The sequence below is a fragment of the Henckelia pumila genome, chromosome 4 (genome assembly GCF_033568475.1).
Source record: "Henckelia pumila isolate YLH828 chromosome 4, ASM3356847v2, whole genome shotgun sequence".
NCBI classification, from domain to species: Eukaryota; Viridiplantae; Streptophyta; class Magnoliopsida; order Lamiales; family Gesneriaceae; genus Henckelia; species Henckelia pumila.
Window position 1 is genome coordinate 11,668,866 of NC_133123.1, and position 61,135 is coordinate 11,730,000.

The window sequence follows — 61,135 nt, forward strand, 5'->3', positions numbered from 1 at the left end:
GACAGTGATGAGATTCCTGGTGAGATGGTGTCCCATCCTTTGTCTCAGGAAATCGTTTCTTGCGTGTGCCGCTGCAAAGGAATACCCAGATCCTGCGACATTATAATTTCGTGCCCTGGTGACTCTCGTCACTCTCCGCCTGCTGGTTTTTTCACAGTTTATGTTGAACACCTAAACAGCGATTTCTCAATTCCTCCATGCCCTATCCTGATAGGGTTAATAAAAAGCTTAGGTGTTAGTCTCAGTCAGTTGACTCCTAATGCCCTTCTGTATTTTTTCGGATTTCGACATCAAATGGGTGCTTTTGAATTGGATCCAAGCCTGGATTTATTTCATGCACTTTTTTCAGCTCGTCCCACGAAACCGAACTCTGATATATACTTCCAGCCCCGTCCGAAGTGTAGGTTCTTACGTAAACTTCGATCTCATCGAGGTGCTTGGAAGTCAGATTTCTTTTATGCTAAAGATTGCGGGTCGGGGGTGCCCGTGGATTGGAGCTCTGGGCTTACTATAATAAAGAATAAAGGATCTATTCTTGAGCTTCAATCAGTGTCGGTCTCTGGGGCTCTTTAACGAAAATTTTGACCCTCGGTGTTTAGTTAGTGCTGGTACTATTTAGGTCTTTTGCGTGTGTAATCATTTACTTGTTGTATTTACTACTTATATTCGTTTGGCTCTGAACATTTTAGGTAACCAGATTGACCTGAGTAAGCTCCGTCATCGGGAGAATACCTTCGGCCGCCCTCTTCCTTGGAGTGGGCCGAAGCACAAGGGGAATGGGAGAGATGCATCTGATTGTGTTGCTGCGTCAGTTCCCCGTGCTGGAGAGAGCCGAGGCGTGGTACCACGGGGACGCCAGGGCCATAGTATCCCTTCCTTGCCTGATGAGAGATCTTCGGGTGCTGGTGCTATTGAGCACCGGAGGGGGGCGGGCAAGAGGCCGATGGAGGAGGGTAAAAAAGGGGGTGAAGTCCTTCCTGCTGATCCTACGAAGAAACTTCGGGAGGCTTCATCCTCTTCGGTGAGGAAAGCGAGATCACACCCCTTGCTTCTTGACGGGGTGAATAGGGATGGTGCAGAGTCCTTCTGGGACTCTAGTGATTTTGAGATTGGCCTTAGGCGGGGGGCCAAGGTAGTAGGGGATCATGATTTGAACCATTTGATTCCTCGATCCTCTTCGATCCTACACCACTCTATTGCCCTTGGCTCTTGTCAGGTATTCTTGAAGAGTTTATTTTTCTTATCTTGATATTATCAATAAGGTTCTTATTTATTTTTCTCTATTGACTTCAGATTTTTTCCGCTGTACGAGCTCTGGAGGCTCGAGAAGACAAGGCTCGGGCTGATGAGGCTAAGATTCTGAAGGAGTTGGCCAAACTGAAGGAAGATGTTGTTCGCCTTGAAGCTTCGGAGGTTAGGGCGAAGGAAGAGATTCTTCGTTTGGGAGGGGAGAATGCTAGCATTAAGGAAGAACTCCGTCAGTGGCCGGAGAAGCTTGGTGTGAAGGAAAAGGAGGGGGAGACTCTTCGTTCTGAGCTTAGTGCTCTTTATGAGAGGCACTATACTGAGGTGCAGACTGGAGCTGGGTTTTTGTCCTCCCCTCCGGGGTTGCAGTTGCAGAGGAGTTTGGAGGAGAGGGCTGTTGAATCGTTTTGCACCTCCGCTGCTTTTGAGGAGGAAGTTTTTCGGCGTGCCTATGCGATTCATGATGAGTTGATACTTGAGAGCCGCCGGATTCTTCGCGAGCAGCATGTTTCGGAGAATGTGGTCAAGATGATTGGCCCTGGTTTTCCAGATCCGGACATGGGACCGACTGATATGCCGAGGGTATCTGCGCCCCTTGATGATTTTGGTGACTTCGAGATTATAGAGGCTTTGAACTCCCTCCAGGAAGATGATGCTCCTGGTGTTCCATGATATTTATTTCATGTGTAGAGAGTTGTCCTTTAAACGATTTTGCGTTTTTTGGAATTTCTATTATAGTCTCTTTCCAGCTCCTGCGAGAGCGATATTCCGATGTTTTTATACTTTGTGTCTGTTTTTTGGAGCTGGTTTTTGTTATACTCTGCTATATATCTTGGTTTATTTTATGTTTGCTTCGAAATATTTCCTTATTGTTATACTCTCGCTAGTACTTGGAAATTGATCAGGTTTCCAAAGTTTGTCGTGTCTCTTGGAAAAGCGTACACCTACCTCATGGGTGGTGGGGGCTTCCTATTCGTCTTGACCTCTTACAGTGTCAAAGTACCTTAGCTGGGCTGGCCAGGCCTCTTATGCTTTAGGTGACCTGTTTTTTGACGACCAGGGTTTAGTGACGATTAAAAATGCTTTTAAGTGAATAAACATGCGTGATTTGCTCATGTAGTTTTGTGAAGGGAGAAAGCATGATGCGATGCTTTTACAAAAACTTTTATTTATATGAAAACGTATTACAACTACGGAACTATTACTCTTGTTGCTTAGCTAAAAAGGAAAAGCAGCTATGAGTTACTGAAAATATTTCTTTAAGTTTGCCACATTCCATGTTCTAGGCAGCACCTTCCCGTTTGAATGCTGAAGGCGATAAGCTCCTTCTCGGGCTATTTTGATTACTTTATATGGTCCTTCCCACTTTGGATCCAGCTTTCCTACGGGGTGTAGGACATCTGCTCTTCTCATTACCAGGTCTCCTACCTGGAAAGTTCGTTGTTTTACTCGGTGGTCATATGCCCTTGACATCCATGCTCTGTGCCTTGCGGCTCGTACTGCTGCCCCTTCTCTAAGCTCCTCAATAAGGTCTAGAGATGCCCGTAAATCCTGCTCGTTTCCCTCTGCATTGTAATGTTTTATCCTTAGTGATTCTTCTCCGATTTCTGCAAGGGCAATGGCTTCGGCCCCATAGGCCAGGCTGAACGGAGATTCTCCTGTCGAGCTTCGCGGAGTGGTTCTGTATGCCCACAGGACACTGGGTAGTTCGTCAACCCATTTTCCCTTGGCCTCCCCAATTCGAGTCTTGATATGTTGCAGGATAGTTCGATTGGTTACTTCGGTCTGTCCGTTGGCTTGTGGATGCCCGACAAAAGTGAAGAATTGTTGGATGGACAGTCCTAGGAACCATTCCCTCAACTTGGCACCGGAAAACTGAGTGCCATTGTCAGACACTAGTGCTCGCGGAATTCCGAATCGGCAAACTATATTTTTCCATAGGAAATTAATCACCTCTTTCTCAGAAATTTTTGCAAGTGGCTCTGCTTCGACCCATTTAGTAAAGTAGTCGACAGCTACGATGAGAAACTTTCTTTGCCCTGCAGCAAGAGGAAAAGGCCCTACTAGGTCCACTCCCCATTGAGCAAAAGGCAATGGGCTTTCGAGTGGTTGAAGCGGTGTAGCTGGTAGATGCTGAATATTAGCATGTTCTTGACACGGCCTACATCGTTTTACTAGCTCGAGCGCATCTTGCCTCATCGTAGGCCAAAAGTATCCTTGTCGGAGTGCTTTTCCAGCCAACGCTTTGCCTCCCAAATGGTTTCCACAAATTCCTTCGTGGATTTCCCTGAGTACGTAGTCTGCCTGAGCAGGTGCAAGACATTTCAAGTACGGCTGAGAGTACCCCCTCTTGTACAGTTCTCCGTCTATTAAAGTGAATCGAGCGGCTCTTACCCTAAGCTTTCTTGCTTTGTCCTGCTCTGGGGGGCGTTCTCCTTCTGACAGGTACTTGATGATTTCATCCTTCCAACTTGGCTCACCCTGATTCGCACACAGGATGTTAAGACTTCCAGTTCCTATTCCCTTTTTATCACACGTGATGAACGTAATTTTCCTGCTACTAATTCCTGTCGCGGAGCTGCCGAATTTGGTCAGTTGATCTGCTATTTCATTTTCAGCTCGAGGAATTTGCTTGATTTCAAAATTCTCTAAACGAACAAAAAGGTCCTTCACTTTTGATAAGTACTCCTTCATACTATCTTCTTTGGCTTCATAGTTCCCTTGAACTTGATTGACTATGAGTTGTGAATCGCTATAGGCGATCAGCTTTTCAGCCCCTGCCGCTAAAGCCAGTTCTATTCCCATGATAAGTGCTTCGTATTCTGCTTCATTGTTTGATGTTGGAAACTGAAATTTGATGGCGTACTGGAACTGATCTCCCTGTGGACTCTCTACTAACACTCCTGCTCCACTCCCTCCAGACGTGGAGGATCCATCTACGTGGATTGCCCAAGTGGGAGCTGAAACTCCTGCGCCATTGGTTTCCATTTCTACTATGAAGTCTGCTAGAACTTGTGCTTTAATGGCGGGGCGCGGCTGATATTCAATCCCATACTCACTTAGCTCGACGACCCATTTGGTCATCCTTCCAGATGTCTCTGGGCTGGACAATATTCTCTTCAAAGGGTGATTTGTTAGTGCGACCACCTGGTGGGATAAAAAGTAGGGGCGCAGCTTTCTTCCTGCCACCACTAATGCTAAGTCCAACTTCTCGATGTTAGTGTATCGGAGCTCAGCGCCTTGCAGTACTTTGCTTATGTAGTACACGGGTTTTTGTTCTCGTTCCTTGTCCACCGTCAGAACTGCGCTGATTGATTCAGTCGATATTGCCAAGTAGAGTAAAAGGGTATCTCCGTCTCTTGGTTTCACGAGCAATGGTGATGCTGCTAAGTACTTTTTTAAGTCTTCGAAAGCATGCTGACATTCTTCGGTCCAACGAAAACCTTTTCCCTGCCTTAGGACTTTGAAGAATGGCAACCCCCTGTCAGCCGATCTGGAAATAAAACGGTTCAAGGCGGCCATCCTTCCTGCTAACTCCTGCATCCCTTTTATGCTTTTGGGGGGCGCCATGCTTAGGATTGCTTTAATTTTCTCAGGGTTCGCCTCTATTCCTCGCTGGGAAACCATGTATCCTAAGAATTTTCCTCCTCGAACCCCAAAAGCACATTTTTCGGGGTTTAACTTCATTTTGTATTTTCTCAATATCTCAAAACATTCTTTGAGATCTTCCACATGCTTGAGAGCTATAACGCTTTTTATCAACATATCATCGATATAGACCTCCATACTCCGCCCGATCAATTTCTCGAACATTTTGTTTACCAATCTTTGATACGTGGCCCCAGCATTTTTCAATCCAAAAGGCAGTAATGAAGCTTGCTTTTTCTTGATCTTCAGGAGCTAACCCTATCTGATTATACCCTTGATAAGCATCCAAAAAACTGAGCAACTCACATCCGGCGGTGGAATCAACCAACAAGTCGATTCGTGGCAAGGGAAAAAGATCTTTGGGGCAAGCCTTGTTTAAATCGGTGAAGTCTATGCATAGACGCCACTTACCTCCGGGTTTGGGAACAAGCACCACATTTGCTAGCCATTCGGGATAGGAGACTGGCCTGATATATTTGGTCTTCACCAGTTTTTCTACTTCGACCGTAATATGTTTGTTCTTTTCTGCTCCAAAAGATCGTTTCTTTTGCTTTACTGGCTTTATCCTGGGGTCCACATTAAGTTGATGGAGGGCATACTCATGAGGTATTCCTGGTAAGGGTTCACCTTCCCAGGCAAATACATCTGCATTTTCCCTGAGGAACGTTGTTATCATCTGTTCTACTTCAGCAGGCATCTCCGTTCCAATCTTAAGAGTTCTACCGGGACTTCCTGGAGTTACTTCTATTCTTTTGAGCGCTTCGGTTGCCTCTAAGTGTTTTAATTTCTCGACTTCACTATCGATAGTATGTATTCTATCATTTTTGGGCTCATCTGTCTGTGGATGCCTTTTCTTCTGATTTGTATCTCGTCCACCCTTGACCTTTTCTTGCAATTGGCTGGGTCTCGCAGGATGTTAGCATGACACTCCCGAGCCAACCTGCTATCACCAACAGCCTCTCCAACTCCTTCTGACGTTGGAAACTTCAACTTCATATGATAGGTTGATCCTATGGCTTGGAACACATTTAGACTCGGGCGCCCCAGTATCACGTTATATGCAGAGGATGCATTTACTACCAAGAACTTTATCATTTTTGTAACTCTTCTCGGATACGATCCTAGCGAGAGAGGAAGTGTGATCTATCCTAGTGCTTCCACTACTTCTCCAGAAAATCCAACTAAAGGGGTGCTGATGGGCGTTAGCTGTGCATTGTCTATCCCCATTTTAACAAACGCATTAAGAAAAATGATATCTGCTGAACTGCCTGAGTCAACCAGCATCTTTTTCACCCAGAAGTTGGATATTGTAGCGGAGACAACCAATGCGTCATTGTGCTCAACTAAAGGGTATTCCCTATCTGATTCAGTGAATGTCATTTCTTTTGATATTTTCGATATTTCACACACGACTTGGGCTTGGTTAGGGTGAGGACAGTGATTCCCCCTAGAAGCATTACGCAGAAGAGTCTTCCTTGCTCTATTTGAATCTCCGCAAGCTGGTCCCCCGGTTATAACAGCGATAACCCCTCCGGTCGGCATGTTCTCATGGAAATATCCATTATGCATTCCTTGCTTCTCATGATTCTTTGGGGGTTCTCTGTTTCGGCGGTCTTCATAAGTCTTGTTGTCTCATTGTTGGTGGTGAGACTTACTCACGAAGTCTTTTAAATAACCACGTTTGATTAGCTTCTCTATTTATGTTCTCAAACTATAACAGTCTTCGGTAGAATGTCCTTTGTCTTTGTGAAAGTGACAATACTTGTCAGATTTCAGTTGCTTTGGGTTGTCTTTCATTGGCCTCGGAGGTTGCAGCAAACCTTGCTTTTCCGCAACCACCAATATATCAGTCAAGCGTGCATTTAGGGGTACCTGCTGAAGACGAGGGCCTTGGAATCCTCGTTTCTCTTCTTTTCGGCCTTCTCTTGGTTTTTCTTCTTCTCTTTTTCTTTTCCCTAAATATCGTGGTTCAATAGTCTCCTCAATGCGTATATACTTCTCGGATCTTTCCAGTAATTCTTCCAAGGTGCTTGGGGGTTTTCCCGCTATGGATTCCTTAAACTTTCGATGACGGAGGTTTTGTTTCATAATTCCTGCCAAGAGATCATGATTGACATGTGGGACTTCGTGAACAGCCTGAGTGAAACGCTGCACATACTCTCTCAAGCTCTCTCCTTATTTTTGCACAACCGAGAATAGGTATGATGCGGTCTTAGGGTATTTTCGATTAATGGAGAACTGATGAAGAAAACGCTGAGTAAGTTGTTCCAGGCTTGCAATGCTTCCTGCTGGGAGTTTATTGAACCACGCCAGTGCGCGATTAGTCAGCGTAGTCCGGAAGATTTTGCAGTACGCGGCATCACTGAAGTCATATAGATCGGCTTTTGCATAAAACCTGTCGAAATGATCCTGAGGATCTCCTGAACCCTCGTACTCTGGCAGACTTGCTATCTTCACTCCAGCTGTCAGTACCTCGGCTAAGATAGCAGTAGTGAATGGGCTACGCCGGGCCGGTAAGATTGCTAGAGCACTTTCTCCTCTCTCCTCAGTCCGAATTCCGGGGCGCACGGGCCCGTGGCTATTTTACCTCCTCCTCATGGAGCACTGTTTCCCTTCTTGCACTGGGGTTTGGTACCCTGTTCGTTCCAACTTCTTCTTCTAGTGTGCGTCTCCTTTCTTGGTGTTGAGGAGGAGGCAATTCACCATTTACATTTGGATTGTTTTCCAAGTTATGCTGTTGCGTTGCCAAAAAATGTGTCATGGCCTCTGCGACCGCACGTGAGGCAGCTTCCTCCAACATGGATTTCAAGGCATTTGGGGTGATCAGAAACTCCTCTTGCGGCGGGTGGTTAGGAGGCGGGTGGTTAGGAGGCGGGAGCTCCCGTCCACCTTCAGTGTTACGGGTGGCATGTGATCGCGTTTGCATCTCTAGTGGATAGGTGGCTTTCCCACAGACGGCGCCAATCTGATGCGGGCGAAATAATTATGTCCCTATTCAGCAAATAAAATAGGAAGTCGTACGTCCTCCTGGTCTCCTGCTTCTATGATCACCTGAAAAAGTCGCACGTCTTTCTTTTGGGCTGTCACCTGATTCACGAACACACGTTAGAGGCGCCGGGTGGTTACCCGGCGAAAACCCTCCGACGCTCAAGTCAGCGATCACCTCCACACAAAATAGGAGAGCAGAGAGCTTTTGTAGGCTCAAGAGTCATATACCTTGAAATGAAGAGATTTACTTCTATTTATAGGCAAAATTAAGCTAAATCGCACATTAACCCTCCTAGACTTCAAAAATGCAAATTACTCTAAATTTAAGAATTAGTCCTTTTAAAAATATTATTCTCGCAAATTGAACCATTTTATTTATTTATATTTATAAGTATATTAAAAATATATTTATACCCATCACATATACATGCACGCAAGTGCATAATGCATAGACATAAGATGCTGTATTGTATATGTGTGTGTGTACGTCTACTAAACAACTTTATTTTTTGGCCTCGTTGTAAGTGACAAAACGTGTAATTGTGTCCCCTTAGCTACTATTTCTTTAAATTACCCTTTGTTCCACCTACAAAATTAAGGAATAAGATAACAAAGGAATCATGAAAAGTGTCACTTGTCAATGTGATTACGTGTAACTAATAACATTTCGTGTATAATTAGTGGAGACGTGTACTTCTGGCGCTTTCAACTTTTATAAAAAATTTGCTGTTCCAATTTAAGGTGCGACATATTTATTTGAAATTTCAAATTTCGCTTAAAAGGGAAGAAATTTGATGCAAAAGTAGGTAGGAGTTTAATACAAGCAAGGTACCTATAGGCTCTTTATATGATTATTATCATTATCATTAGTTAATCAGAATTTTAAAATCTTGAAATTTAATACTTTACAACACCGTGTGTAATCTTCCAGACTAGTTGATACTACTATTCAAATATCGACACGTACCGATACATTTCCGTAAACGAACAAAAAACTATCTTTGCTTAAATAATTATTCTAATTAATTAATTATAATATATATATATATATGAGCATTTCTCTGATATATATAATCTCTAAATTATTTATACATAAATACTTGATTTAATAAAAAAAAATTGTTCACGGGAATCAATCTAATGCACGCATCTTGTTTAATATTGTTGTACAAAGAGAATTACTAGCATTTATGGATAGGAAGACCTAAATTTAAAGCCATCTTCACTGTTATTAAATAATGATAATAGCAATCATTTGACTCCCTAGTATTTTTGGGAATTTTTTTTTCATAAACTACAAATAAAATTTGAATTCACGATTCCGTATAATCAATTAATGGTGTAAATCACTTATCATGCTATCAAATTTACCCAAGTAATTAATGATTTACATTCATATTGACTCTCTTAGTTTTTTATAATAGACAAAAATTCTCCTAAGACCGATTATGAAACGACCCTAACTCTATAATTAATAAATAAATATGCGGAAAATTTTTTTTTTTTTTTATACTTACTTACTAAATAAAGTATTGTACATATACGCCCATACGTATATGAACAGAATAAAAAGATTTAAAATAACTAAATAAATAAACAAATAAATACTTAAATAAAAATGCATTCTTAAAAATAAAATAAATATCTGAGTCAAACATTTAATTAAAAAAATACTGCATAAATAAAATGTATAAAATTTGCATGCACTGAAAATAGTTAATAAAATATTCTAAACTCACAACCACTGACAAATAATAAAAATGTATCATGCTGACAAGAACAATCACATGCATAGCGACTCAGAATATTTCACGGTCACGGGGCCACTGCATGCATGCTCATACGTCCTCGCCTCCGGTGGGTACAACGTCATCCTCAACGTACTCACCTGCACCATACCAGTGTAGTGAGCCTAGAGGCCCAACATGCTAACATAACAAGGGTTTAAAATAATTTAAACCAATTTAATACTAATACATACATATACATGAATGAGCATGCTTAAAAATTTCATAACATAACTTAATTAAATAAACATAATACATAACATAATACATAACATTATTGAGCAATTTATTTTCTAACATAGCATGGTTGTATCCGTAGTGTAACCTTAAATCATACATTAAATACTGATCAGCGTGGAAACCTACGTACGTGGCCGGTGACGAATCACCTCTTAAATTGGCAGTAAACTGCCCTTCAATCATATGGGGACGAATCCCCCTTAAATTGTCACACTACTTCAACTTCCAACATAAAATATTTTTATTGCTCAACTTAAACATTAAATCACGCATAAAATATTATTTCATGAATGCATGTACTTGAATAAAATGTGTGTCCATCATATATATTTAATTTAATTTCTTACTAACATATAAATATTAAAATAACTTAAATGCATATAAATAATTAAATATATATTCAGGACACATGCAAATTTTCTCATGGATGGTCCTGGACTGCTGGCCCTACACACAAGCCCATTAACTTAAATCTGGCCCATTAACATACTTAAGCCCATTATTTCAAACTTTAAGCCCAAATAATTATTCTAAGCCCAATTAAATTAATAAAGCCCATTAAAATTACACTAAGCCCAATAACACTTAAACTGGCCCATTGGGCCCAAAAACTCAAAGACTGGCCCATTAACTTTTATGGGCCCAAAAGCCCATAAAATAAATGGACTAACTTAATTAAAATTTTAAAAGTCCAAATAAAATTATTTGGGAGTCCAAATAATTTTATTTCAATTTATTTGACCCAAAAACACATAAATTTGTAAAATACTTTAAAAATAAAATACTCGAGCCCGGCCCACCAAACTCGGACCCGAACTCACTAACCCGACCCACTACCTAACCGCCCCGACCCGGACCCAAGACCCGACCCGGAACCACTCCCAAAGCCCCAACTCGATCACCCTCTTCCCTGCACTGCTGCGGCCACGAGCAGTTGCAAAGAACGCCGGCGGCCGCCATGCTCCGGCCACCCACCGGCCGGAGCACCACCCCTAGGACTTAGCTCACATCCAGACCTTTCCAACAAGCCAAGAACCAGCCCAAACCGTCGACTATGGAGTGAGAACGAAGCCCTGCAACCCGGCCCTTCTGCACTGTCGCGCAGACCCGAGCAGCTGCGGGAAAACCCTTCGTCCTCGAAGCTCCGACCACGAAAGCCCATGCAACCTTCTGCAAAAACTTAGAAAACTCAAATGGGGTTCTAACCCAACCGGCCTTACCCTAAACCGTGGTCTGAGGAAGGAGAACGAAGCTCCCTTCCTTGAAACCCTGTTCTGCGCACTTGGAGAGGCAGAAACGAACCAGCTCAATTTCTGGGCTCTTTTGGCTCGAACCGTCCGAGCCAATCGAGCCTAGACTCTCCCTAGACATCCTAGGGACCCTGTCCAGCAGCCTAGACACACCCATGGCTAAGAAACATGAGCATGACAATCAAACTCACACTACAAGCCATAAATTTCATGATGGCCGAAACTTTTCTGAAAATTTTTGAAAGTTTTTTGATGCATACACAATACCCACATATTATACTGATATGGCACGAAATTAAGAGAAGGAATCATGCCTTTCACCGAAGATGACGAGAAAACACGAGCGTGGGGCGGTTCCGGGACGACGGGACGATGACTCGGCTTGAAAACCACACGAATTGAGGCTATGGAGTCCTTGGAGAATGCTATCTGATGAAGAATATGGAGAATGGAGGGGAGGTAGGCGGCTGATGCTAGGAGAATGGCGTAGGGTTTGGGGATTATTTTAGGTAGATAATGGTTTAATAATTAAAATAGGAAGATAATAACATAATTAAAATAATCCCAACTTTAAAAATAATAATACTAACATAAATATTATAAAATCTCGAAATAATAATTTTAGGGAATTTTAAAGATAATAAAAAGTCAATATTTTGGCTTAATTTGAATAAAAATGGACTCCTAAAATTAAATAAAATTAAATACTTAAAATTTTGAGATAATAAAACTCAAAATAATATTTTAAGGCTCTAAAAAGGCTCATAAAATAATTTGGGTGGAAAGTTGTCATCTCGTCCGTCCACGGTCCCGTCTACGCGATCAAATAATTAAAATACTAACAATCATAAAAATTACTAATTATGGGTTAAATGCTTAAAAAAATAAATTAAATCATGCACAAATAATTCACATAATTATTTAACCCATAAATCATAAATTTAAATAATTAAATATCTTAATTATGCAGGCGGATTTATGTAATTAAAAATACCGGGTGTTACAATTCTCCCCCCCTTAAATTGAATTTCGTCCTCGAAATTAAAGTACTTACCCGAACATCTCCGGGTAGCGAGTCCTTATATCCTCCTCGGTCTCCCAAGTAGCTTCCTCCTCCGAGTGATTCAGCCACTGGACTCTGACCATCGGTATGACCCGCGTCCTAAGCCTCCGCTCCTCTCTAGCCAAAATCCGCACTGGTCTCTCCTCGTAAACAAGATCTGGTGGCAACTGTAAGGGCTCAAAATCCAACACATGCGACGGATTGGAGACATATCTCCGAAGCATGGATACATGGAAAACGTTGTGCACTGCCGCTAGCCCTGGAGGTAGAGCTAAACGATAGGCCAACGTGCCAACTCGCTCCAAGATCTCGAATGGCCCTATATACCTCGGATTAAGCTTGCCTCTGCGTCCAAAACGCGCTACTCCTTTCATAGGTGACACCTTCAAGAATACGTGATCACCTACTGCGAACTCCAAATCGCGTCGTCTGGCATCGGCATAACTCTTCTGCCGACTCTGCGCTGTCCTCATCCTGTCTCGAATCTGCGTCACAATGTCAGCTGTCTGCTGCACAATCTCCGGACCCAACAAAATCCTCTCACCAACCTCATCCCAATGCACCGGAGATCTGCATCTCCTCCCATAAAGTGCTGCATATGGAGCCATACCTATAGACGACTGAAAGCTGTTGTTATAGGTAAACTCCACTAAAGGCAGTCTAGTCTCCCAAGATCCTCGAAAATCGATAACACAAGCTCTCAGAAGATCCTCGAGAACCTGGATCACTCTCTCAGACTGGCCATCTGTCTGGGGATGAAATGCTGTACTGAACAAAAGCCTAGTTCCCAAAGCTGTGTGCAGACTCTTCCAAAATGCTGAGGTGAATCTCGGATCTCTGTCTGACACAATAGACACTGGTATGCCATGCAGTCTAACAATCTCTCTGATGTAAAGCTCTGCATACTGTGTCAAAGTGTATGTAATCCTTACCGGCAAGAAATGAGCTGACTTGGTGAGTCTATCCACAATCACCCAAATCGCTGTACACCCTCTGGTACTCCTCGGTAAGCCAACCACAAAGTCCATCGAAATGTTCTCCCACTTCCATTCCGGAATGGGGAGAGGTCTAAGAAGTCCTGCTGGACGCTGATGCTCTGCTTTGACTTGCTGACAAGTCAAGCACTCTGACACCACTCTCCCGATGTCACTCTTCATACCGGGCCACCAATACAATAGCTGCAAGTCTTTGTACATCTTCGTACTTCCGGGGTGAATGGAGTACGGAGATGCGTGAGCCTCTGTCAAAATCTCAGCTCGCAACTGATCGACGTTCGGTACCCACATCCTACCACGGTACTGAACGATGCCATCCTCCACTGTATACAAGAGATTACCTCTAGCCTCATCTCTCTGTCTCCATCGCTGTAACTCCTCATCAGTGGACTGTCCCTCTCTAATCCGATCTCTCAAAACTGGCTGCACCGTCAACACTGACAAGCTCGGTGCATGGCCACTCGGATAGCACTCCAAACCAAATCTCTGAATCTCGGTCTGTAGTGGTAACTGCACAGTCAAACATGTTACCACTGATGACTTCCGACTCAAAGCATCGGCCACTACATTAGCTTTACCCGGATGGTAGCTAATGTCACAATCATAGTCCTTCACCAACTCCAACCATCTGCGCTGTCTCATGTTCAACTCCTTCTGGGTGAAGAAGTACTTGAGGCTCTTGTGATCGGTGAAAATCTTGCACTTCTCGCCGTAAAGATAGTGCCTCCAGATTTTCAAAGCGAAAACCACTGCTGCCAACTCCAAGTCATGCGTCGGGTAGTTCTGCTCATGAATCTTCAACTGTCTCGACGCATACGCAATAACCTTACCACACTGCATAAGCACTGCGCCTAAACCAAGTTTAGACGCGTCGGTGTAAACCACTAACTCCTCATGTGGTACTGTCATCGCTAACACTGGTGCTGTAGTGAGTGCTTCCTTCAGCTGATCGAAGCTCCTCTGACAGTCTGAACTCCATATAAACTTCGCATTCTTCTTGGTCAAGGAAGTCAAGGGTACTGCAATAGAGGAAAAACCCTTGATGAACTTCCTGTAGTATCCGGCCAAACCCAAGAAACTGCGAATCTCTGAAGCATTCTTCGGAATGCCCCAATTCTGCACTGCCTCCACCTTAGACTGATCGACTGCAACTCCATCTCTCGAAATAATGTGGCCAAGAAATGCCACCTGCTCAAGCCAAAACTCGCACTTGCTGAACTTGGCATACAACCGATGCTCCCTCAAAGTCTGCAATGCGGTCTGAAGGTGCTGTCTATGCTCCTCGATGCTCCTAGAATAGATCAAAATATCATCAATAAAGACTATGATGAACTGATCCAGATATGGCTGAAAGACTCGGTTCATGAGATCCATGAAAACCGCTGGAGCATTGGTCAACCCAAATGGCATCACCAAGAACTCGTAATGCCCATATCGTGTCCGGAAAGCAGTCTTGGACACATCTGCATCCCTAACACGCAACTGATGGTAACCAGATCGCAGATCGATCTTGGAGAACACTGAAGCTCCCTGCAACTGGTCAAACAAGTCCTCTATCCTCGGCAGTGGATACTTGTTCTTCACTGTGACTCTGTTAAGCTCTCGGTAATCGATGCACAGTCTCATACTGCCATCCTTCTTCTTCACAAACAACACCGGAGCTCCCCAAGGAGAAAAGCTAGGTCGAACGAAGCCTTTCTCTAACAACTCCTGTATCTGCTCCTTCAACTCTTTCATCTCGGTAGGAGCAAGCCTGTACGGTGCCTTAGAGATAGGCACGGTGTCTGGCACTAAGTCAATACTGAACTCCACCTCTCTCACTGGTGGAATTCCTGCCACATCCTCCGGAAAGACATCCGGAAAGTCACGAACCACCTCTAACTCTGATAATGATCTGCTAGATGGCTCTGAAGTTGTGACAATACTCGCTAGAAACCCCTGGCAACCCCGTCTCAACAACTTCCTCGCCTGAATATAGGATATCACCTGAGGAATATCACTGCTCTGAGATGCATAAAAAGTGAACGGGTCGCCCCCTGTAGGTCTCACTGACACTGATCTCCGACGAAAATCAATCGAAGCTCCATTGACTGTCAACCAGTCCATACCCAAAATAAGATCAAAACCACTCAAAGGCAAGACTACTACATCTGCTCGAATGGAGTGTCCCTGCAGCTCTAACTCCAGTCCTCGAATAACCTTCGAGGTAGACATAATCTGCCCTGACGGCATAGTAACATCATACCCGCTGTCACTACTCTCAGGTGTGATGCCTACCCGTCTGATAAACTCCAGGGAGATAAACGAATGCGTAGCCCCTGAATCTAGCAACGCAAACGTGGAGTTGCCCCCAACTAGAATTCTCCCTGCACGCAGAAAATTCCCAACAGTTTCATACCACTTCTAATTTTTTCCCAAACGAGTCACTACAAGTTCTTAATTCTAATCACAAGTAAAACATGCTTCCTATTCTAACATGCAGTTAAATGACCCAAATAACAAGAATTTCAAATTAAATACTAAATCTTTAACCAAAGGAGAATTTATGAAAATACTAGGGATAGGATGTACCGGTGATCAAGGAGGTGTCAGGATCGACCTCCTCAGCCTGCATCACGAACACCCTACCAGCGGTGTTCTTCTTCCTGGGGCAGTTAGCAATCTGATGCCCCGGCTCTCTGCAGTGGAAGCAAACTCCTGCTCCCAATAGGCAAGGTCCCGAATGCATCTTCTGGCACTTCGGGCAAGTGGGATGAGCTATGGCATTAGGGGCCCCGCCCCTCTGCTGCTGCTGCGGCCTCTGCTGCTGTGGCCTCTGCTGCTGATTCGGGCCCTTAGCCGGCCCTGTATACTGCTTCTTCGCAGGTGGCTGCGAAGATGGTCGCTGATATCCTGTCTGTACAAACTGCCTCTTGCCCTGCTGCTCTCTCTGGATCGCTCTCCGACCCTCCTCAGAACGCAAGGCCCTGCTGACTGCAGACTCATATGTAAACACGTCTGCCATGCGCACGTCATGCCTGATCTCAGCCTTCAGGCCCTCAACAAACTGTCGCAGCTTCTCCTGCGGACTATCGGCAATCATGGGCACAAAACGACAGCCCCTCTCAAACTGGCTTATGTACTCCACCACAGATCTGTCCCCCTGACGGAGACTCATGAACTCCCGGATCATGCGACTGCGCACATCCTCAGTGAAATATTTGGCGTAGAAGATACGCCTAAACTCAGCCCATGTCAGAGTAGGTAGATGGACTCCTCGTACTGCACCCTCCCACCATGAGGCTGCATCGCCTCGCATCATGTATGTAGCACAACTCACCCTGTCGGCGTCTGTGATCCCCATATAGTCAAAGATGGACTCAAGTGAGCGAATCCATCCCTCAGCCACCAACGGATCGGTGGTCCCCAAGAACTCCTTAGGCCCCTTCTTCTGGAACCTCTCGGCGACGTCCTCCTCGTGGGACAGTCTGGGACGGGCTGCCTGCTGCTCCAGCAAGGCAGTAATACCCGCCATCATCGTGGCACTGGCCTGCTCCAGTGCCGTCATGGGGTGCTGCTGAGGTGGCGGTGGAGGTGGAGGTGGATGTGGAGGTCTCCCACGTCGATTCACCTGTCTGGGAGGCATTCTGCACCACCACATATTTATTTACGTAAATCGCCATGCATAACTAAGTGTTTTGAAATTAATACTAACTTAAATTCTAGAAATTAAATCATGCTATAAACATTTAAAACTTACAGACCGGTAGCGTGGATTTATGAGCTCGCATAGCAGTGAGGACCCCTCCGAGGACCGTGCTCTGATACCAACTGAAACGACCCTAACTCTATAATTAATAAATAAATATGCGGAAATTTTTTTTTTTTTATACTTACTTACTAAATAAAGTATTGTACATATACGCCCATACGTATATGAACAGAATAAAAAGATTTAAAATAACTAAATAAATAAACAAATAAATACTTAAATAAAAATGCATTCTTAAAATAAAATAAATATCTGAGTCAAACATTTAATTAAAAAAATACTGCATAAATAAAATGTATAAAATTTGCATGCACTGAAAATAGTTAATAAAATATTCTAAACTCACAACCACTGACAAATAATAAAAATGTATCATGCTGACAAGAACAATCACATGCATAGCGACTCAGAATATTTCACGGTCACGGGGCCACTGCATGCATGCTCATACGTCCTCGCCTCCGGTGGGTACAACGTCATCCTCAACGTACTCACCTGCACCATACCAGTGTAGTGAGCCTAGAGGCCCAACATGCTAACATAACAAGGGTTTAAAATAATTTAAACCAATTTAATACTAATACATACATATACATGAATGAGCATGCTTAAAAATTTCATAACATAACTTAATTAAATAAACATAATACATAACATAATACATAACATTATTGAGCAATTTATTTTCTAACATAGCATGGTTGTATCCGTAGTGTAACCTTAAATCATACATTAAATACTGATCAGCGTGGAAACCTACGTACGTGGCCGGTGACGAATCACCTCTTAAATTGGCAGTAAACTGCCCTTCAATCATATGGGGACGAATCCCCCTTAAATTGTCACACTACTTCAACTTCCAACATAAAATATTTTTATTGCTCAACTTAAACATTAAATCACGCATAAAATATTATTTCATGAATGCATGTACTTGAATAAAATGTGTGTCCATCATATATATTTAATTTAATTTCTTACTAACATATAAATATTAAAATAACTTAAATGCATATAAATAATTAAATATATATTCAGGACACATGCAAATTTTCTCATGGATGGTCCTGGACTGCTGGCCCTACACACAAGCCCATTAACTTAAATCTGGCCCATTAACATACTTAAGCCCATTATTTCAAACTTTAAGCCCAAATAATTATTCTAAGCCCAATTAAATTAATAAAGCCCATTAAAATTACACTAAGCCCAATAACACTTAAACTGGCCCATTGGGCCCAAAAACTCAAAGACTGGCCCATTAACTTTTATGGGCCCAAAAGCCCATAAAATAAATGGACTAACTTAATTAAAATTTTAAAAGTCCAAATAAAATTATTTGGGAGTCCAAATAATTTTATTTCAATTTATTTGACCCAAAAACACATAAATTTGTAAAATACTTTAAAAATAAAATACTCGAGCCCGGCCCACCAAACTCGGACCCGAACTCACTAACCCGACCCACTACCTAACCGCCCCGACCCGGACCCAAGACCCGACCCGGAACCACTCCCAAAGCCCCAACTCGATCACCCTCTTCCCTGCACTGCTGCGGCCACGAGCAGTTGCAAAGAACGCCGGCGGCCGCCATGCTCCGGCCACCCACCGGCCGGAGCACCACCCCTAGGACTTAGCTCACATCCAGACCTTTCCAACAAGCCAAGAACCAGCCCAAACCGTCGACTATGGAGTGAGAACGAAGCCCTGCAACCCGGCCCTTCTGCACTGTCGCGCAGACCCGAGCAGCTGCGGGAAAACCCTTCGTCCTCGAAGCTCCGACCACGAAAGCCCATGCAACCTTCTGCAAAAACTTAGAAAACTCAAATGGGGTTCTAACCCAACCGGCCTTACCCTAAACCGTGGTCTGAGGAAGGAGAACGAAGCTCCCTTCCTTGAAACCCTGTTCTGCGCACTTGGAGAGGCAGAAACGAACCAGCTCAATTTCTGGGCTCTTTTGGCTCGAACCGTCCGAGCCAATCGAGCCTAGACTCTCCCTAGACATCCTAGGGACCCTGTCCAGCAGCCTAGACACACCCATGGCTAAGAAACATGAGCATGACAATCAAACTCACACTACAAGCCATAAATTTCATGATGGCCGAAACTTTTCTGAAAATTTTTGAAAGTTTTTTGATGCATACACAATACCCACATATTATACTGATATGGCACGAAATTAAGAGAAGGAATCATGCCTTTCACCGAAGATGACGAGAAAACACGAGCGTGGGGGTGGACCGGGACGACGGGACGATGACTCGGCTTGAAAACCACACGAATTGAGGCTATGGAGTCCTTGGAGAATGCTATCTGATGAAGAATATGGAGAATGGAGGGGAGGTAGGCGGCTGATGCTAGGAGAATGGCGTAGGGTTTGGGGATTATTTTAGGTAGATAATGGTTTAATAATTAAAATAGGAAGATAATAACATAATTAAAATAATCCCAACTTTAAAAATAATAATACTAACATAAATATTATAAAATCTCGAAATAATAATTTTAGGGAATTTTAAAGATAATAAAAAGTCAATATTTTGGCTTAATTTGAATAAAAATGGACTCCTAAAATTAAATAAAATTAAATACTTAAAATTTTGAGATAATAAAACTCAAAATAATATTTTAAGGCTCTAAAAAGGCTCATAAAATAATTTGGGTGGAAAGTTGTCATCTCGTCCGTCCACGGTCCCGTCTACGCGATCAAATAATTAAAATACTAACAATCATAAAAATTACTAATTATGGGTTAAATGCTTAAAAAAATAAATTAAATCATGCACAAATAATTCACATAATTATTTAACCCATAAATCATAAATTTAAATAATTAAATATCTTAATTATGCAGGCGGATTTATGTAATTAAAAATACCGGGTGTTACAGATTAATTTAGTGAAATAGTTCTCTTACTTTATCTGACTCATGCAAAATATTATTTTTATGTCAAAAAAATAACTTTCACTCCATACATGATCGTCTTACAGGACGTGCTATAATAATCTCAGTCACTATAAAAGTCAACCCTTCCCTTAAACTCGTTTTATATTTTCTTTGAAACATAATGACTTATTTCCCATTTATCCCATAATTAACCAAGTTTAATTTAGTGTTTGATTATCGTTTTGTTTATTTATGACGACAGTAAAATGGTAACTAAATAAAAAGAGATAATTACACACCAACTCACAAAATCTCTATATTCTCTCTCCAATCGCCCATTTTCACTGGATTCATCAAATTCCATATCTTTATTCAACTGCAAAAATGACAACTCTGAGGCAAATGTAGATGACCTCCATTATCAAAAGGTTAAATATTTTCACTCCTAGCAAACAAACCAAGATTCCCCACCAATAAAGCATAGAACTTCTCCACACCATCTTTTCAGGGATTGTAATCCTCAATCTTCAACCCAACATTTTATCATTTATCAAACTTGAAAGAGAGAGAGGGAGAAAAAAAACAATCTTTATCCAATTTGTTTCAAGAAAATCAGGGGACAGGCTGCAAAACTGGGAATTTCCTGGCGGGAAGTCATAAAATCTGCAGATTTTTTTGGCTCTTGGATTGTGTTGCAGATGAAGCACATTGACAGTGCCCCTTCGACACCCGGAAAGTTGAAGTCTTCGTATAACAGGGTGAGGCTTCATTCTTCTGTAGCCAAGCTCACTTTATGGTCATTCGTGTTTGTAGGATTGATCTTTTTGTTCCTCTTTAGATCATCCTCTTCTTCTTCTGCAACCACTATATTCTCAGATCTCTCAAGAAGATCTCTTAGAACAAGTTCTTACTATGGAGGCCCTGAATTCGAGAAAAGGGTCAGGGCCTCGGCTAAAATCAGGTCCAAAAACGGGATTTCTGTGTTGGTTACAGGGGCTGCAGGCTTTGTAGGCACTCATGTCTCCTCCGCCCTTAAGCGGCGGGGGGACGGTGTTTTAGGGATAGATAATTTCAATGGCTATTATGATATATCCCTTAAAAGGGCTAGACAAGCTCTTTTGGAGCGTTCCGGGGTGTACATTGTGGATGGTGATATTAATGATGTATCTTTGTTAAACAAGCTTTTTGATACTGTCCCTTTTACTCATGTCATGCATTTAGCGGCTCAGGCCGGTGTTCGGTACGCCATGGAGAATCCTAGCTCGTATGTGCGTAGCAATGTTGCCGGCCTAGTTAGTGTTCTTGAGGTTTGCAAGAATGCCAATCCTCAGCCGGCAATCGTGTGGGCTTCAAGTAGTTCTGTGTATGGGTTGAATACTAAGGTCCCATTTTCCGAGAGTGATAGGACTGATCGGCCCGCGAGTCTGTATGCAGCAACTAAGAAGGCCGGTGAAGAGATTGCACACACTTATAACCATATATATGGGCTATCGATGACCGGATTGAGATTCTTTACGGTTTATGGACCATGGGGTAGGCCAGATATGGCTTACTTCTTTTTTACAAAAGATATTTTGAAGGGGAAGTCGATTCCAGTGTTTGAGGGTGCTGATCATGGCACGGTAGCGAGGGATTTTACTTACATTGACGATATTGTGAAGGGTTGTTTGGCTGCTTTAGATACTTCGGAGAAGAGTACTGGCAGTGGCGGTAAGAAAAAGGGCGCGGCTCAACTACGGGTGTACAATTTGGGCAACACATCTCCAGTGCCAGTTTCTGATCTTGTGAGTATTTTGGAGAGATTGCTTAAGGTGAAGGCCAAGAGGTTGGTTATGAAGTTACCAAGGAATGGGGACGTGCAATTTACACATGCCAATATAAGCTTGGCACAGAAAGAGCTTGGATACAAGCCCGGAACAGATTTGCAGACAGGATTGAAGAAGTTTGTTCGATGGTACCTGAGCTACTACGCTGATGGGAAGAAGAGCAGCGCTCAGTAACACAATTTTTTCGACTGTCTGCAGGAGAGGATTACTCGATTCTTGATTCTTACAATTGCTATTTGCTAGCCAATCTTTTGGTTATGCTGTATAAGGAGAAAGTACATATCCCACAAACCTTGAATCTGTGTGATCTGCATCAGAGAATGGATCCACCTTTTCGACTCTTGGGATTATAATTTTCGTTTTTTATTTATCTATCATATTGTATAATTATTGACTGAATGATTTGCTGATTCATGGTGCTGTTTTCATCTTAATTATCTTAAATTAAATTGAAATTGATAGGTTTGGCTACGACTAGTCCAAGTTGTTCAACTATTTGTTCTTGGATACAAGCTCTGTGCAGTTGAAGAAATCCATTTTATACCACCATAAGTCACCATATATCTGGAAGCTGATTCATGGTCCTGAATGCAATATATGTTAATACCCAATTTAAGACGAGTATTCCACTACAATTTTCTAGTATAGAGACATGGTTTTAGCGTCGCCTTCTTTTTTTTTTAATTTTTAATTTTCCCCAAAAAAGAAATCATATTTGGAGTATCCAATGATCACACTGCATTAGGAAAAGTTTTATCTGGATAGAATCAGAAAAGGCTTTAGAACTATTAAATGTTTCGTTGATAAGATAGAACAAATTTACAGAGGAAAAGGTAAAATCTTGTTATCATAAATGAAAGGGAAAGAGGTTGTACCAACATTTAAATATTTGTAACCATTATTTAAAAAATGGGAAATGGAAACGATGTTGTCGGCATAATTATTTGATTTAGTGCTCGTAAAACATCATATTTAACCAATTAAGCCGAGGAGAGCTTTTTAACCTAAAAATATATAAAATTCATGGGATATAAATCTAATTTGCCTATAAAAATATAAATATAATTTCAATTTAAAACTTGATATGGGATGTCTTGATGTCATCAGGATGAAAACGAGAATGGCATGATAGCTTTGAAACCTATGGATGATGGCACAACTCCTCATCTATGATATCGTTTGGTATCATGAATGTGAGGTACGATATATGAATAAAAACATGATAGATATGGATAAGCAAGACATAGATATGAATAATATGTTGTTTTGTATGTTTTTTTTATTTTGTAGGATTATTGTGTTTGTTTTTTTAAGTAACATTGTCAATTTCACTTATATGGCATTCATCATCCACTAATATCATAGGTTAAGAGGTATTTGTCATCAAACCTACATCTAATGTTATACCGGGCCATGAGATATCATTGAATTAAAAAAAATGAGAAAAACTTGAGATGAGTAAAAATTTGTGTCTCATCTCATTTTTATCTCATGTACCAAACGATACCTACGAGGATTAAGTTAATGTTTGAGATAGTTTTATAAAGTGTTTCTCAATTTTTTCTTCACAAAATTTCACAAAATTTTAAAATTTTATGAAGGAAAAATTGAAAAGTGCTACCTAAAACATTTCGAAAACACTATCTAAATCATTAGACCCGCCAGATTCGCCTAAAATAGATACGTGAGTTCGAATCCATAAAAAAAGCCCCTAAAAAACATTATTATTTGATTAGCCTTTATCTTTTGAGCGTAAGTGAAGGACTCTTGGGTTTTCAAATCTCCAGTGATTTCTTGATGCTGAAATAATAACCAAAAGCATACGGACAACAGCCTAAAGTAGAAACATCCAAAACACGACCCATAATTGGTATCACGTCAAGGTAAATCGTTTGCAATATTTACTGGTGAATATCAGTGCTATATTCATTGAATGCTAATCTCGCATCACATAATAAATGATGTGGAAAACATTGTTCGATTTATAGAACACGTCATAAATATACAATCAATAAAGCAGAAGATACTACACCAATATCAAATGGACTGGGGGTGAATTGCTAAAATAACTAAACTTTGAACCAAAAACAAGATATTAGTTTGTAACTAAAACAAAAAAAAAGGGGGAGAGATAAAGACCAACTGACTTATTGATGCTGCTTGGCGTTGCCATAATGAAGAGCGAAAGATTAGTACTTTGAGGTGATCATACGGCTGGTACTAAAATCAGATCAGAACACCACAAATTTACCTCTATAAACTTACAGCCAAGCGATCATTTGCTTGGGAGATGATTTTAGTCAATATTAATGGTGACAACTTTTTTGGGCCTCGCCCTAGAAGACTGGGTTTGGAAGTTGTGATCAATACTTTGTTCACCCTTGCTTGCAGAATGCTCTTTGAATGGATCAAGAAATCCTCCCCGAGCCGCCATTCGACCATGCTTGTTGCCACTAGTCCCTAGATTGGATCAAAATGTTACAAGATCGAGTGCATTTAGAACTGGTAAGAAGTTCGCCACTATTGCAGCCAAAACACAATTTCAAAGTTAGCAAACACCACCATTTCTCAGAAAAGGGAGAAGAAAGGAAGCATTTTCTGCCCTGCTTGACAAAATTACACTAGTATGGTATATAATCATTATCATAGCTTGAAGAACCTTAATTTCAAGGTAAAATGTTACAACTATCTCAATACTCTGGAAGCCTAGATCCTATCATTATGCAGATATCATTTCGAGGGACTAGAAAAACAATAATATTAAACAAGGTTGTCGAAACCAATTGAAATCGATCAAATTCAGCTGATCATTGTAAATATATTGATGTTGATTGTCTTCATGGGATTACCAATCCCAAAAATACAGAGAGGTAGTTATAGTGCAACTTTCGCCATGGCTTATTTCACTCATAAATTGACTGCAGCAGGATGATGTAAGCTTCCTTTCAACTTTCAAGTTAAGTGCATACAATAATCTGACCGAAGAGAAGCGGAGATAAATGATCTAACCTGTACCACCTGGACCCCCAAGGAAATCAAATCCATCTTTACTACCATGCAAATTCCTGTCAGCATTGTCTTTCCATGCTTGTTCAAAGCCAGAAAGCTCATCTGAGATATTTTAAAATATGATTTCTCGTAAAATAGGAAAAAGGGAAACTCGTGAATTGCCTATAATTTTCCAACAGACTTACCTTGATTTAAGTTGTGCAGGGTCTGCATTGTCCCCACCTTACCATCTGAATCAAGTGTCCTTGTGATTGAATGCCCCTATCAGGATAATATACTCTAATGTCACTAGTAGGAAATACTTCATTTACAGACAGAATGGCAATAACATTTTAAGTGTATACAGTTTTTCATGTTCTCATCAAGAAGCAAGCATTCAATCATATGCACCTTGTTATTGATTCCCCTAGAAATCCTATGTGTGGCAAGACCAGTTGTTCTATCAGCTTGTTTGTTCTCTTCCACTGTTACCTGTTTGACAAATAAGCACAATATCAGAACAAGAAACTTAACGGCCTAGTAGTCCGAGAGGGATCAGACAATTTACTCCATCATTCCCTACTCTACGAGTAGTCATTGCAGTGCTATACGCTCCATTTATGCCACCATAAGTCACCCTCTGGAAGCTGACACTCTGAGTGTGCGGTTGAGTTTCTAATTTGTCACGACCAATCTTATTCGCGACGTGTTTGCAGTTGCTCTTGTCATGGTCTGTCAGATTGGATATTGAATTCTAAGCAAACATGCTCCAAATAAAATGAGAGAAGCAATAGAAATCTCTTTACCAATGACTTGATCCTCTGGATGCTCAACAACAGGGTTCCTATTCGCACAAGCAGCATGAGTATTATCCTGATCACAACCATTTCTTTCTGACACACTTTCATCATCATCCTCGAGCTCCTCAATTACTGGTCCACTTAATCTGCTTCCATGCCGCACACTTCCAGGAGCACGGGTACTAAACACGCTAGGCTCAAACGATGTACTGAATGGCCGAGTAAAGAATGGGTCATCAAAACGATCCCTTCCTCCAAATATGCTGGGAAAGCCCCCAGGAAAACCAAAATCATCAAAGGGCCTACTTGGTCTATTGAAATTGTTACTGAATTCTCGCCCCCTCTGCATTTCGCTTCCAATTCCCTATGTGTGTTAGATTTGAAAAAAGTTATATGCAAATCCACATCACTCAACCATATTTCTTCTCAAAAAAAATATGGACGTTCCGCAAGAATCAATAAATTCAAGTAGTTATATAGTACATCAAACTCATAACAAAGAGAAATGCCGGGCAGAGAAAAATTATTGAATTTCAGTATCAGCCAGGAAAATGTTCCCTCAGCGAGGCATACCAACAATTCAAAACCGCAAAAAATGATAATAATATCATAAATCGAGTAAAGATTCCGTTGGTTGAATAATACGAATCATTTCAGCCAGCAATTATTTCCCAACAATCTCACCACCATCGAAAGGATATCACCAAAATTCTTGGATTGATTCAATTTCTTAAAAGATGAACATGCGCTATTATATCAAAGAGCATGCAAAAATTGAATTAAAGAATCGATGAAAAATAACCGTGAATACAATACCTTCTCGTCCGTTTTTTTTTTGGAAATTTCTTGACGAATCGCGAAGCCTGAGAAAGAAAAGTTTCCGCAGACTGATGAGGAATATAAAAAGGACACGTATAGTGAATGTAAAGATGACACGTGTCGAGAACTTTTTCTCTTGTTATTTATTTAATTAATTATAGTTACGAAACTATATAATCAATTAGTAAAATATAAGATTTATTAACATACAACTACATAAATTGTATTTACAAAAATTGTAAGGAAAAGAAAACGTGGAGATGAAATGGATTAACCTGATAGGTTTACGTGGTGATGAAATGGATTAACATGAGATATTGTACTTGCTTAAATCTTTGTTTTGCCCTTCTATTTAAATCAAGAAAAAAATATATATGACAATTTTGTTGGTTCACATTTTTAACCAAATTCTGTTTTTTTAATGGCTTTATGCATTATAATATAGTAAAGATTATTATTATTATTTAAAAAAAGAAAAAAAAACAAATTTATCATACAATACTTTCCCAAAAACAATAATAACAAATAAACACTAAAAATTCATCATTTTGGTTGGATAAAAAAAGCTCGTATATTAGAAAGGAAGAAGCGTGACAAGATCACATTTATTAAAGAATACAATTACATACACGTCAGTGAGGCCTTCATCTACAACTATAAGAAAACAAGGCTTCCAAGATGAAGTTGGTATGATACAACATGAAGCTCTATACATCCTCAGACCTCGAATCATTTCAACACACCGAAATTTTCTACACGACCCTTCGGACATTGTACAATTGGAATGATGGAATTATGATGTCTTCTGAAACGAGACAATTATAATCGCGTCACCAATCGTTGTCATAATTCTTGGGAATCTAGTTCGGGCTTTGACGGGTATTCAAGACCTTGGAGAGATGGCATTCGTCGCAGGTCTTCTTCCGAGTAAGCAGGGATAAACCAGAAGCTCTTGTCCATCCCAAAGACCTGGAAAATAAAAACAAGTCTTTGGAACCATATTTCATATTATTAAAGATTATGTGGTAATTGTGTATACGGTTTTATTGTTATTCGGCTCCGGGTAAAAAATTTCACCATATTCGTACTGAAAAAATCTCATCGACATCTAAACTGGAAAAGATATTTAAGATTTAGGCATTTCGTTGTGGATATAGAACTACATAATTATATCTCTTAAATCTTCTGTCCGGTTGTTTTCTCGCTCCACCACATTTCTATCATTTATAATTCAACAATAATGAAATGTCATAAAGAGCATGGCATGCATGAACGAGAGGGAGCTAAATAAAAGTGGCAAAGCCAAAAATCATGATCCTTGTGTCTTTATTTCCCTATGTTAAACTAGTGAAATGTAGTATCCAACTAATTCAGAAACTAATGTAAAACAACAGGTGCCCATGCATGCTAAACATTAAACATTACTGAAATGAACAGGGAGGAAAACGGGTACAAGGAAGTACTAGCTGTTATGGAAGATAACAAATGTAGGTATTGAGACATTTAAATCGTGCAAATTGTTGCTTCAGGAAATGACGGTAGAAAATCTTGAAAGAGTGGTGCCAACCTGTTCGAAGTTTCTTTTTCTTCCAAGATCATAGCGCCATTTGGGGCTCGTCTTCTTTTCGTATGCCTTAAATAAGACAAGAAGAATCACTTCAGTAAACATTTTCTCTATAAAAAGAGACTAAAATCAAGCGATAAAAGGAACACTGAACCGGGAAATATAAAAAATTGTGACATGCAACAAGCATCCATAATACCGATAGGTTTGAACTCAACACATAAATTCGATGTATGATGATCAAATTTGGACTTTTTTAGGTCAATCAAGAAAGGCATCATTTATGTCGTAGTTTATTATGAAAACTAAAGAAAAAGCTATACCTCAATGGTCGTGGTATTGGCAGCCACCAATGATATGTGCATAATCAGAAATCCAAAAACACTTAAAGCAAATGCCAAATTTAAGACTGCAAGAGCGGAGCGGGAGAAATTATTGGCAGTATATAGAGAAGTCAAGCAAACAATAGAAAAGGGACATATAATCTTACCAAAGGCGAGAAATGTTGTTGCAAGAGTTCCTGGAGTCCCAGGGACCTCTCCATCGCCGAAGAATGCAATAAAATCTGGCAATAACGATAAAGTTACAAGACTGGTTTCCAGGAACGTATAAAACTGCATCACAAGGAGAAATTATCAGGAACTAACATCATACTCTGATCAGCATGGTTTTAAATACAAAACATGAAAAAATTTCTTTAGGGTTCAGAGTACATTCATTTTACAACAAAATGAATATCATACATCAGGGGGTCTTGCTACTTATTATAAGGCAATAAGGCATATTTTGTTCCCAAAAATTATCACCACGTTGCAACAAATCAACATTTACAAAATAATACATTGTCCAGAGGATATAATTCTACCACAATAAAACATGGTTGTTACTTCACCTAGAGCTTATACAAAAAAGCAACAAGACCAACAAAACCCACATAGGATGGTTTCAACAACATTTTCACATACCAGAAAGAGAAGGAAATACTTGTAGTTCAATGCCCCAACGCAATTCACAACCCATACACAGTGATGGTCCATTTTCAAGACACACCTCCCACCTAAATGAATGTCCAATAACTCGTTACTTTCGGAAAAAAAAATAACATGCCAGTACTCTGAAAATAATGCTATAAGGAACGTACAGACAGAGCAATGATGGCAACGAGGTGGTTTTAACTGGTTGCACTTTCTACAATAACGGACATCCTGGTTGTCTGAGTCGGTTGAAAATTCTGCCATTGTCAACGGGTCATTAACTCCTCTTTCCTCGTCCATTGATGGCCTCCAATTTGAAGGCACACTACCAGGGTCCGTGAAAACAACAGAAAAATAACTCCACAATAGCATCACTAACTGCATGAGCAACACATAAACACCAATTTGCAACCATTCAGTTTGACCGCATTATTTAACCATTCACCTATCCAGCTAAATATAGCATTCTAGAAAACGGACAACCATATTTGAGGCTAAGATAATGTCACAATATGGTCAACAAGGGGAATCGTCAAACTAAATTACACACTCATGTCATACTGATAGCAGTCCATTTATTTGAAGAAGATAAAAACGTCGATGTTTAGTTTGCATGCCTTTCTTCAGTTTCATTTTTAAGAGAAATATGTGTTAAATCATGGATTTGGGCCTAACTCAATCCCAAAAGCCAGCTCAAGGGGGGAGGATTGTCTAAGTTCGTATATGCAACTCCCAAGAATTTTATTCGACCGATGTCACAACTAACACATCCCCTCACGGACAGGAATGAAAATATAGAGCGTGGGGATCTTAACTGGTGATCCAACTATGGGAATAACTGGTGGCCCAAACGTTGAAAGAAAAAGATTATTTTAGGGATAATTATTCTCTATTATTGATCATCCTTTCATAAGATTTACAGTCTACAGAGCATATGTAATGCTACAAATCAGGGATGTCAATCACTGATTTTAGGTAAAGAATATTTCCTAATTAGCTACTTTCCTATTAAGCAAAGATCCAAGCTAATTTACAAATTTAAAAGAATTTTTCGGCCTTCCAACACTCCCTCTCTAGTTGGTTTGAAGATATCTTCCATTGCCAGTTTGCTTACAAAGATATCGAAGTGAAAACATAGGCCACTTGTTCCTCTGTGGAGATATATGTCATGCACACCACTCTATTGTCAATTTTCTCTTTTATAAAATGCTTGCCCATTTCCACATGTTTTGTACTATCGTGGAGAACTGAATTGTGAGGAATTGAAATTGCAGCCTTATGATCATAATATAACTTCATAGGAGATGATCCCGACACCTTTAACTCCTCCAAAAATCTTTTAATCCACATAATTTCACAAATGTCGTGAGCCACTGCTCTAAATTCTGCCTCAGCACTGCTTCTAGCAACTACGTTTTGCTTTGTGCTTCGCCAAGCAACCAAGTTGCCCCTTACAAATGAGGGATACCCCGAAGTGGACCTTCGAACCACCATACTTCCAGCCCAATCCGCATCAATGTAGGCTTCAATTTGTAGATCTCCTCTTGACTTAAACATGAGTCCTTCTACCGGTGTTCCCTTTAAGTATACTGAGAATGCTATGTCAGGACATGTAAGGGATAGGTAGATTAGCCTTCCAACAAGCCTTTGAGCCTTGAACTCATCAAACTCGGCATTGAGGCCAGCCAGAAACTTGAAGATGCATTTATCTTCCACAATTTTCTTATGATGGCATCCATCCTCGGCGGATTTCCACTCATAGGTATTGAAGAGATCAAGATCTTGCCATATACGTTTCAAGGAGTTGAAGTATTTTGTAACATTATCCTCCCCTTATCACATCTCTCCGAGTGTAAGATTTAACTCGAAGATCTGAGATTGATTCCTCAAGACAGAATACATCTGATTAACGTTCTCCCAAAGCTCTTGTGCCGTTGGATAGCACATGTAATTAGAGTTAATGTCTCTTCCATTGAGTTCACAGGCCATGTCATTACCATGGAATTCTCAGCATCCCATGTATAACTCGGATCACTTACTGCAGGTGCCTTCTTTTCTCAAAAAATTGTCACCATTCAAGCGAATTGTAGTGATTTGAACAAAGTCAGGTTCTGCGGTAGGTGCACTCATTTTTTAGAGATCTGAGGTGATGGGATTTTTTATTGGGACGGAAAGTTCCTTGGTAGATTCATTAGAAACATCCGACATGGCGTTACGAGGAATGAGACGTAATTTCTTAGCCTGCCTTCTCTGATGCCACGTCGAAAGAAAAAGATTATTGCAGGGAATAATTATTCTCTGTTATTGATCATCCTTTTATAAGATTTACATTCTACAAAGCATATGTAATGCTACAAATCAGGAACATAAATCACTGCTTTTAGGTAAAAAAAAAAATTCCAATTATAGTTACTTTCCTATAATACAAAGATCCTAGCTAATTTACATATTTATGAGAATTATTCCTAAATTAATTTCAGCCTTCCAACACTAACTATGGCAGTCCAACACATAACGACGGAACATGTGCTCTGATACCAGTCTCGGAACCTGGGCTGATCCTGTCTCTGATACAATGTCAAAGATTGTGGATTTGGATCTAACTCAACTCCAAAAACTAGCTCAAAGTAGGAGGGTTCCCCAAGTCTATATTCAGAACTCTCGGAAATTTTATCCAATCGACGTGGAACAATGACAAACTAACACCACGCAACCAAAAAAAACATTGAACTAAAAAACTGACCTTCCACTAGGCGTGCAAGTAAAACAAATTAACATCAATTATCAATCGAAAGCACTGCCTCTAAGGGAGTGTTTTGGAAAGCTTTTGCTTATTTAAAAGTGACCATTCTAGATATTATTTTGATATTTATGAGAAGCTAAAGTAAGGATTGTTTGTAAATAGAAGTTTAAAGCTAATACAAGTTAAAGTTTGAGTGTTTGGATAATAGTTACTTCCAAGCTTAATTTTTAGTTAAAACGCAATCATACCCTTAAACTATATAAAATTGATCTCTTTTAATTCTTTAAATTTTGATATTCACACCATCAAAAATGTATTTATATAATTATTAATATTATTATTGTATCAAAATTAAATTAATTTTTATTACATGAATGCTTGACGAAATATATAAGATTAATAAAAAACTAAAAAATGACATAATTTGTCTAAATACACAAAACATGTATAAAAAGAATTCTGAAAATGCAAATTATACAAAAATGCAAAATATTATTTAAAGAATAAATGCTAGTAACAAAATATGATTGAAATTTTATAAATTCTATTAGAAACTATTAAAAACACGTATGAGCAAAGAAAATCAGGTCAATTGAATTAAGTGTAATTATGTAATATGATAAATATTTAATGACATAAATGTCAATTTGTAATTTAATCACTAAACTAAAATGAACAAGCAAGAAAAAACATCACATTCTTGATGCTTCTTGCTAGCTTTAGAAAATGAAGCTGAAGTTACATTCACAAACAATCAAATGTACAAACACTTCCTAGACGTGCTCCAAAAGACCAAAACACTCCTTTTAAGTCTTCAATTAAAAAGATTAAACAACTCACTCGAACCATGAAAAAACACATACCCTGCTCCAAACCTTTTAGAGTACACAGAGAATCAAATCAGTTTGAGAATCCATTCAATTTAATTTGAGGAGCTAAACTAATTCTAAAAACTCAAAACTCACAAATGCAAGCCAAAAGCGCAGCTGACTTCCGATGTGAGAAAAGCAAATACAGATGAATACCGAGTTAGAAGCATGATAACGATTAACGGATCCATTACCAGGCAATGAAACAAGAGTAAGACGGCCAAAGCAAGCAGCGAATCGAGGCCACCGGAAGCGAGTTCTGGCCCGTAATTTGTAATCACTACGGCATAATACGAAACTCCAACCACGGCGAGAACCAATAGTATCATGATCGACCCCAGACCCCGAAGAGCCGTACAAAACTTGAACACATTCCACGCCATCACAACACCAGATCTATGCATAATATAATGTAAAATTGATTGCGCATAAAAAAATTTATGCAGAAAAAATAGAGAGAGGAAAACCCGAGCTTCTGAATGATGATTTTGGTTTGTGTAGAAGAGAATTTAGGGTTTACGGATTCCGCGAGGCGAGGGGAGTTCAGCTGTGGAGCTACAATGGCGGAATTGGAGAAGACGAAAGGGTAGGGAGGGGACTGATAAATAATTTTAGTTTGTCTTGGGTAAGACTCATAATTATGTATAGTAAGTTTTCATCATGCGGCGTATTTAAGTTATATTTTAACCAATAAAATTAATGATAATACTAATATTCATGGAAAGTACATAAATCATAAACCATGTCTAAAAATTACAAAAATTTAACTTAAAATAATAAAAAAAAATACTTAGTAAATAAACCACATGGGTCAAATAAGAGTAAATTTGCTTTAAATACCCAAATCCAAACATAACTTTGCAATTAGTTTCTGACAGAAAAAATATATGTTTGAGCTCTCTAATCAATATCAAAATGTTTCTGCACTTTCTGAGCCCCATGTTTTTTTTCGGATGAAAGTCAGTGCAAAATATTAAAAATAAAGTATTAATACATGATATTTGAGCATGAATTGTTTCTGATTCGATACTAATATATGATTTTTTAGTACCCAAAGATGTATGGAAGCATTGATATTAATTATATATTTGTATTTTTTTTAATTGAACGACACTACAAAATATTGAAAATATGGTACTAATATATGATATTGGAGTATCAATTGTTTTAGAATTAATATTAATATATGACTATTGAGTATCCAAACATGTGTTACAAGTATTGATATAAATAAAGTAGCTCAAATTTTGTACCCAAAATTTTATCTTTTGTATCATATCTAAACCAATTAGTAATCAAATATCATATATATTAGTACCATATTTTTAATGTTTTGTACTGATTTTCACCCGTAAAAAAAACACTTGGGTCCAGAAAGTACATGAACATTTTTGTGTGGATTGTGGCGTTCAAACATATTTTTTTATGACAGGAACTGAATGTAAAATTATGTTTAGATTTGAGATTTAAAGCAAACTTACCCATCAAGTAATCTACTAACACGTTTTATTTTAAGGTTGACACTTGCTTGTTTAGGGATCAACAAGTGTCAAAATACCAAGACACTTGTGTATGTCTGGTGGCTCATTTCTTTCAATAAATAGACTTCATTCCAAGGTTTTTTATCAAAAAACTTGAGCACAATTTTGTGGATTAAGAGAGCTTAAGTTGTAGCGAAATGTTGAGTGAAAGCAAGGAGAAATAGGAAGAATAATAAGAGAAAATATCCAAATCTTGTCCAGAATTTTTTAAATTTGGACACAATACTCCTTTTCTTGCCCAGAAACAAGGGTGTTTTGAAGGTGTATCAAAATCATGGTCCAAATCATTCCAAGAAATTCGAGTTCATAAAAAACAATTTTTGAAAAATTTCCATAAAATCAACTTCAAGGTAGCTAGTTTTTGCTTGTTTTTTCTCATTCTTCTTGAACGAATTTCACTTCGAATTCAATACAAAATTTGATCAAAATGTTTTCTACTTTTAAAATATGTCAGTCGATCATCCCAAATATTTTCGAAAGTACTGTTTTATATGGCCAAAAACAAGTTTGGTCACCATTTTTGTTTTTCAAAATCTTTGCAAGATCGACTTGGAATTTTAAAATATTCTAAACAAATGTTGTAGGGCTGAAAAAGAACAGATTCCAGAAAAACTTCTGACTGTGCGTGGCGGCTGGAGCTCGGCCACGTGCCGGCAAGGTGGCATGACGTGAACTACACGCTCCTCTCCGATGGCCATTCTTTTGATTTTCGATCAATTCCCGGCATCATTCAGGCCATGCGGTGAAATTTCATAATTTTTGGACTTGTATTTTAATTTTTATGAATTTAAAGTTTTAATCAAGATTTTTCGATAAAATTTTTGTCCAAAAATGAATTTTAAAAGGTTCTTACACCCACTACCATTCCAAACCAGTGTAAAATCGCTCAAATTATACTTATAGAAATTTACATCGGCTTGGACTCATCGACCGACCCTAAACACTAAGTTATTGAGGTGAAATTTTCATTATCGATTCCTTCAATATTATTATTTGAAATTTAGCCTAAAATCTACGTCGAGATTTCATAAACTATATTAATATATTTCATCATCTCGGGTATTTCTCATTTTTTTGATCATATTGCATGTCCTGCATATTTGATCTCTGGACTGTTATTGGTTCCTGACTGATTACCGATTGTTTATTGGCTAAAGAATGAACGAATGATTGAATGACTGAATGAATGAAAGGCTGAATTAATTGAGCTTGGACAAAGGTCTATGTACCGGATTGCTAGTCCACTGAACAACGTGACTTCGGTCCAGAAATATGAGTTCGCCTTGACTCACAAATGATCGATTATACGGATTCTACTTGAGTAGGTGGAGAAAATACTTGTTTTTGTGTGAGAAGACTTTTTATTGAAAGTTGTATATGATTTGAGGATAAAAGAAGGTTTTCAGTTGGTTGAATATTGTAATGTAGCGTGAATATTATGTGTTAATTCTACGGTTATATTATGTCAATGATATAAAGCAGTTTTCTTGAATGAAATTTGAATGCCATTAATTGATTTGGTAATGCATTTATTTTTGAAAAGAAAATATATTGATCTCGATTTTAGATGAGTGGTAATTCTTATTGGTACATGTGAAATAGAGCTTTAGGACCGATCTATATGAATCTAACAGAAGCAGTCATTAAATACTTCTAAAACATGGTTTTTGCATCAACAACATTTTATCAATTATGGTTGAAGATCGCTGCTACATTATCCTACAACAGCGCTTACACACCGCTCCTACAATTTCCCACAGAAACGGTTAAAACCACTTCAAGTAATAAGCAACGAGAGCGGTTGTTACCGCTTGTAAAGAAACCCTGCAGAAGCGGTTGAACGACTTTCACCACCGGTTGCTTATAACATTTGTATTGTACAACCGATTCGAAAAGTTTCGAAGCGGATGATAACCGCTTCTGAAGGTGGAAAAATCGTTTCTAAAACACTTCTTTTGTAGTGACGTTACGAAGCGGTCAATAACTGCTGCTGAAGGTGGGAAAAAACCGCCATTTAAAGCGTTTTTTTTTTTTTTTGTAGTGAAAGCGCTATATCGAATATTGGTGAGAGACACCTCTTTAGCCTACAATATTCACTTCAGAATCCTGAACAATCACTTCATTTCACTTAACAAGATTCTTCGTACTTATACATGACATCTTATATTGAAATATTGTACCGACATCGTTTGTCTTGTTATAAATACTAGAAAAAAATGCACACGCTTTGCGTGTGTAAAAAATAAGTACATTTTTATATTTATTTTTTAAAAAAACAAAATATGGAGTGAGTGAAAGGTTTTTAGTGGGTAGCTGATTGTAAAGAATAATTATGAAATAAGTAATTTTGGTGTCCAGTTATTATAGTAGGCTAATCTTTTATATAAGGCAGTGTTTGGTAGGGGTGTTAAATTCATGATTATCACATAGTCCACCGTTTGAAACGTTTTTTGTGTACACTTGGGATAACTATGGGCCCGGTACAATTTACTATATGGGCTGAAAGATGATGGAAAATATAACCCACGTGTGAGCAAGTATAAGGAATCCTGATTTGTACAGTACATGAGAAATTAATGTTCAATTACCAATTTATCCGTGTGCCCTACTATAACCAACGACAATTGTTATTTTGAAATCACTCACATGCCTCTTCTTCGTAGTTGGTGCAGGTTTGACACCACCAGTTGCATCATAAGATGGAAAGTGGCGCAACTGCTGGAAGTTTTGTTGGGAAGTCGAAGAAGGCAGATAAAACTATAAGAAGTTGGACCCCCCGTGAGGAGGATGTTCTAATTCAGTCTTTGGAAGAAGTGGTCACTAAGGGGTGGAAAAGTGAGAACGGATTCAAAGCTGACTATTTGAATGTTTTGGAATCTGCAATGAAAGATGCACTTCCAGGATGTGATTTGCTTGGGAATCCCCATATCAACTCAAGAGTGCATGTGTGGAAGAAGACTTATATCACTCTCGTAACTATTCTGAGCCGAAGTGGTACTGGGTGGAATGATACTGACAAGACGATCGAGGCAACCGATGAGACATGAGAAGCACTTATTAAGGTATTTGCATTATCGTTATCTAAACCAAAAACATTTCTTACAGGAAAACACACCTTTCTCGTCGTTAGTCATAAATCAAGATGGAACGATGAAGGAGATTTCAGTCGGACAAAACTTCAACTTCAAATTACCCGATGATGCAGCGGTGTGTATGGGTTTGAAAGAGGAGGCGTAGTGTGAATAGATTTGTGAATAGGTTTGTGTAAGCATACGATGACGAAGGGCAATTTGGGTACAAATGTTTTGTCCCAACTTTAATCCTTCAAATAACAAACCAACCAAACAAATTTATTAAATTTTTTATTATTTAAAATATTATAACTAAAACACACATTTCTCTTAACTTATCTTTACATTAATAATCCCTTCACACTTACTAAACGCAGCCTAATAGTATAGATATAATAATACAGATATAAAACCAGTTTATTCTCTCACCAAGTCTTTAAATACTTAACATCTATTTTTCTTTTATTTATATTAATTTTCAAACACGCGATCTCGAATAATATCAAATTTATGGAAAGAGAAATATTGGATTAGCAAGATTATGATAATAATAGATACTACGATTGTATTAATATATTGGCTAGTATTTATATAAAGTGAGTGATTGTATACGCTTTCGCAACTGTAAGTTGAATGTACTGGATATTGCAAGACGGACCCACATTTATAATTCAAAATCATGGTAAAACAAATGTTAGTTTTCATCATATATATTTTGCTTATTGTAAGAGCACGTTAATTGATCACACCATTGGTGTACCAAATGTTTTTCTTAGCCAATCACTATAATTCTATTGTTTTTTTATGAAACAAAGTACAATTGATCAATTTTTCGGTTGGAAAATATATTTTTTTTTTTTGAGAAAGGTTGGAAAAACTAGTAAGTTGATTAGGTCAAATTATAATAAAGTTTGATTGAAATTCGAGTCAATCCCAAAAAAAATGGATTTATATAACTACTGTAATTTTAATCACTTTACTTATGTTAGACAAAATAAATTGAAGAGGGATGATGGAAAAATTAATGTAAATTAACTAACTAGGACAAAATTCAATTCATTTTAATGGTATTCAATGATGAAGAGATCAATCAAATCCAAATAAATAACTAAGGACATCCACAATGACAGCTCTTTGAGTTTATGTGATAGGTTGTGACAGAGCTCCTCCCAGGTGTAAGAGCACAAGAGCGCCATTTTTTTTTTTAAGATTATTTTATTATTATTTAAATATATATAAATATAACCGTTATTATATATATATATTATATACATACAAACACTTTTCTTTGGTTATATTGTATCCGTTACTTTATTTTTTTTTATTATTTAATATTATATATATAACCGTTTATACACATTACACACATGTATTAATTAATGTTTAATATTTTCACTATCATATAATAAATATTATGAATTATTTGTAATAAATAAATATATAAAATAAATTGTTTGTTGTTTTTTTAAAATAAAAATCTGTATGTAACATTACAAAACTTTGAAATTGAATTAAAATTATATTTAATTTTTTATGAAATAAATTTATAAAAAATTATATTTATTTTCTTTCACTATAAAAAATACACAAGTTAATTAATAAAATTAAACTATTTATATAAATTATGTATATATAAATATATAAAATAAATTGATAGTTGAGATATTTGTTTATGCCCAAGAAACTCAAAAATCAAACCCAAAGACAATTTTCCTTATTTACGCAGTTTTATGCTATAAACGAAAATTTTTTTTCCCGAAAAGGCACACGGTCTTTGCCTGGCCAGTGTCAAGGTCCGTGTCCTTGAATTATGCAAAATTCCAATATAACTAACCCCAGAAACAAATTTTAAGAAGTTCCACCCGTTTTCCGACGAGTCCGGTGTGTTTGTTACCTTCTTCGGTCGAGTTCCGTCGCAGTGCCGCCGGAAACAACCTAGTTCGACTTTACTTCGAGTTTTGAGAGCAAAATTTCAATAATCTTCAGCCTTAAAGTCTGTACAGTAGGCTGCCTCGGGTAAAAAATTTACTTACTTAGAATTAATTGCAGGGTCCTTGCTCCCCTTTCCAACTTGTAATATTTGGCGCTATATCTTGGGGGCCGCCTTGTTTGCTTCCCATAGTCACTAGAGAATTATGGACTTCACGAGAGAGTGGAAATCCAGGTGGGCAGTATCTTCCACCTTCTCACCTCCATCATTTCTTTCAGAAAAGGATCCCAATTCGCCGATTGGTCCCCTAATCTTTACCCCAAACCCTAATTCCCCCACCGTTCAACTCCTTCACTCTCCATCGCTTGCACCTTGCCTTCCACCGTATTACCCTGACCTCTCACTCATCAGAGTCCTCCAGAAATGTGATTCCGTTCCATCCATCGCCACCTCTATTTCCTCTCTTATTGGTCCTCTGCTTCCCGACCACTCTTCCCTCTTTCACGGCTTCAATTCCTTACAATTGCTCCAAATCCCTGGTAAGAATGCACTGATTGTTTTTTTCCCCGCGGGAGAGAATTTTGACCGAGTGGGCTTTACCTTATTTCATGTGAAAGATGGGATTCTAAGTGTCGATTCCAAGATGGATGGTTTGTTCCAGTTAGCGGAAGAGGGCTGCGAGAATCATATGCGAATTACACGATTGATTGTTAACCCAGTTGATTATGGTGGTGGTGGTGATGATGATGATGATGATGAAGACGACGATGATGTTAGGCATAATGATGTAGTTGGGTTTTTAATGGTTTGTACCAATTTTTCTATTTATTGGTATAAAATTGGAATTAGTACTATTCGTAAATGTAGTGAGTTTTCTGTTTGCTTGGATTATCTAGGTTATGCCAATGCAAAGATGTTTAAGGGTAACGCGGTGGTGAGTGTCTCTTGGAGTCCATATTTGAGAGAAGAGTGTTTAGTGTTGTTGGAGAATGGAGAATTATTGTTATTTGATGTTAATTATTTGTGGGGCAAAAGGACTAAATTATTGCATTTGGTTAGTACAAAGAAAAGGATCATTTCTAAAAAGATGCATCTCTCCTTGAATAACAAGGTCAAGTTGGAGAAGACACAAGATGGCGACGAATGGGGATGGTTTGCTTGTGAATTTTGTTGGCATCCTAAGGTATTTATTGCCTCTCATCGTAAAGGGGTGTTCTTGGTTGATTTGAGGTCTGTTGGGGAGTGCAATGTCTGTTGTCTACTAAAGATCGAGACGTTGGCGGTGGTGAAGAATGATGAATTTTTAGCACTTTCAAGGGCAGGTTCTGATGGGTTTTTCTTTACTGTAGCTACAAGATGTCACCTATTTCTTTGTGATGTACGGAAACCATTGGTTCCTGTCTTACGGTGGGCTCATGGTCTTCAGAATCCAAGATATATGACTGTCATTAGATTATCAGAGTTGAGGGCTAATGCAGAAAACAATAACCACAAGTTGGCATCAGAATCAGGTCATTGCATTTTTCTGGGATCATTTTGGGACGATGAGTTTGATACTTTTTGTTATGGTCCTAATATAAATGGAAAGAAATCTGTTTATTCTGAAGTTACCAAGTTTCATGGCTCGTATAATTCTTGGGGATTCCCTTCTGAGCTTTCATTGTCTGGCCGTGATTGCAGTTGTGGTAATTGCCTTGTGAGAGAGGAAGTCTTCAAATCATCTCTCCCCATTTGGACTGATTGGAGGCAGAAGAAACAGTTAGTTTTGGGATTTGGCATTCTTGATGCAAATCTTTTTGTACAGTTGTCCACACCTTATAATTTTGGTGGATTTTTAATAATTAGGCTAATGTCATCAGGGAAGCTAGAAGCACAACAATTCCATGTTTCATGGAAATCTCGTAGATGTTCGGATATGGCTTACAGGAGGATAGATTTGGAGGATAATCTTTTGTATCTTATGAACGGTTCAGAATATGATGGGAAAAATCAAATTCACCACCTGAAATTTGAATTTCTAAACGCCTACTTGAAAGATAATCTTGCCCAATGCATAGCCAGAAGAAGTGAAAAAAGGGAAGAGAGAAGTGAAACTGACCAAGAAAAGTATCAGGTTGAATCGAACTTTAATCCGTGTCATGAATTATGTTCTACACTAAAGGATTTCGGTCTTCCAAAACTGACGTCCTCTATGGCAATTTCTGATATATTGAAAGATATTAATTTTCCGACGAGCATACATGATATTGCTTCAAGAATGATTTGGGAAACTTTATCAACAACTATGTTGCGATTGGCTTTCTCTCCTTACGTACATTTTCTCAAGAATTTCAAGAAACATCAGGAACCCTTGGAGTTCCTGGGCATACCAGATCAACCTCAAGCTCCTCCATTTCTTCATAGAAAACCATCATGCCGCAGCAATAAATGGTCTTGCAAAGTGAAGCCATCTGATGCACCAGTAGGCCCGCTTCTCCCTGTTCAATTTTTGACCGTCTTTCATAAACTTTGCACAGATGAACAAAAGATGGAAGGAGAGCTCCAACTGGAAGAAACAGAAGAGTTCTCAGCTGATTATCTCTTCAAAATTGAGTGTGATAAAGTTATGGAAGCTGTGCAAGATCATATTAGAGATTCTGATACTGAAACTCTTGGTGATGATTTTGTCTCTCTTGCCGATGATAAAGACGAGATGAGCTGCAGGGCTACAAATTCAAAGCTCTCTTATCACAAACCATTAGCATTCTCAGAAAGTCCCTTCATTGTGGGTGATGAAAAACCTAGAGGTGTCAGTAGTATATTTTCAAACCATGTTTTCAGGAGAAACCAAGAACTTGCATATGATATTAGTGTAGAGACAACAGGACAAGAGCTCTTTGATATGGGGTGCCCAGTGGTACTGAAGTTTGAAGACCGTACAATGAACTTTGGGCAGAAGGAGCTGGAGTTATACCAAAATTTGAAGAAGTGGGAGTTAAATTTTCAAAAAAATTTTAAGCCATATCAGGATTATATTTGCAGACTCAGAGAATTGAAATGATGTAATCATTGGGTTAGTGAGCTGTCTGTTGTTGGGCTGTCTGAGGTAAGGATAAAGTATGATATCCCTTAATTGTACTCTTTCCTTTGCTGTAAACTTACCTTCTGATGTATCATGGCTTTGCTAAGGGGCGGACCCAAAAAATTTGGTCCGGGGGGCACAATTACGGACGGAGCTATTTGTTGTTCCGCCCGGGTGGTTGTTTGGGCGACCTAATTTTTTCCCCTATTTTTTTATACATTTAATTTAGTCAACTTTGTCAATATGCCCGTGAACAATTTTAAAAATAAAAAGATAAAAGCTCAACGCATAAAAAAAATAGAGAGCTTAGAAAATTTTAGTTTGGATAGAGATAAAAATCTGGACGACCAGAAAAGTTATAACATTATCATCAATTCATAATAATTCATTATACAATTATTTGATGAGTTATTAAACATATTTTCTTTGGAATATAATACATCAATATTATTTAAAATTAACATGTATCATATTTTATTTTATTAAAAAGTTAATATAAGTATATACTAATAATTTTTTAAAAAATTTGAGGGGGGGCCCATGCCCCCCCTGGACCCTACATGGGTCCGCCCCTGGCTTTGCTTGCACCAAAACTCGACAGAACAGACTGTTCAATTTGTTGAACAATTGGAAACTCTTTGCTGCTGGTTTTCCTATCTTGTTCCCATTTCTAAATCTTCCTCATGGTACTGGACTTACTAGTAGTGTTGCATTTGCTAGCAATAAATTTATGAGCTTAATATTATCTTAAATGAGTTTGAATGGCCTGCGATTTTGCAGTGATCAACTTTGCCAGGGCAACCCGTGACGTACAAAAAATTTCAGATGTTGATCTTAAACTCATTGCTTTTACTTATACGTTAGAGGTACAAATATATGGGATATGAATCTCAGAGACGGTCCTATTCAAACAATTAATGTTAAAAGGCTTACAGAGAAAGACTTTCCTGGATGGGGTTCTGATGTCCCTGATATTGAAGAGTGGGAAGCTTTGGAGCATGAGTTTGACTGTGTGTCAGATATTGATCCTAAATTTTTTGCCATCAAAGATTTGAACCTTGGGCTAAACTCTGCTGATCAGCATAGTATAGAGAATGTTACAAGTAAAGATGATGGGGTGACGAACTTTGAGAGTCAGGAGGTTGGTGACGATGGTGTTAGGAATCCTAGAAGATATTTTCCTCCGAAGAAGATTGAAGTAAAAATTGAGGGGAAAAAGATGGTGGCTGATGGTATTGATGCATCACGGTGACAATTGGTGATATTCTGGCAATTGGCGACCTGCTGTGAGCCGGAGCACTCACAGAAGATATCTCAGGAGGAAAGCCAGACGGGAAATGAACAACATAATGTCTGAATTTGGTGATTCACTGGACTCATCGAGTAATGTGGAAAATGAAAACCTTGGATGATTCTGAATGTCCAGAGCTGCTGATGGACGGAAGTTATGAGCAAGGGACAGCTTGTAATTCTAAAGATGTCAAGGTCCGCAACAAGAACAATGGAGATGAAGGCATCTCTACTGATTCTAATAAGATGAAGCTTGAAGAAGAATTTTTGACATCTTTTCAGGACGGCCGCGAGCTGAACAGTCGTCCTAGTGAGGGTGTTGGGTCCAAGGGTATTAAGCTGACAAATGCTGCACAAAAAGATGTTTCTATCATCAATGAAGAACTGCAGAACTTTGAGACAAGAAGCCAGTTAAGTGAAATTGCTGATACATCACATATGGATGATATAAGCAGTGAACAGAGCTGGACTCTTAGATCATTGTCAGAATCCAGTGTAGCTTGTATAATTAGTGACTGCGCTATGCAAAATTTGCTTTCTACAGATGGGTCTACGACTTCGCACCTTACAGGTACACATGCAATTCTTAGGAGCATCTTTACGAGCAACACTGTTCATGATTTCATGATCCGTGCCGTTTCTTGATTTGTTATGTTTTTAGTGAACCGTTTAATTCACATTGGTCTAGCTTTTATCGCTGTTATTTGTCTCCTTTATTTCAAGTCATCGAGTACGACATTTGGGTAATAATGATGTAACTTTGTAGGCTTGACTTTTTAATGATGTCACTTGTTTAATATATTTTCTGCATGCGGGTTCTGAAATGCCATGCTTATTTTAAGGTGACCACCGACATTGGCAGAATTTTCTGTCCAAAATGTGGCAATGGTGGCACACTACATAAAGTAGCTGCGACAGCTAATAAAAATGGCGTCGTGTTGGCTGGCCGTCGACCTCGCGTATCCTTGCATGGAACAAAGGCAAGTATAGCTCATATGTTGGTAACTGTGATAGCTAATGAAAATGGTGTCGTGTTGGCTGGCCTTCGACGTCGACGTCGCATTTCTTTGCGTGGTACAAAGGCAAGTATAGCTCGTATGTTGTTAACTTTGGGAAGTAACTATGTCTATGGAAGCTTTTGGGTTATTTTTCTACTTTCCTTGGTCACAATCGATATCTTTGATCCAGTTTGTAATTTATTCATCCTGTGATACGCTTTCTTCCTGGTGATAATTTACTTCAAATTAGCTTGGTTTTGACTTGAGAAGTTCTCTTGAGTCTTGCCGAGGACAATCTCCAAAGATTTGCCTCTGTTACTTGTGTACCCTTCGTGTTTGCTTTTGATAGCTATCGTAAAACCAAATGTTTATCGTTCAATGAATGTTTTATCCAAAAAGGATTTACCCTTTTCGCAGTTGTCATTGCCATTACCCCAAGGTGGTCGGGATGCAGTTACAAAGAACCCCATTTTACGTGAGGATCAGCTGCCTCAGAAGTTTCTGCACCTGAAAAAAAAAGAAGAAAAAAAGTAGGTCGATTGCAATTATCCACCACCATTTTAATCAATGTTTTCAATGTTATTTCCTTGTCTTGTTAATTACCCTGTATTAATAAGCTACCGTGATTGGAATTGTTTGCATTGTAGGATGATGACTTCGTGGTGCCAGATGATGTCTTCCGCCATCACACAGATAAGAAAGGTCTTCTCCAACCTCCGGTGACGGTGAGGAAAGCGCTGGCTGCGTTCGGTGGAAAGGCCCTAAATGTTGAATTTTGGAATATAACTTGCTTCAAGATTCGGAATTTGATGTGATCGTGCGATGGATTTTGTGGTGGCCCTATTTAGATAAGGTGAGTGATGTGATGAAACCCGACAATTCTTGTTTTTGCTTCCGAGTTGTGATACAGGAGTCGGGAAGATTCATATATTTGCAAGCACTTTGAGCAATGTTATTTTTGGGGATTTTGGAAATTTCATTTAAAACCGTAAAAATATATTTAAATTTACAAATCTCAAATCTTTTCACCCAAACACTATCTTCATAATATTTTATGAGATTTGAAATACAAAGAACATATAAACTACTAATTTAGATATCTTATACTCGTGATGAATTGTTAATTCAGAATATTCAAATTTGACGATGTATTTACTACGATAATAACTCAACAACTAAGTAATATTACTGTGATATACAAGTTGAAAATCAAACTTAATTGAATTAGTAATTTTTAACCCTCGGGCGGATTGTGAATGGCAGAAGGAACGTGCCGGAATCGAGCTTAGAATTCTTAAAACTCGAAACAAGCAAGGTCTGGGTTTGACAACCCGCGTGGCGACGCCCGGTGGAGGAACGGCATACGAAAAAATATCGGGCCTGCTCTAAATTTGATAGACCCCTTTATATGCGTTACGTGTTAATTGAATAATCATCTAAATATGACATTTTTATTTCAAATGGTTGATTTTTGCATATTTTTATTTAAGATCAATTTAATAATCTAATCTAAAATTTTAAACATATTGATAAGAATATGATTAGATTTGAAATATTACTATATATATATATATATTTATAATAGAGGATCTTTCATTAACTATCTTTCAATTAATTGGTGAAATTTGAGATAAAATTACGATTATATACTAAATTAATTTATAACAAAACAAAAAGTATTAAGCAAATTAGTCATTTTATAAACCATTAGATTTTTTATTTATCAAAATGACATTAACTTTCTAATATTATTTTATATAAAAATTAATGTATTTGTTGCGTTTAATAACTATGTATTTACAAAGACACTATATTTTTTGTATTTTTAATTTTACAATTTATTTTTTCTCTTTTTGTTTTTTCTTAAAATAAACACAGACTTTACTTAGGATCGGGTGAACTAGGGCCTCCTCGACTGAATGAGTCTTCAATACTCAGTTTAGTTCAGTTGTGGTTAGGAACTGGACTCTTGTATTTTCTCATATGTCGATGTCAGTTGACCAATAAGTATGTATGTGCGAAAAGAGGTCAACTGACATATTGAAAATTTGTATTCAAATGGCAAGACTGAAATGTAAAGTGTTCGACTGAAAGATACATGCCACAAAAAATTGTTTTTGAATGTTCGGAAACTCAATTATTTCTACGTCATCCCTTCTTTCCCTTGGAAAGCTTCTACTAGAAAATTGAGTATCACAAACGATTTGTAACACCCTAATTCAGCTAAGACTTACACAACCGCCTACAACTGAAACTCTTAGACTTAACTCAAGAACTCAGTTCCTCGATTGATTCTCTTACAGAGATTTGCAACACCTCAACTGATATATTACAGTGAGTTTAAAACTTGATAGACTAAACACAATATGATCCTACACTTGATCAAATATCACTTGAAGCATGTGCTTGATTACTTTGCTTCAATCACTTCTTGAAGCTCTTTAGTTGACTTTGTGAGTGAATAGGCTTGCTTGATTTTTCAGAGTCACTCCATAGTTTCTCAACTGATCTCGGTCTGCTAGTTATAGCTTCCCATTGCAACGATCTCATTCAAATAATAGTCGTTCAAATACATAGTCATTATATTGTCTTGTAACTTCTGACATCCGTACTAAAGTAAGTGTTACTACTTTAGTAATACGGGAAACCTTAGCCAACGGTTATTGGCTTTGATTGATGGTCTCTGAGAAGTTGATCGATTGATTGTAATATTGACAGTTCACATTCACTTTAGTTTCTTTGATTGGTTCAGTTGAGACAAATCAGTTGGCTTATGGTCAACTGATTCGGTTTTGCTCTGACATCCGTACTAAAGTAAGCTACTGCTAGTATGGGAAACCTTATCCAACAGTTATTGACTTTGACTGATGGTCTCTGAGAAATTGATCGATTATTGTAATATGTCAGTTCACGTTCACTACAGTTTTCTGGATTGATTTAGTTTAGACAAATCAGTTGGTTTATGATCAACCGATTCAGTTTTGCTCTGCTCAACTTAATCCAGTTTAGCTTGACTAGTCCAGTCGTGGTTCCATTCAGTTTAGCTTTGGGACTAGTTAGCTCAGTTCAATTGACTTGTCCAATTGAGTAGCTTCAATTTCAGTCGTGGACAAGTTCAGTTCTCAAAATGATTTTGCTTATAATTCATGATCATAGTTTTATCAATACCAAAACTATGAATGTTTTCAACATAAACATACAACATAGAAAATACTAGTATAAATAAAGATATGACTGAAATATTTTAAAAATAAAAACTATTTTAGGGACTTTTTTTAATCAATAAAGTTATATAATTGGTGTATAATTATAATTTTAAAAAAAACTTCACCAAATCAATTACTCTCCCCATCTCACTCATTTAGACTATATGTTTTTTTTCGTTAGTCCCAATTATATTGTCTATTTTTATATTTAATGTTATCTTTCCTACTTTTTTTCTATCAATTTATTCTATTAAATTAATATCATTAATTACTTGTACAATTATTTTTTTAATTAAAATTTTCATTAAATAAGGGCAAGGTAAAATTGGAATTTTTTTAAAATTTATTTTTCCAAATACTTTCTTAATTTGTGTCAAAACATACACAACCTTAAATGAGTGTAACAGAGAAAGTAAGAGTTAGAGCCTGTTTGGCTGAGCTTATAAGCTCTCCAAAACAGCTTATAAGCTGTTTTGGAGCTTATAAGCTTCAAAAATTTGTTTGGCAAAAAAAATTTAAAACAACTTATAAGCTGTCAAAATAAGCTGTTTGACAGCTTATAAGCTGTTTTTAAAAAAGTACCTGGGAGGGTACTTTTTTCAAAAAGATCTTATTTTAATAATTTTGTTCTCCAAAATATCCCTAGTTATTTTTATTAATTCCTTTTTTATCCTGCACAGATTTTTACGACCTAGCAATCTCTATACGCCTCTTCCTTTCCCAGCCCACTCTGCGATCTTCTCTTCCCAGCGCTGAAGTCTTCGGCACTCCAGTCCAGTTCTTCTCTCCCGGCGCACAAATTCTCCCACTCGGTTAGATTCTCTTTTTTGTTCATCCGATTTCTCTGTATTTCCTTATTTTCCAGACGTAGTTGCAAAAAAAAAAAAAAAATCGCGACACTTGACAGAGCGATTGGATCAAATTATTGTCGAGTTTCTGTGCTATTTTCGTTGTTTGGGTGTCACTTTTAGTTTATTTGATGTACTAGTATTATATTATTGGGGTGTGCTTTGTGAGGCTACATCTTGAGGTTTAAATCATTGGTGACTTTTTAGTTAAAAATCTAGTGATGTTTTATCTGAGGACTGATTAAAGGGTGTGAATCTTCACTGAGTTTCTGAAATTAATTTGAAAATTTGTAGGGTGTAAAAGGAGGAACTGTGTTAAAGTAGGGGGAAAAGATTGTTTTTTTTCCTTCTTTTAATGGGACTTTTGGTTTGTTCTTGGATGTTTCTTTTGTTTCCTGATAATGTGTAAGGAGTTTTAGGATCTTACATCCAGTCTCGATGAATAACACGGGATTTTTGTCTGATTTGTGTCACTTTTTGTGTCATACCTCGAAGAATTTATTGGATGTGGCTTGGAGATATGAATTTTTTTTCTTATGAGATTTAGGGTCAAAGCTAGTATAAGTTTCATCCTCATGGTCTTTATCATATAGAAATTTGTAGAATAAGTTATAAGCTTAGTTTGTGTTTGGATGGTTGTATTTTGTCTAGATGAAGATATTTGATTCAAGAAAAGATTTTTAAATGACATCTATTAATCCGTTTGGAATCCATGACATGACACTTACTAATACAAGATATTAAGTTAGATCGATGATGAATTTGAAATTAACCTATGTATATCTATCCAAACAAACAAGTGATTCCCAAACACATCGCTTTTTAATTCATGCCAAATTCTGTTTTGATTTTCTGATGGTAGGAAGTAGAGACATCGACGGTTGTAAAAAAAGATTGTTAACATTACTAACCTTGCAATAACATCCATATAGCAAATCTGATCTCTGTACTATGTCATACGAATGCTTCCTAGCTAAGTACTTTAATGTGTGTTGCAAGCTGCTTGCTAACTCCGGTCAACATGGTTTCGATTTTTGCTGTGAAATTTTCCTTATTTTGGCCTAATTTTTGTGCATTGGAATCGTCCGTTATGTACTAGTATATGTTTTATGTCTCAAATTTATGGTTTTCAATTTGTGGCCAGAGTATTTATAAATATGTTAGTATGTCAGAAAGTCAAGAACTCGTATAAATCAGTGCCTAGAATATTAAATAATGAAGTATTTTTTTTCTTCGCTTGTGACTATTTTAGAAGCTTAATATTGATATTAATAAATATGGTGCATGTGGTGATGCAATTATACGTGAAGATGTGAGATTAATAAATATTTTTTTAGTATAGTACCAAATATTCATGCAGTAATAGTATTTAAATTTTATTCATGCATTAATACTTCTTGTCAATTTAATATTCATACTCATATTTTATGATTAATAAAAATTATATGTTTAATTTGATTCATAATATTGTCTTGAAGTCATATGTTTATGTTAAAAATATGAAATCAGTATCTTATTTTAGTTTTTGGTTTGCAATATAGTTTGGAAATGGAAAATCAAGACGATACAAATAAAGGAGTCATGTCAAATCCAACTTTGAGTAAGAATACAAGTAAAAATTCAAATAAAACAAATCAACAAAATGAAGGGCGTTCATCTGCAAGGTGGAGTACATTTATGTCCTTGAAATTTGTTGATTTTTGTGAAGAAGAAATTTTATTGGGAAATCGGCCAAATAGTCACTTTAATACAAACGGCTGGAAAAATTTAGTGAGAAAGTTCAATGAAGCAACTGGAAAAAACTACGTGTACAAACAGCTTCGAAACCATTGGGATTCTATGAAAAAAGATTGGTTATTGTTCAAGAAGCTTATGCACATGGAAACTGGAATTGGTTGGAATTCTACTAATAATTCTCTTGATGCATCCAATGAATGGTGGGAGAGAAAACTTAAGGTAATGTTTCTATCTTTATTTATATAAAATTGTTTATTCATTCATTGATTCTTAGCTTGATAATAATATACTTTTTTATTGCAGGAAAATAAAAATTATGTCAAATTTAGAAACAAAGACTTATCAATCATTTGGTTTCGATACGATCGATTATTTTCTGATGTTGCTGCCACGGGAGAAAGGACAAGAGCACCAAGTCAAAGAAATGTGCATTGTGTTGATGACAATGAAGAGATTACGAAGGAAAATGACAGTCTTCCTGAGTTTGAAGATCATGTCGAAATCAATGATGTTGAGAATAATGAGGATAGAGGATTAGAGAATGACGTAAGTTTTGGAATCAAAGAAACAAGTAATATGGGTAATGACATTGTATTTCCATCTTTGTCTTCTTTCAAAAGAAAATTTAATGGAGATAATGGTAAAGAAAGGAAGAAAATTTCTGGAGCAGCATCACTGAAGGAAGATATTCACTCTCTTTTGAAGTATCTAGAAAATAAGAGCATCTCAACCTCTACACCTTCGACGGAGAAAGACATTGAATCTGCAATGGTGATATTAAATAATATTCCTGGAGTAGAGCATAAAACCGAGCTTTGGTGTTATGCTTGCAATTTGTTGAGCAAAAAAGAAATGCGGGCGATTTTTCTAAATCAACTTGATAACGATTGTCGTTTGGCCTGGCTAAAGTATAACCATGACATGAGCAAGAAAACTTATTGACTTTGATTGTGGTTCGTACCCGTGTGATCTAAGGCATTCAGTAGTTGAAGTTGATGATTTGTTTTCTAGTTTTGCGACTTTATTAGTGGTTTTGCTACATATTTAATCTTCTTTTTTTATTGTTTTTTGACTGAGAAACATAATATAATATTTTATTGAAGTTAATCATTTTTTTTGTTTTGATATCTCATACATATTTTCTTCTATGATTTCTATAGTTTAATGGAGCCTTGGGATGTTCGACACTGTACTTTAAATGATTCAAATACACTTTGTGAGGATGTACAAATTGAAGATGAAGATGGAATCCATGACGATCTAGAACGGTTGATTATATGCAAAATAACAGCACTTAACATTTTAACATATTTCGAGACTTATATTGATAAAGTTTCATGTCGTACATCTGCGCGAACGGGTAATAAATTCATAGAAGAAATATTAAATGGGCATGGAATAAGGAGTTATCAAGCCTTTCGTCTGACAAAACATGTATTCTTGGATTTATGTCATGAGTTGACCCAAAAGTATGATCTGATCCCTACTAGGGGAATGTCTATCTATGAGGAAGTAGGGATTTTTTTGATGACTTGTGCTCATGGTACAGATAATAGGTTACTGCAAGAGATATTTAATCATTCAGGTGAAACCATTTCAAGACATTTTCATCGAGTTCTCAAGGTTGTTGGGAAGCTAGCTGAAGATATAATTAAACCTCATCTTGAGTATAATGATGGCAAAGGATACCACATGCCTCAACATCAACGATACAAGCCATTTTTTGACGTATGTTATATATATTTTTTTGAAGATCATAAACTCCACATATTCATGTATTAAACTTATTTAATATTCCTAATATACTGAAGTGTTTGTTTTTATATAATTTATAGGATTGCATCGGGGCAATTGATGGCACACATGTTAAGGCACGATTACCACAAGGAAAAGCAATCCCATACATTGGACGCAAAGGTTTTCCCACACAAAATATTCTAGCAGTTGTAGATTTTAATATGTGTTTTACATTTGTTTGGGCTGGATGGGAAGGAGCTGCTCATGATAGTAGAATATTTGGAGAAGCTATTCGTAGACCGGAACTTAATTTTCCTCTCCCTAAAGGTAAAAAATATTACTTGGTTGATGCTGGATATCCTCATATGCCAGGATATATGGGTCCGTATAAAGGTGAAAATATAAGGTATCATCTTGAAGATTTTCGCCGAGCTAAGAACTTGCAACTACGTGCACCAAGAAATTTGAAGGAGAAATTCAACTTCTATCACTCTTCTTGTAGAAATTGCGTTGAACGTACATTTGGAGTTTGGAAAGCAAGATGGAATATTTTGGCTGATATGCCTTATTATCATATTGATACGCAAAGAGAAATTGTGCTGGCAACAATGGCCATTCACAATTATATAAGAAAGAAAAATATTTCAGATGAGGCATTCCGAATTGCTGAGTATGAAAATTATCAACCATCCACAGAACATAATATTTCTACTGCAAACTCTACGATAGAGAATGAAGATATTCCTGGCAATACATATTGGATGGCAGTGCGTGATTCTATTGCTATGGAAATTTCAAGAAGTTGACGATAATTTTAATGATACATTTTTTAATGTTTTTAATTAGTTGGTCATGTGTTTGATATTGTCACTTGGTTGTTTTTATTAATTTAAATATATATTCAATTATTTATTGGTTTATCACTTTGCTTGTTATTGAAATCAGGTTTATGTTCTAATTTTTCTTTTCTTTTTTCTTATGATTTTTTTTAAAAATTGTCCAACGAATTATTTAGTATTATTTAACTACGATTTTTTTTTAAAAAAATATTAATGATGCATTACAATTTTCATTTTTTCTAAATTTAAATATATATATATATATATATATATATGTATTTTTTAAATATGAATATAAAATAGATTTAAATATTATATATAAGTTTAACATTTATTTATAAAATAGCAAAACTACTTCATTTGTTTATATATATAACTATTCATATTACATTAATAGTATTATACCCTTTTGGTAATTTTGTTACTAAAAAGATCTTAAATTACCAAACACATCAACATCTTTAAGTTGTTTAAAATAAGTTTATCCAAACACTTTAACAGCTTATTTTGAAAATAAGACCTAACAACTTATAAGCTCTTAAAACAGCTTATAAGCTCTAGGACCTTATAAGCTGTTTTTAATAAGTTTAATACTATATATATCTATATTGTATAATTAATGGTTTTGGTGAAACCGAAAAGATATTTGGGGTTGATATTGGATTTATTATCCTTTATGAAGTAAGAGTGAAATGTGCCCGTAATTAATTAAAGATTTAGTAACCGATACATATATCACAAATTTAAGAGCTTTTATAAAACTTATCGCACATTTTATTTTGTTTTAGTAAAATTGACTTCCCCATTTCACAGCAACTAAATCCATCGACGAAAATCACTGAATATTAGCTAGGAAAAAAATGGAATTAAAATTATAAGGTAATGATTAATTGGTTTCATGTTAAAATAGTCACAAGAGGTTCATTGAGGCGATTCAAACTTAGTATATAAAATTTCTCAAAACAAAGTATAAAAAAGGTAGCATTATTAATTTATTATTATGCATATAAAACTAAAGTTACCAAATACAAATATACTCAAAAGTAAACATAAATAAGTCACATAAGTGAGATGGATTTCTGATTTCACCCGACTTGTAAAACATATTATATTTTATGTTAAAAATATTATTATTACTTTTCATAATTATAACATTTATAAACCGGGTGAATTTGCTTGTTTTTCACATACATAAATTAAGAAAATTATTAAAAAGAAGTTACATACATGCAAACTTTATATTTTATACATATTTAATTCAGTAAAAAATGATTACACGTTATCCGACCCACACAAACAAATGAAGCTTATATGAACCACACAAACAAATGAAGCTTATATGAACGAAGATGGTAAATATGTACTCATTATTATGATCTGATGATATCCATACAAGTAGAAAAACTAAAATAAGAGAAGGGAGAAATATAGAGAAGTGCAACAGTAGAGGGACTAAAGTGCAGTTTTTGAAGGACTGCACCGTTGGAGCAAAACATGCTTCCCCACAAACATAACGAACTTTTCCCCTTCAAAAACGCGCAACCTTCCTCAATCTGTCTCTCTTTCCATCCAGGAAACAGGAAAATTTTCCACAATTCGAATCTCAGATTTCATCTCCGGCACCTGAGAGCGCCCAGCCACACAGAATGTCATTTTCGGATTCGGAAATGTCCTCCCACGGCGGAGAGTATAAGACTTTCCGCCAAATTAGCCGCGATCGTAAGCCCCTCCCCTATTGGTTCCATATTTAGACTAGATTTTTTCTCTGCATTCATAGATGTATCTGTAATTTATGATGTCCGGTGTTGTTATGACTTCGGAGTTCTAAAAATACGGTCAATGAGAGGTTTTATGTTTAAGGCCAGGTAGATGGGGATTTCTGTTTAGAAGACGTGGAGATAGTGTTTTCGTGACTTGATCACCATTCAGTTTGGCTAGCTAACACAGTTTTTATCATGAAAAGCTTTAAACAGATGGAAATCGCATCAGTGGGTATCGATTTAGCCAGGAAAATGGTTGAAATGAATGCAAATTGTAGTTTTGAATGTTTATTTGCAATTGGACGTTTTATCTAGTCTTCAAGAGCATGACGACTGCATAAATCATAATTGTTACTTTTGGTGTAAATCTTTGTAGGTTTATTGTATGAAATGCTCCAAACATCAAAATCTGGAGACTCAAGATCCTCATGGAAGGTATGTTCTATCTCACAGCACGTTACATTTCTTTTGAAGGAAATTTATTCAATCCACATTTCATGCTAAGATACTTTTATGTCACTCTATCAGTACCCTTACTTATTGTTACTCGTTTACAGAGACTAATGAAAAGCCATTTTATGCGTGACTGGTTATAGAACTAAAACTCATGAATAATCTGCATAATTTGAAGTTATTGAGCTTCTAATTAGCTAAATTCTAGGGGAACCCCAAATCTGTTGCACAGGGACGTTGTTTTGTCTGTGATTTGTTTATTTGATCGGAGTGGCTTGAAATTAATTCAGGGGAAATATAATTTGTACCTTGTATATTTTTCCTCATCTACTGACCATCGTTTCCTGCTTAAGTGTATCGCCCTATAAATTTAAACGAATTACAAATTTCTGTCTTTTAGACTTCACTTCAATGAAATTTCCTCAAGCTTGTTTGGAATATTTCTTTGACAAAGTACATTATGATTTGATCAAAAAAGTGGATTGATCCAAATTTTTATCAGTTTGTAATATTGTTTCACATACTGGAAACCTGTATTCACGTAACTGATCAATCGTAGATATCCAAACAAAATCGCTAAAAAACTTTTGCTATCATCTTCTTTTCTGCACCTTTTGCTTTTTAAGATGCTCAACTTAACTACGGGATTGTGTTTAGGTACTCATCATGGATAAGGTTACAGTAAAAGTGATGTCACACTCATGCAAAATGGCAGACATCACAGACCAAGGAGTTTCATGTAAGCATTTATAATATTTTGTTGTATATGGAAAGACCTATCAAAGATTCACTTTTATCCAACATGACATTTTTTCCCTAGAGCTTTTCTCCTTCATTGATCTTTCACCACAAAGTTTCACACTTCTTTTTCCGAATATAATTATGAATTCCTAATTTTTTAAAAGAATTTTGCTCATACTTGTTCATATACGTAAATTGGTTGGCCAATCTAAAGGCTACAGTGGCTTAGTTCTAGTCTTCTATTATATTTTTGGCTTAATGTTTCATTATATTTCAGTTACTCAAACGTCATTACCAGTTTTCAAGTTCTTATCATTACAATTTTATGTACTCATTCACTTTATCAGTGGTGGAAGACCTTTATAGACGGAGACAACCCTTGCCTTCAATGGATGCCATATATTTCATTCAACCTTCAAAGGAAAAGTATGCTTCTTTTTCCATTATTTTCTTCTTTCACAGGCATTATTTTGATATGAATGAAAAGTTGGTTATATTTGTTTCATCATAATATCTTAGAGAATTTTGAATAACTTTAAATTGTGTTCTGCAAGTTACAGTAATCTAAAATCATATTACCAACATTCTCATGCTACTGTTTGAGAATTTGGTACACCTTTATCTCCTGTATTAGTTTTTCTTTCATATGCTATACAGTTGGCACTAACTTGATCTCATCAAGGTTATTGATCTAAGCCGCACAAAGGTGAAATTTTCATCAGTTTTGCTTTCAATAGTGCTATTGCATCAACTAAAACCATCAGCACACGACTTCTATATATTATGGTCTCCTCAACATTTTATATTTTTTTAAAAAACTACGCATAAACAAAGTATTGATGGCCCTCAGTGCATATTCTTCTATTGCTATACCTGGACTGTCTGTTTTATTTTCAAGGAGTGTTCAGTGTATATACCATCTGAATGTCTTGAACTTACAGAGGTGCAATTTGGTTGGATTTTTTACTTGACTCAAAAGTTATGAAATATATTTTAGTAGTAATTTTACAAAAGTTGATGCAAAATGTAATAAATTGAAATTACGGAATGGTGAATGAAAAGTGAAATAAAATCAGCATTGTTTGAACAAAATACAGAGAAAAGTGTGTGATAATTATGAATCAAAATTGATTTAGAATGTGAGACAATGACTTGGCTGATATTTTAAAGCAATATCTTTGGGTTAAGTTTTTGGAGGTATGGATAAAATGATGAATTTTGAGTCGACTTTAATGGAATTGAGTCGAAGAGGTCAAACAAACAAAGCCAGAGGTTTTTTTTTTTAAAGAATTATGTTTTCTTTTCCCAAATCACCTAGAAGATTATGGAAATTTGAACTTCCATTTTCACTAAATTATAATATGTGAGTTGATCTTCTTAACGCGCCATTATCATGCAGTATTTAGTATGGAGATGTTACTGTCCTTTATTCATGTCCAGTAGTAGACCCTCTCAGAAATATTTTATGCTATGAAAAAACAAGGACTTGTCAATCTAGTTCAGTGTTGCTGGAATATCCGCAATTCACTTTTGAGGCAGATTTTATTTTCCTCATTTTCTTTTTGTTTGGAGTAAAACCTATATAGTTATTCCTTTTACCTTTTTCATAGTGTTGCCTCTTTTTAGTTAATATATTTTATTCTACATGAATTGACAGAGAATGCATGAACTGATTATTAATCCTTGAATACTTCACAGTGTTATCATGTTCTTGTCTGACATGTCCGGAAGAGAACCTTTATACAGGAAGTATGTAATCAAAATTTTCTTCCACTTAAAAATATTTTCCCTGCTTATGTGGTGGTGACGAGACTTAATATTTCCCGTCTTCTTGTTCCGTTAATCCTTCTGCTGCAGAGCATATGTATACTTCAGTGCGTCTGTGCCAAAAGACCTTGTTGCTCGCGTCAAGAATGATACTAGTGTTTTACCACGCATTGGTGCATTAAGAGAGGTCGGCTTCTCCTGAGTTTTCTCATTGAATATCTCTACATGTTTCATATTTATATTTATTATGGATAACTAGAGCATTTTAAAATACCGTCTGTTCTTCGGAAAATTTACAGATGAATTTGGAGTACTTCTCCGTAGACAGTCAGGTATTCTTAACTCATTCCGGTTTGCCCATTTTTATCATGTCTACTCAAGAGTGTTTTTAAGTGTAAAAGCAAGAAGTAGCGTAATTAGGCTTCGCTTCATCTGCAACTTAGCATGGCATGTCGGTGAAAAAGGTCTTGCATGCCAAATAAGTTCTACCTAGTCATATTTTTCTGAATTTCTGAATTTGTCTTTTGGGAATAATCATTACTGTAATTGGATGCTAAGTATGCCTCATCCTGCATCAGTGTAGCATTTTACTTGCAGGGATTCATCACTGATCATGAAATGGCCCTGGAAGAACTTTATGGAGATGATTCTGGAAATTCTCGCAGATTTGATGCGTGCTTGAATGTAATGGCCACAAGAATTGCTACGGTTTTTGCATCATTAAAGGTACCAACAAAAACATCTGTGTGCTTGACTAGATCCTTCAATGTACCTCCTCGGACAGTTTAGAAAATTCCATTTTGTTTATTATCTTTTAGCATCTCAATTTCTCATGGCAGAGGTAACGCTATAAATTTAACTATTACCAATACCAACACGGAGACGAGAGTTCATATGTAGTATATAATCTTTTGTTGGTATAAAAATAGTTTACATTTATTGGCCTCACAGTGTTTTGGCAGTGGTTTCCTACTACTAGTAGTTTGTAGAGATTAAGTGTTCACACAATTTGCTGGTGGAATAGTTTCACATATTTTCCAGATCACCTGATCTTGAATCATGGTGTTAAGCTAGTTCGGGGAGTACTGAAATAAACAAAATGGAAAACCAAAGATAAAAAAAAGAATGTAAAAGGACAAGTATGTCAAAAACTGTGAAAATGAATTGAGTGAATTTTCATCATCTGGTTTTCTATCTCATGCGAGATTATCTTTCTTTTGGATTTTTGTATTCCACTTTCAGGAATATCCTTTTGTGAGATATAAAGCTGCCAAGGGACTTGAAGATTCCACAATGACCACGTCTCGGGACTTAGTTCCTACTAAGCTTGCCGCAGCGATTTGGAACAACATATCGATGTTTAAATCTTCAATCTCCAACTTCCCTCAAACAGAAACGTGTGAATTACTTATAGTGGACAGATCAGTTGATCAGGTGTCACGATTTATCTGATAATCTTAAAACCAGGCAATTCAATTATGTTTGTAAATTTTTTCCCTATCAAATTCATCGATGGAATTGCTGTTCCAGATTGCTCCTATAATTCATGAATGGACCTATGATGCTATGTGTCATGATCTGCTTGACCTAGATGGAAATAAATATGTGCATGAGGTAACTACTTTTGTACAAATTTCATTGATACTTGTGGAGTTTTCACAATGCATATAATGTATGTAAGGTTCCAAGCAAATCAGGTGGTCAGCCTGAAAGAAAGGAAGTCCTTTTAGAAGATCACGATCCTGTCTGGCTTGAGCTCCGGCATGTTCACATAGCTGAGGTGCCATCTCTTGCTTCAAAATTTTCTATGCAGTCTCATGAAAGTTTAATATGCAAATGATCTTTTCAATTACTTATTAGTCGTGTATCAACGGGCTTTACCAAATTGAAATTTTCAGGCTAGTGAGCGGTTGCATGAAAAAATGTCAAATTTTGTTTCAAAGAACAAAGCAGCACAATTGCAACAGAGGTCTGTGATGTTAAATGCATGTCACCTTTTTTTTTTGTCATGATATATTTATATTACTATGAAATATTGTGTAGTCTTGAAGTCAAAGCCAAAAGTAAGTGAACAATCTTTGGTATCACGTAGTCACAATTGGAATCTTTATTCATATTCTGAAATGTGCTTTTGTAGAGTGGGATAAATGATGGATGTCATCATTAGACAAAATTTCTTTCGAAATTAATGGAAAAACAGGACGGCAATTATAAAATACCTGAGATTCTTATAAACACGAAAAGTGCATCTAAAACTTCGGCTGAAACCAATCTATCACAATCTAGCTGTGGAAATTTATTGTACTTGATTTTCCTACATCCGTTTACAGGATCAGCTTCAATCAACAAAATTTCAGCTAGATAAATAAGATATTATCAGTTAGATTTTAATTTATTATCCTTTAAAATTTTGGCCTTATATCTGTTATAATTTTTCAATATCTAATTCTCGAGTCTGCTTTTGCATAGAGATGGGGGTGAGTTATCCACCAGAGATCTGCAGAAAATGGTTCAATCGTTGCCGCAGTATAATGAACAGATGGAGAAACTCTCTCTCCATGTTGAGGTTTGTGTTTCCTTCAAAGATGAACTTGGAATACTCTTGCTAAGCACTTAAGGTACTTCATGTGACCGGAGACACAACTTGAATCTTGAAAGCTTTTTATTCTTAAAGAATTCAGGAACCTCTGGGAAATTTTTCCTTTTGATTTCACCTTTACACCAGCAATTCTGATGTTTTTCCTGCTGATCACTCAAATTCTGCATCATTCAATCAGATTGCTGGGAAACTTAATAAAATTATCAGAGACTCGGGTCTTCGAGACCTTGGACAACTGGAGCAGGATCTTGTATTTGGAGATGCAGGAACGAAGGAAGTAATTAATTTTCTACGAACAAAGCAGGTAATCTTTTATAATCTGTATCGAGCAATCCTTCAAACCACTACATTCTTGGTTCATCTCTATCATGGTAATAATTTGTTTCACTTTCAGGAAGGAATGTGCGAGAATAAATTGAGGCTCATGATGATGTATGCTTCTGTATATCCAGAAAAGTTCGAGGGTGACAAAGCAGTAAAACTGATGCAGGTTCTTCTTTCAGAGTTAATTTGTATTTGCATACCTTGGAGTTGCATATAGACTTTGGAAAATGTGTCGATGACACAGGTTCTGTTGATTAGATTGATATGGATTTCATAACTTTTCTCACGATGGTGTAAATTTTGAGCTGATTCTTGACTTTTTGAAACTACTTAAAGATGGTAATGAATTAGGTATATAAAAACTATATTTTCAAGGAATACATTCCATCAGTTTGGGCACGCGTAGAAGCCTGACTTAACCACTTAACCTCCTAGTAAAATTAATGAAGCCCGTGCCTTGAAATTGCCTTAGAGCAAAGTTGTTGGATGTTGATTTATCGAGATTGGATGGCAATTATTTATTCCCTGGATAAATTTGATATCAATAAAAATTTTGTTTCTTCAGTTGGCAAAATTATCACGAGAAGACATGAAGGCCGTGAAAAATATGAAATTACTTGAAGGAACGGATACAAAAAAGACTTCACATGGGACTTTCTCTCTGAAATTTGATTCGGCAAAGGTAATTCCTTTCACTAGACAACTGCATACTGGTGAGCCATGTCATCATTCTAGAACTGAGGCCTGATAGTCTCTAGTTTTGTTTGCTAATTAGAGGAAGCAAGCAGCAAGAAAG

At 37.2% G+C, this 61,135-nt stretch overlaps 6 protein-coding genes across 8 annotated transcripts in view; 4 read left to right on the forward strand and 2 right to left on the reverse strand.

The window, feature by feature from the left end:
• The first annotated feature begins 943 nt into the window (after positions 1-943).
• Positions 944-1,917, forward strand: LOC140860485 (uncharacterized). Its single transcript, XM_073263496.1, has 2 exons — positions 944-1,216; positions 1,294-1,917. The coding sequence occupies exons 1-2, from the start codon at positions 944-946 to the stop codon at positions 1,915-1,917; spliced, it is 897 nt and encodes a 298-aa protein (XP_073119597.1).
• An 18,307-nt stretch (positions 1,918-20,224) lies between these two features.
• Positions 20,225-22,176, forward strand: LOC140863501 (UDP-glucuronate 4-epimerase 3-like). The gene has a single exon (XM_073266966.1). The coding sequence runs from the start codon at positions 20,553-20,555 to the stop codon at positions 21,852-21,854; it is 1,302 nt and encodes a 433-aa protein (XP_073123067.1). The 5' UTR covers positions 20,225-20,552; the 3' UTR covers positions 21,855-22,176.
• Positions 22,177-23,609: 1,433 nt separating this feature from the next.
• LOC140865718 (uncharacterized) lies at positions 23,610-26,369 on the reverse strand. The gene is made up of 7 exons (XM_073270446.1): positions 26,285-26,369; positions 25,475-25,832; positions 25,237-25,400; positions 25,080-25,160; positions 24,875-24,950; positions 24,690-24,791; positions 23,610-24,140 (listed from the first exon to the last, which is right to left on the reverse strand). The coding sequence occupies exons 2-7, from the start codon at positions 25,815-25,817 to the stop codon at positions 23,977-23,979; spliced, it is 930 nt and encodes a 309-aa protein (XP_073126547.1). The 5' UTR covers positions 25,818-25,832; positions 26,285-26,369; the 3' UTR covers positions 23,610-23,976.
• A 464-nt stretch (positions 26,370-26,833) lies between these two features.
• On the reverse strand, positions 26,834-33,061 carry LOC140865992 (probable protein S-acyltransferase 14). Its single transcript, XM_073270844.1, has 7 exons — positions 32,632-33,061; positions 28,993-29,203; positions 28,817-28,908; positions 28,342-28,465; positions 28,175-28,260; positions 27,855-27,920; positions 26,834-27,256 (listed from the first exon to the last, which is right to left on the reverse strand). Exons 1-7 carry the CDS (start codon positions 32,839-32,841, stop codon positions 27,131-27,133), a joined length of 915 nt encoding a protein of 304 aa, XP_073126945.1. The 5' UTR covers positions 32,842-33,061; the 3' UTR covers positions 26,834-27,130.
• A 5,740-nt stretch (positions 33,062-38,801) lies between these two features.
• LOC140860113 (uncharacterized) lies at positions 38,802-45,341 on the forward strand. 3 transcript variants are annotated; one of them, XM_073262927.1, is made up of 5 exons: positions 38,802-42,726; positions 42,821-43,901; positions 44,173-44,412; positions 44,746-44,858; positions 44,976-45,341. In XM_073262927.1, the coding sequence occupies exon 1, from the start codon at positions 39,185-39,187 to the stop codon at positions 42,017-42,019; it is 2,835 nt and encodes a 944-aa protein (XP_073119028.1). In that variant the 5' UTR covers positions 38,802-39,184; the 3' UTR covers positions 42,020-42,726; positions 42,821-43,901; positions 44,173-44,412; positions 44,746-44,858; positions 44,976-45,341. The 3 variants fall into 3 exon arrangements, with proteins under 3 accessions (XP_073119028.1, XP_073119026.1, XP_073119027.1); XM_073262925.1 differs by having other exon boundaries at positions 38,802-42,064; XM_073262926.1 differs by lacking the exon at positions 44,173-44,412 and having other exon boundaries at positions 38,802-42,064.
• Positions 45,342-54,283: 8,942 nt separating this feature from the next.
• Positions 54,284-61,135, forward strand: part of LOC140865991 (SNARE-interacting protein KEULE-like) — a 9,378-nt gene continuing 2,526 nt past the window's right edge. Inside the window, exons 1-17 of the mRNA XM_073270843.1 lie at positions 54,284-54,414; positions 54,832-54,890; positions 55,566-55,647; positions 55,997-56,075; positions 57,348-57,398; positions 57,507-57,603; positions 57,716-57,748; positions 58,014-58,142; positions 58,659-58,850; positions 58,947-59,030; positions 59,098-59,196; positions 59,315-59,385; positions 59,886-59,982; positions 60,194-60,319; positions 60,410-60,505; positions 60,905-61,021; positions 61,115-61,135. The exon at positions 61,115-61,135 is cut by the window's right edge and continues 57 nt beyond it. Of these exons, the coding sequence (XP_073126944.1) occupies positions 54,342-54,414; positions 54,832-54,890; positions 55,566-55,647; positions 55,997-56,075; positions 57,348-57,398; positions 57,507-57,603; positions 57,716-57,748; positions 58,014-58,142; positions 58,659-58,850; positions 58,947-59,030; positions 59,098-59,196; positions 59,315-59,385; positions 59,886-59,982; positions 60,194-60,319; positions 60,410-60,505; positions 60,905-61,021; positions 61,115-61,135 (1,506 nt within the window). The 5' untranslated portion in view covers positions 54,284-54,341. The remainder of the gene's footprint in view (positions 54,415-54,831; positions 54,891-55,565; positions 55,648-55,996; positions 56,076-57,347; positions 57,399-57,506; positions 57,604-57,715; positions 57,749-58,013; positions 58,143-58,658; positions 58,851-58,946; positions 59,031-59,097; positions 59,197-59,314; positions 59,386-59,885; positions 59,983-60,193; positions 60,320-60,409; positions 60,506-60,904; positions 61,022-61,114) is intronic.

Excerpts from the sequence above, each read along its gene's own strand:
- LOC140860113 (XM_073262927.1), top strand. The coding sequence starts at position 39,185 with ATGGACTTCACGAGAGAGTGGAAATCCAGGTGGGCAGTATCTTCCACC.
- LOC140863501 (XM_073266966.1), top strand. The coding sequence starts at position 20,553 with ATGAAGCACATTGACAGTGCCCCTTCGACACCCGGAAAGTTGAAGTCT.
- LOC140865992 (XM_073270844.1), bottom strand. The coding sequence starts at position 32,841 with ATGCATAGATCTGGTGTTGTGATGGCGTGGAATGTGTTCAAGTTTTGT. Across the intron at positions 28,909-28,992 it reads TTGCCATCATTGCTCTGTCT|GTGGGAGGTGTGTCTTGAAA; the intron begins GTACGTTCCTTA and ends ACATTCATTTAG. Across the intron at positions 28,261-28,341 it reads AACAACATTTCTCGCCTTTG|TCTTAAATTTGGCATTTGCT; the intron begins GTAAGATTATAT and ends CCGCTCTTGCAG.
- LOC140865718 (XM_073270446.1), bottom strand. The coding sequence starts at position 25,817 with ATGCAGAGGGGGCGAGAATTCAGTAACAATTTCAATAGACCAAGTAGG. Across the intron at positions 25,401-25,474 it reads TCCAGAGGATCAAGTCATTG|ACCATGACAAGAGCAACTGC; the intron begins GTAAAGAGATTT and ends CCAATCTGACAG. Across the intron at positions 25,161-25,236 it reads GTAGAGTAGGGAATGATGGA|GTAACAGTGGAAGAGAACAA; the intron begins GTAAATTGTCTG and ends TTTGTCAAACAG.
- LOC140860485 (XM_073263496.1), top strand. The coding sequence starts at position 944 with ATGGAGGAGGGTAAAAAAGGGGGTGAAGTCCTTCCTGCTGATCCTACG. Across the intron at positions 1,217-1,293 it reads TTGCCCTTGGCTCTTGTCAG|ATTTTTTCCGCTGTACGAGC; the intron begins GTATTCTTGAAG and ends TATTGACTTCAG.